This window comes from Brachypodium distachyon, chromosome 1 (assembly GCF_000005505.3).
Source record: "Brachypodium distachyon strain Bd21 chromosome 1, Brachypodium_distachyon_v3.0, whole genome shotgun sequence".
NCBI classification, from domain to species: domain Eukaryota; kingdom Viridiplantae; phylum Streptophyta; class Magnoliopsida; order Poales; family Poaceae; genus Brachypodium; species Brachypodium distachyon.
Genome location: NC_016131.3, coordinates 38731526 through 38792473, shown reverse-complemented (window position 1 = coordinate 38792473; position 60948 = coordinate 38731526). Strand labels below are relative to the sequence as shown.

Genomic DNA, 60948 nt, shown 5'->3' with positions numbered 1-60948 from the left:
TGTTTAGATGAATACAATTAACGAAATAAGTGTGAAGAGATCATATCCTAATTACGAGAATGTAAATCACTTTTTTCATTCATATCTCTTCACGTCAGATTTTATCACATGTGGTATCGTTTATACATATTATAAATGCTTTAATATTTCAAAAATCGAGAAGAGATTTTTATGCACTAAATTGGTGGAGTGCTACAAGTTATTGAAGCTTAACAAAGTTGCCTTTGTGTATTGGTAAAAAGAAATGTGGCCTTTTTGTAGAATAATAATAATAAAAAGACCTCCCTGTCTTTCCTCGCGGATTCTCGCGCATTTCTTGTTCTCTGCTACCGTGTACGGTGCTCGTGGGCCTGCTGATTGCTGACTGCTTTCCGTCCTCCACTTCCTCTTCCTGTCTGTCCGTCTCCCCTTTCTCACTCACGCTTCGCTTTCTTTCCCGATTCCCCAGAGTCGCTCCCCTCTCCTTCTCACTCCTCGCGATCCACAGCGAGCGCAAGACAGACTAGGGTGGAAGGGATAGAGATGGGGGAGGCGGGGAGGAGCTCTTGGCTGGTACACATTCTGGTGATCGCCCTCTCTCTCACCGCCTTCGGCTTCGCCATCGCCGCCGAGCGCCGCCGCAGCACGGTATGGGCTTTTACTGATATGCTTCATTAGTCTGTAGTCATCCTTCCAGTACCCTGCAAATACCCACCTCCCCCAGCTCTGCGACTCTGGATCGGATGGATTCCGAGAGTACTCGTGTGGATTCTTACACTTGTATGTAGGGCTATCCGCGATTTTGTTCAACCAAGGGGTTTACGTGTGGGGTTCTTGATATCAGTTGATTGGTGGGATTTTTTTTAAATCAGATTTTGCTTCATTAGCTGTAGAGGACGTGATATCTTGTTTTTTGATGGAGTATATTTCTTCGTAAGTGGGTGAGCCCAGATTGGTCGTAATCATCGAAATTGCTGAAGAGAAAAATCCGAAATTCGAAATTTGCTAATTTTGTTGTAGAAATCGAAATTCCTTATCTTGCAGGAAGCCATATTTATTTAGCTGATGTACAAGCTTTCATGCTCAACGGCTTACATGTTTCGTCAGATGTGCAGATTTTATGCTGTACATGCTGTTTGAGGCTTAGAGCGTGAGATGGTTGTTTAGGTGGATTCTTGCTCTGGTATTTCGACATTTAATTCTAACTGCAAGGGTTTGAATCCAAATCATCACATATCTAAACAAACTATAATAAGTGCTACAGAAGAAGTACTCCCTCCGACCCATATTACTTGTCTCAAATTTGCCCAAATATGGATGTATCTATGTTTAAGAAGCGTCTAGATACATGTAATATTTTGACAAGTAATATGGGTCGGAGGGAGTACTTCTATTTTGGAAGTTTGATGTCTAAAAAGAACTTCTTGCATGCTAACCGTCGAGCTGTCAACAGTGCCTAGCTAGCCTCGCCAAGCTGATGTGTGCACCGCTGCCTGCCTATAGTGGCCTCTTTCAGTTCGCTTTGATGGTAGAAATGCATCTATATGTGGAAGCACATGCCATTTCAATTTGATCTAGTCACGGAAGGGGATATTATTTAGAATATTTTTGTAAGCGATGATTCATTAAAACAAAACAAATGGTTTTTAGGGTCTAGGGCTCTAGGCAAGAAAAAAAATGTATTCCTCCGTCCAACAAAAGATGTCTCAAGTGTGTCAAAATTTGGATGTATCTAGACATGAGTTAGTGTATAGATGCATTCAAATTTGGTCAAAATTGAGACATCCTTTGTTGGACAGAGGGAGTATTAATAAAAAGCAAATCATCCTATTGAAGTTGTACTTTTATTCTCAATGTTAATACATTAACCAATAACAATATGATTAGAAACTCAATTTTGAATCTGCTTGATCCAAATGCATATATAGGCATGACAATGTAACTACTAACTCAATTGCTGTTCGTTCTAAAAGTTCTATCTTCTAAATGTTCTGAAAGTTTCAGAATGAACTTGACAAAATTTGAGCTTCTAACTCTCACTATATTTTGGAACAAAGTTATGCAATCTGACACTTTCTAGATGTGAGCAAAAAGAGGCAGTTCAACTTCCAGAAGAAATCGTGATAGATTTTTGCACACTACTTCGTTATCTCTTTTTTCACATACATTTACAGAGCTTTACAGTTTACAGTATTGGGTTTAGATAGAATATGAGGAAAAACTTTGGCATACTTTGTTTAATTTTAAGTTTGTTGATTGAATGCTTCTTATGATGTCTACACAAAGTGGTTATTTTTAGAAGCAGCAATCTTGTTTTCTTGTGAAGTCTAATGAAAAACCCGATATTTAATGGAATAGATAATCTAAGATTGTTTATCTTAAATCTTCTACACTAACAAATTGCAAATGGTTACCACTTACATTTTTGGTCTATGTTACCACTAAAGGATCTTCAATTTGGAATTATTGTTTGAATCCAGTGTCTCATTTTTAATATATTCTAATAATATTTTTTAGTAAATTAATTTGAATGCACTAGATAAAGTAATTAATTTTAGAGAACTCATCCTTGTAGTTTCAAATTTTGTCATGAATGTTCGTACAGTCATCTTATTCAATTTGTATCATTCCTACATTTCTTAATTTGACACTTGTTTACCAATATTTAATTTCGTGGGCAGCCAATTTTGATTTCAGGTGAACAAGAATGCTCTTTGTACTATTCACACATTTTAGGAGGGGTAGAATTGTTTCTCTTTTTACACTAGTCATTTTTATCGAATACCAATCTTATACTACGTTACTAAAATAAAAGCTGAGTTCCTGGAAATGTTTAATGCGAAGTAAATGATATGCATGGGAGATTTCCATCCTCGTGATCTTTTTTTCCTTGAGTTGATTTTGTCTAGTTTGTACTTATGGTGATATTGAGTCCTTATCAGTTTGCATTGTCATAACAGGGTTCAATAGTTACAGACAGCTTCAATTCCACATTTTGTGTTTATGACTCCGACATTGCTACGGGCTATGGTGTTGGTGCATTCCTATTTCTCCTCTCAGGGCAGTCACTTCTTATGGGAGTTACAAAGTGCATGTGCTTTGGCAAACCACTTGCACCCGGTGGAAGCAGAGCCTGGTCCATCATATACTTTGCATCTTCATGGTAATTCCTAAGCCTACCCTCCCCAAAAAAATCTCTAGAACTCCCCAAATTATGTTGCCGTAATATATAATGAGCGTTACCTGCACATTGTCAGGATTGCATTCATAATTGCTGAGTCCTGTCTGATTGCTGGAGCAACGAAGAACGCATACCACACCAAGTACAGACATATGATATATGCAGGGAGCTGGACTTGTGACTCTCTACGGAAAGGAGTGTTTATTTCGGGAGCAGTCTTCACGGTGCTCTGCATGATTCTGAATGTATACTTCTACATGTACTACACAAAATCGACGAGCCAAGCTGCCAAAAAGATCAACACGACAACCCGTATTGTTGGTATGACTGGTCATGCATGAGGAATAACTCTAGTTTGATGAAACTTATTTGTGCACGGCCTGTACGGCTGTACTAGAGAAGGACCGCACCCGTGGAGCTCACCATGACTTTATTTATCTAAATAGAAAGAACTATGTGGTCTAAACTAGTACCAGAAAGAGTTTATTTTTTTACCTGGCGTTGGAACAATCTTAACTATATGTATTGATGAAGAGTGAAGACATTTAGCATAGTTTTAAGTGTGTTTCTTTCTTTATATTTCGGCTGTTTGACATTAAAAGTATACATAGGTCAAGTATTAATGATAAATTTTGAATACGCCCAAATAGTCCACACATATACAATAAGAGTTTAGAGAAACAATCCATTGGAGAGCAATGTAAGTATGTCCATATAGATAGAGTAAAGCAGTGTGGAATAGAACCTCACAATATCGCCCATTAGAAAAAGAATAATATAATTAGACAAACAATGAATACTAGTAGGTTTTGCCCATGGGACATGGCGAATATTAGACCAAATGCAAAGGCTAGGTGGGCCATATTACAATTCAAAATGGCACGAGCGACGGGGTCCTTTGTAGGGGTCATTCGTTCTTATCCCTTCCTCGTCCTCCAAAAGGTGAAACTGCATCGGATATTATTATCCGGCTAAGGCCCCGCCTGGGAAGATTGGAAATTTACTCCCGTGTAATAAAAAACTCTGATAAATTACTGTGGCCTGCTGAATATGAGTGAATAAGTTTCCGTCTGTGAAGAGTTGTTTGGGAGCTAACGCCTCGCCAGTGAGGTACCCAAGAACTGCAAGTGCCTCCTCTCCCGAAGACCACACTCCCACGGCTTCGTGCTCCTTGCCGGCGACCTGGACTCGTCGGCGCTGTGCTACCGCCGCATCGACACCCACAAGCACTGCCTGAAGAAGCGCCCTCCTATTCTCCCGTCGCCTGCTGTTGCCAATCGAGTTCCCATCGTCCGGCGCCCCCGCCTCGCCGTAGCCTCACGCCGCCGCCTCACCGGACGCTCCAGTGGCTGAAGCCTCGCGTCACCAGATCCGCTCCAGAAAGCGCCACAAATCCCTCTCCCGCTGGCGGCTGGTTCCTAGGGTTCTCCCGTCGGTTCGGGGTCACATCTCTCCTGCTCTTTGCTCTTCCTCGTTTTTATTTTGGGACCTCGTGAGCTCCGTAACTGTTTACGGGTGGATCGACCTCAAACCGAGCGAAAAGGAAACCGGAAACGACGAACCAATCACGGTTTCGAGCCTTCATCAGAAAAGTTTTGGGCTCCGTAAATTACGTCGGTATTGGACCCAAAAACGACGAACCAAGCAGGGCCTAAATCTGGTTTTGGATTCGGATACGGTATCAAATATCGAATATCTTATTCGGATACGGCATAGGATACATTATAAGCATAATACTGCTGATATCGGATTATCTGACAGTAAAAAACAAATATCCGTATTTATACTGCTAACGGGCTAAAGATTGGGTATTGTTCCTTTTTTATTACTAACGGGCTAAGGACTAAGGCCCACTTACTAGCCCATATACTATCCTAACCTAGACACAGCCACGGTGACTCATTCTAAAAATAAAAAAAATAAAAAAAACACGGTGACTCTCTCTGTCTCTCGTTCTCTCCCTGATACCCTGCTCCTGGAGGCGCCTCACGCCTGCGGCGGCCCGCCGGTAGCCGGCACGCGGTGCAGCGACGTGGGTTTGTCTAGTGATCTTGCATTCTTGCTGTCTGCCATTCTAATGTAATCTTACATTTACACTCTGAAGTCTTCTCTTGGTTACAATTCTTAGCAATGTCTGGCTACAGTGCTTATCTACTCCCCTCATAGAATGACAACCCGCTGTTAGCTCGATGAACGTTCGACAAGAATTGCTTATATCAGTAAAGAACTATATGGTATTGTGAAGTTTTGTGTGTAGTGTTGATCAGCTGGAATTAATTGTTTATCGATGTGCTTGGGAGTTGCTGCGTGGCCACTGGCCAGCATCAGCATCCATGTTGCTTGCTCGTCCTTCGGTTTGTTAACTGACGTCCGGGAAAACTCGGAGATATGTGGTGGAGCTGTAGTTGTGGGACGAGAATTGGTTCTTTACATCTTGCTAACGTACGTGGCGATTAAGTGACTATGAACGTACTACTTTGCGGCATTATTTCCGTTTTGGGTCCGGTACCGTTTCGCTAGTTTTGGGTCCGGTAACGTTACGCTACCGTACTTTCCGACATAGGCTCCGTTTGGTGCAGCTGATTACCGTAATCCCGTTTTTTCACCTCCTTTTCACTATTTTCGTGTTTAGCTGACCAATTTTTTACTAGTTTCGTGTGTATTTTTTCAGCAGATTATAAAATATGTCATCATCCTCTATATTCTGTATCCGTTTCTGCATCCGAACCCGAATCCGTACTGTTTTCGAATCAAATAAAAAAATATGAAACAGAATATCGTATGAGCATTATTTGACCGAATCTGATCTGGTCTCATCCGTAGTTCCACCCGTCCGCCTCTTACCTCCACAAGAAGAAAATCTCCTATAATGGTAGGAACCTTCCCTACTCACTCTGTTTCATAATTCTTGTCGAAACATTACATGTATCTAGACATTTTTTAAGAATAGATACATCTACTTTTGGACAAATTTGAGACAAGAATTATGGAAGGGAGGGAGTACTTGTTATTTGTCAAAAAAATCGACTCTTCACCGCCCGCTCGCAGAGTGAGGTGGAGATTCTGTCGGTCCTCCTCCCGTCACTACCACCGGAGCAGCGGCTGCACCGCCAAGCTAGGTCGGCGGCAGCACCTACCTTGGTCATGACAGACAAGCCTGTCGTAGTGGCGGACGTATAATAAATTTTCATGCAGTTTCTCAGGTTGCCGGTTAAGAGCATCTTTAATGGCATCTCCAAAGCCTTCCCTTTTAATGGTACGAGTCACTAATACAAGTCACTTCAGATATATATATTTACAGGAATATTATAAGCCTTCCCTTTTAATGGTACGAGTCACTAATACTAGATGCCCAACGTACTCGCACGAAGTTCATCAAGATTCAGCCCCGCTGGCACACACCACGAACAGAAACGTTCATACACAACAGCACGCTACGGATTTAAAAGATAATGTTTTATCATAGATCATATAATCCATCTTCATTCTCATCTCATAATTTGTGACAAATCAACAAGTGATACACACAAAAATGACTGTCTAGATGTGACATAAAAAATGACACGGTCTAGATGTAACATCACCACCACTAATTGAGTCTTCTATGGGAGCAAATGCATGAGTTGCATTAAGCAGCATGCGCCGCCATTCCCCTGCTAGTGAAACTTCACATAATATTAGATCTGGTATGCAAGTGTATAAGAGGTACTCTTAGATCTGGTAGAGCTGTTCTGGCCATTTCGGGTAAGCTCGTTTGTACAAGCTCATGCATACGGTGTCATGCTGCTGAACGCTGCTGTTGAATATGCATTTCATAGAGCCTGTGGGTGTGGGACAAGAGTGAGTGAAGGCACAGAAAAGTGTATCCAACTGAACCAACACATCGGTAGGATTAGTTAGTCAACATACCATGGGTGCCGACAGTCTCTTTGATTCGGCCACGTCGGCCATGTTTGGTCCACAGCTCAACAGGCTGCAAAAGCAATGGTGTCAGCGGCACTTCATATGAATGGATCGAATGCATTGATACAAAAAAAAATAACTTGCCTTGAACCATCTGACGTCTTCAGGACTATGGAACATGTATCTCACTATTGCTTTAAGTTTTGAGACTCTCTGAGGATACCTGCAAAGATGTTAAATAAGGCAGTATATATTAGACGACATCAAAACAAGAACCATTCAAGGGTTCATGGTTAGGGATGAAAAAAAACAGAAATGGGTGTTATCGTATTTGTTTCTGTATTTAGTAGTGGTAGAAGAAACAAACAGAAACCAAGGACACGAATACCAAAGTGAAAGGAAAAATAAATACAAAGCTAACTTAGCACATACAAGAATACAATACAAATATTTGCCAGAACACAACCCCTGGAACTATGAAAAATAAGACAAGAGAAAACTAACAGATTAGTTCGGAGAATAAGCGGGAACGAAGCTACTTCTAGGGTTATTGGTGGATTGGATTCGCCAGATGCCTACAGGCTACTCCCTCCATTCCACAAAACACCTCATATAGATTTGTGCACTTGGACCAAGGCAGCTCTTATTTCTAGTGCCTAACCACTCATACTGGATTAGTACTAAATGGATGTGAACTGTTACTGGCTGGGTGCAGGAGCCATGAGAAAAACGAGCTATATTATGGAACAAACCAAAAAAATCTATGTGAGTTGTTTTGTGGAACGGAGGGAGTACATGCTTCAGCAAAATGGAAACTTCCCGTTTGTATATTCCATTCTGTAAATTTAGTTTCCACATCGCAGTTTATGTTTCCGTTCAGTCAAATTCCATTTTTGCTGCCATTTTTTCCCAGAACAAATGGAAACCGTCCATTCTGTTTTCACCCCTAGTTACAATGGAAACTAAATTATGTATGAGCTCTGTCCTGCCACATATAAATTTTAATTACTGAAATGCCAAAAAATTCAATGGTCAGACGAATGAAGCGGTCAAAAGTCACTGGTTCACTAACCATCGGTTCTGAAATTATGTACAAATAAGTGGAACATCAGACTTATCGATAGGAAAAACAATACAAGCTGCAGGCATAATTGCCAAGTAAAAGATGCTACCAACTTACCCAGTCAAAACTATTTTTTTGAGAATAACCTGGTCAGGATCCACAGTTTTTAGTGAACCTACAGCAGCAATGGCAGGTTGCTCCCCATCTCTATTCTTCAAAACTATTAGAGGAGCCGGTGGAAAAGTTATTGGAGCATAGACGGAGGCAATAGAAAACCGCCCATGGTGTAGAAATCTCTCCATCTTATGCTTATTGCAATTGATGTTGTCGGAAGAAAATAGTGGTCTATAAAAGGGTAAGAAACAATCAGTGAGATACTTTTCTCAGTTTAAAGTACAATAGCATAGCTATACAAATAAGAAAAGAAAAACAATCATCACTTTGTTTGCAATAATATGGCTGGAATATTATGACTGAACTTCCATTACCTTGCTGTAAACTGCCGGAATCCAACATTAAAAGTAAGATGTTCCTTACATTTGACAGGAGCTTCATAGGAGTCATGCTTCTTTATGCTGCAGTGAATAATGGTTCCAATTAATCCTCAATAAAATTGTGTTTTGTATTGTAATACTCTCTCAATTCAAAATATAGGACATATACATTTTGTCCTCGGTCAAAATTATTAATGTTTGACCAAGCTTATAGAAAAAAAAACACCAACCCATATACAATATACCATAACATTCTCAGTAGATCCATCATGAAATATTTTTTCAGGGTGTATTAATTTGGTACTCCCTCCGATCCTAAATTCTTGTCTCAAATTTGCCCAAATATGGATGTATCTACTCTTAAAAGGCGTCTAGATACATGTAATATTTCGACAACAATTTAGGATCGGCGGGAGTATCATAGATGTTGAAATATTTTGCTATAAGCTTGGTCAATCTTTCAAAAGTTCGAATTAGGACAGAATTTATATGCCCTATATTATTTTTAATGGAGTGAGTACATATTATATAGGCCAATACTCTTCTAAAACAAACAAAACAGTCTTAAAATCAACTCAAAGCTAGTGTAAATTTAATGGCTAACCAATGCTAAGTTAGTCATATTATAAGAGCCTGGTTTAGTAGTCTACTCAGAATCTGTATTGCAGTTCTATTCATTAATAAAAGGTATGAAATCCTGAGGGACAACACACAATTACTACTGAACTTTTCTACACTAACCAAATATCAAAATAAAAACTACTCCCTCTGATCCATAATAAGTGTCTTTGGTTTAGTACAAAAACACTTATTATGGATCAGAGGAAGTATTAGATCATCTATAAATGCCTCAAGTTTGAGCCTAGCGCAAAAGAAAAGGACTGTAATTGCATTTCAGCTTATACACTTACAACATGGCAACTTTCGTGTAGGAACATGAACATACATGTCCATTAACATACTTCCAGGGAACTGGGGCACATGATTTTTTCAAGTAGGAGAAAATGATAAATACCTGAAATGAAGAACTGAAATTTTTGACTCATGTTGAAGAAGACCAGAAACAACCACAGGTAATCCTCTTGACGGATGGCAAAGTTTGGAGGCAACATCTGTAGGGACATTTTTCACGTGAAGCATCACATATGATCCTATTTGAGCACAATCCTTTGAGCTTCCTCTATCTAGCTCAGCAGTTTTAGCAAGGACATGCTTTTGAGTTCGTGCAAAGTTATCGAATGCAAATATTTTTGCATATTCAGGTGGCAAAGATTCCTGAGGTCAATAAAATGGAGAGAGACAACCCATCACATGAAATACACAAGGTTTTGTATTAATAATGCACTAGCCAGTAATATTTAAATCATACGCACCTTAGGGTCCCAGGATGATGTCCTAAATGACTTTAGTCCTCTGTATTTTGCAAAACGTTTTTTTGCCGGGACATCTAAGGGTGTTTCCACCTCATCAGGAAATTCTGGAACATTATATAAGATTTCGATGTCATATTTATGAATCATCGAGGTATAGAAGAACATGAGTAATGAACCAGGAAAAAGAAGTCTGATGAACAGGCACCAACTGAAACAGTTAAAACTGGAAAACTTAAGTTAACTCAAGCTTGACATAAGGCCATGCAGAATCTTTTTATCCCATTGTCTCAAATGTTGTGGTTTGCTGAGGTATCGTGGTTGCGTTACCACTGCTGACACGAAATTTACTCTTTTATGTTCTTTCAGGTAAGAAACCCATACCGAAGAAATCTAGAGAGCAGCAAGATATGGCTCCTGAGCTCGTTATCTGAACCATATAGAAGTCTGGGGATCTCTGACATCGTTAATTTTATGGAAAATACAGAACAGTATACTGAGATAACTACATCGCTAGTGGGTCCTGCATAAAGACATGTGGTAAAAACGTGCTGTCACCAAGAGACATGCTAGGTGCAGAAGTGCTGCCATATTTGCCTCTCTCCCTTTCCCTCAATTTCTGTCACCGACGCGGAGACTGGAGTGTCTCGTTCTATAATTATTTGCATTTTTCTGTTCATCTCAACTAACTACTGTCAATTTTTTGCGCATTTTCTGGGCCAGTATTGAAAGGATTCAGTCTGCAGTTTGTTACATACTCCCTCCATTTCACAAAGGTTGGCGTATTTTGATTCGTTAAGACAAGGCTTTGACCAATGAAAACTCTATTGATATGTGTTTTTTGATACATGAAATTTATATCAATGGATTCGTTTTTAAAAGTTCTTGGTAATGATCATGGTTTCGTATCATTACATATTAATAGAGTAATTCTTGGTTAAAGGCTTGTCTTAACGAAACAAAATACGCCAACCTTTGTGAAATGGAGGAAGTACTGAGGTATCGAGAATATCCATAAACGTATACCGACGGTCCAACAGAAAAAAGAAATAGAAAAAGGGTTGGGACCTGAGTTCTAGACCCTGCATATGTTGTGCTTACTGAAAATGCAATTTAAACACTGGAACGCAATTGAAAACCTATACCTTCATCTTCAGCATTAGATTCTTTGATTTTCTTAATCTCTGCCTGTATCTGCTCATTGGTCAGATTTTCATCATCCTGCAAATGCAAAAAGAATACATTTAGTTTCCAAGACTGCTTTTATTTCAAGGTATAGCCATATACTCCTTACATTCCAAAATATAAGGGGTACTTTTAAGTCTCCAATGCATGAGTTTGACTACAATTTTCACTTGTATGGGCCTATAAATTAGTGAAAGTATATAACTATATATGATACGAAAATATTTTGCAAGACAAATAGACATTTTGATTCTTAAATGCTCAATCTGTATACTTTCCCACATACTCCCTCCGTTCCAAAACACAACTCATATAGATTTGTGCACTTGGACCAAGGCAACTCTCGTTTCTAGTGCCTGACCACTCATATTGGATTAATAGTAAATGGATATGAGTAGTTATTGGCCGGGTGCGGGTTTCAAGAGAAAAATGAGATGTATTGTGGAACAAATGAAAAAAAATCTATATGAGTTGTGTTTTGGAATGGAGGGAGTATTAGTGGTCAAAGTTTTAAATCGTTAACCGCAAGCATAATGATGAGCCCTATATTTTGGAACGGAGTATCTAATAACAGAAGAAGGATTCCATAGAGTGGAAGAGAAAGGGAAGAAAAAAAGGACAAAGGGCACACCTCAGAATTTACAGAACATAGAAGAGCAATAGCAGTAGGTCAAAAAGATAACCCCATGCAAGCAAATGTAGTATCATACAACCCAAAAGTTTTCCAATGGTCAAAAGAAATTGGATCAAAATTTCAGAAAAGAATGCAAACTGATTTAGTTTACATTCTTTTCTGAAATAATGCTCCCTCCATGCAAGCAATTTTATTAGCCCCACGATGAACTGTCGATATCAGGTCAGGTATTAAGATGAGTCCCAAGCAGATCCAGATTGGGTGGAATTATCTGTCACGCTGTCTTCCCTACTGGGACCTATAGAGCTCTAGGTGAAATGGTGAGTGTATTGGAGTTTATGTTATAATGTGCTCTTTTGAATCCTTGCTATTATATGCTGTTCAAACTAGAATAAAAACATTCAAAAGATAGGAGAAAATTGAATTCGATCAGATTCGAATCCAGTAAAATTAGGTGAACTGGGTGATTTTCGACTTCATTGATGATCCAGGAAAAACAGCCCTCTGTCGCACACACAAATGAATTCTACAAGGTTCTCTGAAACAATTTCTACCAGGCCGAACATGGCAAACAAAATTTGACCAAGAAGCAAATTTAAGATAAACATTTCAAAAGGCAGGGGTTATATTTGACCTGTCCCAGTCAATTGGTCCGAGGCTAGTTCCAAAATATGTCAGGAAACCATTCCCAGTGATATTCAGAACAATGCCTTTGCAAGCAAATGCTTTAAAATGTATATCATCATGAGGTTGATGACAGGTGAAACAAGGTAACTTACTCCCATCTCAGTACCCCCAATAGTTTCTTCATCAAACTTCTCCCTGCAGTGAGATACTGCATCCATATCTGAACCATCACTGCCATATTCTGACCGATCTTTCTCATCAATTACCATTCCAGCACCATCCGGGTTGTCATCCTCAGAATCATTGCCTTCATCATCTGTATCATCAACAATCCAAGCAGCCTACAATAGAAACAGAAGGTTATTTTTAATTAAATAATTATGAGTAATATTAAAAGCTAAAGCTAAAACTTCAATAGCTTTGTGAACCTGGTATTCTGAAGTGCCCCGAGGAAGAAGTCTCTTTACTAGTTTTCTCTGTTTATTGTTTTCATGGGCTTCTTCCATCTCGGCTTCCGTTGGCCAAGTCTAATCAGATACAAAGATAATAAATCAAGCAAGCACTTAAAAAGACATTTTTCATAATTTCACTTGTTCTTGAAAGAAAAATAATGTGATCAAAGATAAAGAGGCAACTATCACTTGGTATGTCAGTGAGAAAAGATCAATGAGTTTATGAGAATCTACAAACATGTTTAGTGTGAAGTTTATCTTACATAAAAAGATCTTACAGGTGTTTCAAAAAGATGAGGGCAATATAGAAATATATATATATATATATATACTTATAAAGGAAAAAACGATATATTAAGAACTAAATCCAAAGCAAACAAACTTTCAGGCCAATCAGCAACAACACATCCAATACAGAAACTGTAAGCACATACGAAAGATCTAAAGACAATTCATCGAACCAAACAAGAAACGCTTCACTCAAGCACGATTACAAGTTGAAGTAATAATTGTTGAATAGCAATAGCAATTAGACTAAATTCAAGTTCTTGCAACCAAAAAACTATGCAGTAGTATTAGTACTGAATTCAAGTTCTTGCAAACAAAAAAACTATGCAGTAGTATTAGTACTGTTTTATTTATTTACTTTTTCAACACTAAATGGTAACGGAACTAACATAGCAATGCACTCAAAATTATATTATCATTACTCTCGACAAGAGAAATTGTCACCTGCTCTCCTGCAAGAGGATCAGAGATATTTTCAACAAGTAAAGGTTCCTGATTCAAAGGATCTGGAACAAAGGTGTCAACAATCTGAAACAGCCCAAACAATGATTAGTTAAGAAAGCGTGATCAAGAAAAACAGCATGTAAGATGGATAGAAGTGAGAACCCATTGATTCTTGTGACTAGCAAAGTTATTCCACTGGATGATTCTACATCATAATAGGTGGAACTGTGCTATTCAATTTCTAAATCATTGCATTTATAAATAACAAACCTGAATTTGATTATCATCGGAATCCATAGCATCAATTTTTTTCCTTTCACTAACAGGAAATGGATCCTTGAGGATATCAATTTCTCCTAACTGAAAATCACCAGCACCTGACACATGGACCTTCAAGAGTAGGTATTAGAAAAGGAAATAGATAAGATAGCCTATTAATAATTGAAATAAAGGTGCGTACCAGCTGATTCACCGAAAGATTGTGGGCCCGCAAATACCCAGACACAATCAAGGTGCACAATCCAATACTGTCTCCAGGTTTTATGGAAGCCTGAAAGAAACACCGTATGTTACCATCAACAATTATCAAATATAAAAGGGGGACAAATGCATCGGATCTTTGCAAGAAGCCAAGAACTAGAGTTCTTAATTGCATGAAGCTATCAAGAGTAAACTTGAATGATACTGCAGTACTCCCTCCGTTCCATAATATAAGGCGCCCACGCATTTCGAGATCCAACTTTGACCATCAATTAGACTAACAAAAAGTGAATTATGTGTTATAAAATTATGCCATTAGATTCATATCTGAAAGACGTTTCCGACGGTATAATTTTTATAATGCATAATTCACATTTTGTTTGTCTAATTGGTGGTCAAAGCAAAATCTTGAAATGCGTGTGTGCCTTATATTATGGAACGGAGGGAGTATGATTTAGCACAATTATTTAATAATACATAAGAACTTTGGTGTCCACTGTAATGAAAAGTAAGATTTGCTTAATTACAGCTAATTCTTCAGTAACTGGATTACAGGATTCCCAACCTTAATTCCTTGATAATCCATAATGGATCAGAAACCAAGTTATTTCACTAAATTTTGAGCTAGAGTATCATCCAGCAGCGCCATTGAGTATGATAAAGATGAGTATGTGTTAATGTGCTTTATCCGAAGTATTCAATAGAGCCCTCTTGCTATCAACAAAATTGTATTTCCAAACCAAGTTCAAAGTGAGAAACTTCAATTCAGTTCCTGTTGGGGGGTTCCATGGTCCTTACCAACTTTCAAGATCAGAAACATCAATTCAGTTCCTTTTGGGAAGCAAAGGATTTACAAAACATCAATGAAATCATGAAAGCAAGAGATAGTGTAGTAATTCATGATAACCTCCTCAGACATAACATAAGGTCTCTGGTTTCTCCAATGTGGTGATGAAAGGTGTTGCTCCTTGAAAAGCCACATGAACTGGGAAATTTTAAGACCATAGTAAATAACTAGAAGCTGCATTTTGAATATAGGATGGATAGAAAGAAGGAAAGGCTGTAACGTACTGCTATTTCAAATATTTTCAAAACAAAAACTACCTTATGCAGATCATCCTTAGTTTCTGCTGCATAGAACTTGGTATCCTCAGGCAGCTCTGGGGATAGGAAAGAGACTGTTGCTTTCTTCAATTCCTGCCTACTTTTGGTGTCGGATGGGAGATCCTGATGACATTAAAGAAAAAAAACTGGTAACTATCACAAGACAGCATCATGAGTGAGAAAAGGTCATGATGACCAACCACTTACTCGAATGAAAACAGCTGTACTAGGTAGGCCCATGGCTCGAAAAACAGATAGGCATTGTGATCCAAACTCATCAATTGGGCTGCTTGAATCTCCAACGTACAATGAATTTGCTGATACTACGAAAGCTAGCAAATCAGCAACCTGTGTAGGAGAACACAGTATGCATGTTCCACATTAGAGTTAACACATTTTCAACGAAACACAATTGTGACATATTAAGTTTGGTTGAAGAGCCTACCTTTGCCAGTTCCATGCATGAGGTAAGATCACCATATGGTGCTTGCAGTACCTTCACAAATATCATGAATATAAACAATTTGTCATGATCATGGGACTTGGGCCTGCAGCCAGCTGGCATGTCCAAGGCAGCAGCATGCGTGTTTATTAGGGAAGGAATAGGATAGAGATTAGTATGATAGGTTAAGTACTTGGATATGGCTAGTGTCCCTTAAGGATACGAGTAGCAATAGCTGCAGCAGCATAGCTAAGTGCATGTGATGTGCATGGATAAGGAAAACCTACTAGATTATGAAAGGTCTTAAGAGTTTGAAAAGAGATCCGACTTGTGGATCAAACTAGTCTTCTTATATAAAGGACTAGAGTGTAACAGTTTTAATCAACCAATCAATAACTAATGTTCCCCAAAGCCTCATAGCCTCTTCTTCCACGTCAGGCACAGTTATGACACCTAGAACATGAGATTGATAACTATGTGCGACCTAGTGACCTAGTTAGGGTTCAAGACATCTCCAGCAAAGTGATGCATAACAGCCACGACATAGTGGTCGGAAACAAATGTTTTCACAATGCACACTGCATCTTTAGTACTACATTCCTGTTAAACTGACCGTGGTTCGAAGTTTATAAGTGGAAGAGGCAACAGTGTTGGATGTCAAGTGCTCATCCCCTCCTGCCGCAAACATCAGCAGATCTTCGGCAAGTGGTCTAACATGTGCAGATGACGAAAGACCACAAAGAACCTGCAATAGTAATAAAAATTAACTTATGTCTAATGTGACAGCAAGAAAAATAAAAGTGACCATCATTGCAGGACAATAAGAATAAAGACCAAGACTAACAATGACACGGGGTGCACTTGAAGATCCAACAATTGACCGTTTCTCCTTTAGCAAGGCAGCACGTTTCTGATCACGGATCTGCAACCAATCAAAGCTTTTCAGGCAGCAGGATAACAACAGTACCGGTCAAACTCTTCAAACATCGAATCAACAAAAATACAACCCAAAACATAGTGAACACACCATCCGTGCAAAAACGACTCAACTAATAAAACTAAATGCACTCAGTAACTGACATCTAGGCTAAAAGTAAAATTAGCTGAATAAAAAGAATACGCAGATTGCAAGGAATTTTTGAAAGATTTTCCCAATCTAGCAAGAAAAGAGAAAGATTGAAATGAAAGAAGTTCATATAATTTGGACCGAAAGCAAAATTAACATCAAGAGCTTATGACCTATATAATAGCTAGGAAGTACCAAACAGCATAATCAACTAACTAAGAACAACAACCATGCCCGGCCTCGAAATTCGCTAGGCTTATCATCCAATAGAAGTTTAAGCATCGCAAACCAATAAAAGCACAAAAGAGGGCAGCTTGTTGAGCTAGAATCGGACCGCCTTGCTCCGTTGGACGCGCGCGGCACGAGCGCCCTTGACGGCGGCGCGGTGGCTACTCTCCGGCTTCCCGCTCCTAGCCTTATCTGCCGAAACGGGTCCGCCCAAGCCGCCAGTGAGATGTTGGAGTTTTACACGAAAGGCAAAAGAGGGATGGATAAAACCGGAGGGAGCTCCCGCGAGGGTGGGAAGCTATACTGTACCGATCTTGTGCGAATGGCGGGAGGCCTTGGAGGCGAAGCGAGTCTTGTGCGCCTTGTTTACCTGCGAGCGCGCGCCGCCCATCTCGCCGGCGGCGGCGGGGCAGGAAGGTACGCGTGTGGGTTTAGGGCTTTGTGCAGGTGGCACGGAAGAAACCGTAGCTCGGTCTGAACCTTTGTCCGTCCCGGGCTCCCGGCTGCTTTTACTCCGTAGATATTGGGCCGGAGGTGGCCACTGAGTCGAGCCCAGTGCAAACTGAATTCTTCACTTAGGCTAGTTCGCTCCCCTCGACTAAATTGGACCCCCAACACAAAAGTTAGCGGACGAATTCCGACATCTCTCCCTTATTGGGTTATCTAAAGTTTTTTCATTTAAAAAATTTGAGCTTTTAATTTCTTGAACTTTGAAGATTTACTTTTTGATTTCCATCTTTTAATTTTTGAACTTTCATTTTTAGCTTTTAATTTTGGTTTGCAAAATATTAATAAAAAGAATGCTCACCACCGGCGTGTCGGGACGAGCCGAGGTGGCGGGGCCATCGGATCTGTCCATAGGAGGAGGTGGCGGCTCGGATCAGGCCGCGACGGTGCATGAGGGGTGGCGCGGGAAGAGAGCAGTGGCGACGGCGCATGGGGATGCGGAGGAGAACAACAACAACTGGTGGGGATAGAGCAGCGACAACTATTGGGGAGGAGGAGGGCAGCGACGGCTCCTACCTCCAGCTGTGACAACGGGGAAAAGGAGGAGGCGAAGATGGCCCATGGAGGGGTGAGGCGGCGACGCAGAGCGAGGAGAAGGTGGCGGCGGGGAACGAGCTATGAGGAGGAGGCGGTCAATTGAGGCAGAGGAGGAGGCAGACGGGGCCAGAGGAGGAAGAGGAGGGGAGCGGGTTTGGATAGGGAGCGAGTGAGGGTGGGGGCGTAGATGACGCTTCGTTTGGTCCACCCTGGGTCGACGAGCATAAAGGACGGATCTGACAACTTAGGCCTCTTTGTATCCAAGGGATTTTATTGGGGTTTTATATAAGGGTGTCTCTAGGCTACGGTTGCCTGATATTTAAGGATTTTTGTTAAATATTAGTCGATCAATACCAACCGTCCAAACTGGTGATGCTTCCTAAATCCATATGATCAGCTCGGTGTTTTTTGTTCCTTGTGTGCATGTACATGGGTTTTCCCGTGGGCCTCTTGTGTTCTCATTATCACACACCAAGCTAAGAAAGAAAGAGGCCCACTGTGTGTCTATCCACCCCTACTCTTGGACACTCCTCCTGACACAACACATGTAATGTAAAAGGAGAAAACGACACATATATATTGTATATTCCTGTCCCTCTTCTATTAGCAGCACACAATGCAAAACCCCACTATAATGGTTTCCTTCACTTTTCCATTCCCTTATACAGAAAGTTCTGATGAAAAACACACTAAAGGATCACATAGCTACATGGATTTTCTAATCTGAGGATGGACCTTTATTCTAGAAAATAAATCAGTCATGTGCAAGTCACCAAAAAAAACTCAATTGCACATCAATAGTCTTAATATGCAACCTACCCTTGAAAGAAAATTAAATTATACATGAAGACTCAAGAGAGATGATGTGCAACTCACAAAACAAACTCAATTGTGCGCCAAAAATCTTAAATTGTAACTCGCCCACCAAAAAAACTAAATTACACATCAAGAGAAGTGATGTGCAAGTAACCCCAAACAATCTCAATTGCACACATCAAGAGTCTTATTGTTCAACTCACCCTCGAAAAGAAAGTAAACCCACTGTACCACTAACCAAAAAAGCTCCATTAATTGCACATCAATCTGGAGCATGTGCAACTCACACACAAAAAATTCGGTTGCACATCAATAGTCTTAATATGCAACTCAATCCCAAAAGCACTAAATTGCACATCAAGAGAGATCATGTGCAACTCACCTAAAAAAAATTGATTACACATCAAGAGAGATCATGTGTAACTCACCCATAAAAAAATACTAGTAGTAAGGAAGAAATCTTGACACACACAAAGTACCAAAATCTGAAGTCAACTTGAGAAAAAAGCCCAACTCAGGAAAAAAAAAGCCCAAAGGCACACACGACACACCACGGCATAGGCGACAGACGCGTGAAGCAAAGAATCGGCTGGAAACACACGTTGAAAAAAATCAACCGATCTCATCTTATATATCAGGCAACTGCTAAATAGCAAAAGCCTTTATATAATTCTAGTACGTCAGAAATTTTCACTCCAAGGACTATTTGGTTAAAAAGGAATGGATCCTTCTAAATTTACATGGATTGCTTTCCTACTCGGTTAGGCTGGTCATAGTGGGGAGTAGCTTAGAGTAGTGACATGCATTTGTTACTAGTTTAAGTTACTATCTCCATAATGGTTAATAGCTTATGTGTGGTGTCATGCATTGTGTCATTAATTGTCTTGTAGACTCATCTTGTCTTGATTTGTGTGATGTTATAGTAACATATCTAGTTACCACCTCTTTGTCTTTGCTTAGTTGGCATTTATGTTACTACCCAAGTTATTTACATTATGATTAGCCTTAGATGATAGATCTGTTAGAAAAATTCTTTTATGTTTATGACAGTTGTGACATACCTAATCTTGCATTTTTTTTTCCTCTGTTGCAACCAAACAACTTCTATAGGAATCGACATGTCATTTTCTCTTTTGAGAAAGATTCAGCTGTCATATTATATTCTTCATTTTTTTTTCTATTTTTTTTTATGATTCATATGATCCAAAGAGATTCTTATGGTCTGTTTGATTTTTTTGAAAAGGGGCTTCCCGGCCTCTGCATCGAAGCGATGCACACAGCCAATTTATGGTCTGTTTGATACGAAAGCTTTGTTTATTTGGACTTCGAATATCAGACCCACCGATGTCCATGTGCCTATGTGCGAGGTGATCGGTCCAAAAAATAATGCGTGTATATTTAGATAGGACTCAAATACAGCGCAGCGTCGCGCGACCGCCAGGCTGCATGACGCGCGAGACGGCCAGCCTGATGCATGATGCGATGCGTGCACTCATCCATCCTTATCCGTGTCTCAAATTCTGGAGAATATTGCTAGTTTGCTACTCAAAAGCATGAAATGCAAGTCTTTGGTGAGCTCAAAACAGAATTTGTAAGCTCTAAAAAAATCACAAAATATATGTGGCTGACCTCAAACCAATTCATACTTGTGATCATTTCAGCTAAAATCTACCGCACGTAAATTGCAACTCCTACTAAATACAAATGTCACGCCCTAACGAACACAAATAATCGTGTCCATGCATTTCTGTCAAAAATCTACCACCTACCACCTCATCCCGCATCTCCACCGCTTCAAAATCGATCTACCACCTTCATTTAGAAGGACCCAACACAAACCTTATCTCCTTGTCGTCCCTAATGAACATAAATTGCAACCCGTAATGAAATTAAAATGTCACCCCTACTGAACATAAATAATCATGTATATCCATTTCGGTCAAAATCTACCACCTTCTGCACTCCAATTCAAGCTACTACGTTCATTCAGAACGACCGCAAACAAATCCTATCCCCTTGTCGCCGTAAAGAATATAAATTGCCGTCCTTATAAACAAAAAATGCCTTCCGCAATGAATACAAGTTGCCATTGTAATGAACTATAAATTGACAACCGCACAAATTGACAACCACAGGTGAATAAAAATTGCCACCCGTAATGAATACAACTTGCCATAGTAGTGAACTACAAATTGACACCTCCTGATGAATAAACATTGCCATCCGTAATAAATAAAACTTTCCATACTAATTATCTATACCCGCGGGTGTGAATAAAAATGCCACTTCTAATGAACAAAAATAAACACATCCATTTATATTTCAGCCAAAATATATCGCCCACCACCGCATCCCTCATCTCGTCCGCTCCAAATCGAGCTACCACCTCCATTCAAAATTAATGACCCCACACAAAACCCTAACCGACACAAAATTGCCGTCCCTAATGAACATAAAATTGCCATCCCTAATGTACACAAATTGCCATCTCATAATGAACATAAAATTGCCACCTCTAGTGTACACAAATTGCCATTCATAGTGAACACACAATTGCCACCTCTAGTGTGCACAAATTGCCGCCCCTGGTGAGCACAAATTGTCATATCCATCCATTTATGAAAATTTACCATCCACCACCGCATCCCGTGTCTCCTCCACAAAAATCGAGCTACCACCTCTATTCAAAACGACCCCTCACAAAACCTATTTGCAAGTCGTTCGTAATAAACACAAATACCACCAGTAATGACCACAAATTGCAACCGGCAGTGAATACAAATAACCATCTCCATTTTTCTCGGTCAAAAAAATATCAACCAGCATTGCACCGTCCACTGCCGCACAACCTGCCTTCGGCGCAGGCTTAAAGCCTCCGGAAAAACCCAGATTGCCTTCGGAAAAGGCCTTGCCAGAGACTTTTCTCCCGTTCCCCTCGGCAAGAGTATCCGCATGAGCAGTTACCGGGAGCACAACGGACGGGCCGAAAACTTTGATGAAGGCTGCATACGGCAAAGAAATTCTTGGATTTTTTATTAAAAACTGGCTAGCTCGGGTCCGCCATGGCTGCTGCTCTGCTGTGCGCCGCCATGGCTGCTGCTCCGCCGCCGCCGCTCGCCCCGCCATGGCCCCTGCTCTGCCGCTGCTCGTGCCTCTCCGTGAACGCTGCTCCGCCGCCGCTGCTCGCGCAGCCATGGCCGCTGCCTGCAGGGAGACAGAGGTGGGGGAGGATGAGCCTCTGGGTAGGAGGAAGAGCGGCTGCTCAATCCCGGGAGGACGAGGTGCGCGGGACGTCGCCATGGCCGCTGCTCCCGTCGTCGCCATGGCCGCTGCCTGCAGGGAGAGAGAGGATGTGAGAGATAGAAGAGGAGGCAGGGGAGGGAAGGAGCGGTACCAGAGGAGGGAGGCTGCGCCCGCGGAGTGGGGAAGACAAAAATTGCGCCAGCATCAGGACGGGCCAGTTGATAGAGAGGAGAGCACGTGAAAGGGCGCGTCGCGCGGCGAGACCGGAGAGAGAACGTTCTCTCATTATAATTCCGATTTAGATAACAAGAAACAAAAAAAGGCAAGATGCCAATGCCCCTGTCCGGACCGCCCTCTACTCCATGCTCGTAGTAATGACTTCATCGATACAGTCGTGTTTCCATAAGTGGATCGATCGATCTGTTTATTTTTCCCACGATCGTGCCCCGTCTTATGAGATAACGAGACTCTTGAACGATTAGATATTTGCTAATGATACATACAAGAAGCTGTCCTTTTAAGAGGATACGGATTTTAGACTAACTTTCAGGCAGAGAGGACAAAAAACAAGCAGGCAGCTGATATTCTCAGATTACAATAGCTGATGTAAACATAGATTGCACAAAATATTTCTTTGGATGGTTTTACTGCCGCCGAAACAAGCTCCAGAAAATACAGTACGGAGTATACGATCAAAGCTTATTCTGAGAATATATGCGTACTAGCAAAAAAAACCCATGCGATGCTACGGAACAACGAAAAATTGTATCAAAACGTCAAATTAAATGTTGATGTGTTTCATGAGCACATATGTATATAACGATTATAATATGTTTATTTTCGTGGTCTATATTTTGATCTTTTTCTCTTTTGCACATGTCTTATTTCCATATTTATCCTTGTCCTGCCCTCCTGTTACTCATATTCGGTATGTTATTTTTCAAATCCCTTCTCCCAATTTCTTGCTCTCACTCTGACTATTATCTCTATCCATCCTAAGTGCAAACTTTTTCTCTTCCCGTCCCGATTTATCCCGTCACCGAACATCGCGCCGCTATGGTAACATATTCGTAATTTCGATGAAGTGACGCACCGCGAAGTCCGTACCATCACCACCAACTCCAATTTAATATATTGGTATATAGATAAATGACAAGGCAAAATATCCGGTGAAAACCGCCTCTACGGTACACCGTGAAAGCTCGAAAAAATTCAAAAAATTCTCGAAAAATTACATATGTTAGAAAAGTGATGGTTTATATATGTGCAAAATTTCAAGTCCAAACTCAATGGCATTTGGTAGCAGCGAAAAAAACAAATTCTGCATGAATAGTGATCTTTCAATGTTGACACTGTTCATCATAAATTTCTCTTTTTAATTCCTTTCAAATGATTTTGACTTTAAAATTGAAATTTTGCATATTTGTAGAACATCATACTCCCAACATATGGTATTTTTTAAGAATTTTTTTGAAACTTTTAAGCATGGTTTTTATGAAGTTTGCACAGTTTGCACCGAATGAAGGTTTTCACCGGATATGTTTCGTACATCTATGAGTACAACTCTGCATGCCACCAAGGCCAATGTATCCTCATACTCTGCAACTTGAGTTCCTTAATTATAAATACGTGTTACCTTTTTCTTCAAAAAGGAGGGAGTCCTTAAAAAAGGAGGGAGTCCCCCAGCCTATGCATCAATTAATGCTCCATTATTTTCGTATTACATCTGTGGTCTTGTCTGGACCACATAAATTTTGCCATCCTTCACGGCTCCCTCGACGTCCTGTGGTGACCCATAAAGCTCCTCAATGGCATGGCCAGCCCGTGCAATGCTTGAGAGGATTGAGTTTCGGAATCCAGGGTCTGTGATGAGAGGGTCAGTCGTGTAGTCGAGCACAACTTCATCTTCCTCATCCATAGGGACACTGCAACAAACACACTCCTTAGCTGTCATGCCAAATGAATCCTTAAGCATCTACATAAACCACATTTCATGAATGATTTTCACTAACCTATCATACAGTCCTGCTCCAGCATAACCTTCCAGATCCTCACCATTAGAGTCTGAGCGGAAGATGATTGATGACCGCTTTATGAAGAGACCAATTGGCTTGCTTGGGTAACCCAATACCTATTAATGGACTTCGATCAGCTAAGGTAGTATAACAGATGACAATACTAATATATACATGGAGATATTTTCACCTTGGGAGAGTTAAGGTCATCTTTTTTACATACGAAGCTCATAGCACGACCAGGATAAGCTCCCACAAGTGTCTCTCCAAGTCCTTTCACCACTTCAGCGTATATCTCGGAAGAATCTCCAGATGACGGGTTCGTCGTGTGAATGACGAAAGCATAGTCTGCCTTGACAATTTCTTGTACAAGAACAGCCATGGAAAGGTAGTCATGATCGAGCTTTACCTTGCGTGTGCTGAAGTATGCTCTTTCATTCCATTTTGATGCCCAGACCTAAAGTGGAAATTAAGTGATCATGATTAAATACTATCATCATCCATAATAGATCTAGCTATGATGTGTGGCGTAAAATGATCTCACAGAACGTACGCAAAGAGGTCCAATTTATGCAGGTAAAGCCCCGGGTCAATACATGGAAGCTCTAATGACTTCAAAAAATTGACCCAGAGAGATATAGAGTCAGGATCCATGACTGGTATGAATGGTAGGGGAACAAACCTTTTTAATTGCCATCCATGCTTGCTCCCAACGCTGCTCACTTTCATCTCCAGGCCAGGGCATTCCAGAGGCTACCATTTTGTCCTTCAGATTCTTAACCTGTAAAGAGAAGTAGAAACATGTAATAAACAAGGTGTCCAGTTGCAATAAATGCAAACAGAAATTAATATTTACTGCTGACAAAAAATACTTCACCAGCTTTACATTGCAATGCAATATCTTACAAATTCAGCAGGAGCAGTTAAATCAAGAACAGTTTTCCGCATTTCACGTAGAACACTCAATTCATCTTGCACAAGTCTGGCCTTCAGCAACTGTATGTTTTGTGCTACTTCCTGCCATTAAACGACAGAACAATCAATTGCATCATTACTTGGAAGATCATTACCTATTTCCAGTGTACTTTTGTGATAAGAACATACCAATGAATGAGAACATTAAATTGAAAAATTATTATGCTAGAAAAGATTATTCTGAACATGGGGAAGAAACAAATTTCTCTAACCATTACATACACGAGTGCTAGGTTGCTACCGTTCAATTATTCGATACCAAACAATAACCACCAACCTTATTCATGATATCTGACAAAACCTTCTCAAAGGTCCCAAATGGTATCGCAACTGATGTAGGGACACCAACCCATGAAGGTACTTTTCCTTTCAGGTACGCTATATTACGGGACTTGGCTCCAACCTGACAACAGAAATGAAAAAAATTCATAAACCAAGGCCAAAATGAAAGTAATCCAGTTGAACAACATTTTTTTCCTGATTCGTTGAGAAAGTACAATTGCACAGTGCATAGAACTATATTATTACCATTTCCTCAGAGAATTCTTCTGCTGATATTGCATATTTTCCAAGAAACTTTTTCTTCACTAACGATAAAGATGGTACTGCTTCGCCAGCTTGTGCATTTGGGGAACTTGATTGTAGAAGTTCACTCTCCGCAATCTCCCTAAAAAATGGTAGAGATAAGATGTAATCGTTTGACAGATAATCAAGCAGAGTGGAGCATTATCAAGAGACATAAAACTAAAATAAAAATACTAAGACAAACATTCCAGGTTGGCTGTTATACTACTGGTGTTAGTTTTTTGACCGAAAACTGTACAGGAGGCCCCGACAGCAAATTTTATGTATAAGACTGAATTGTACGAAACATGAAGTATGGGCACATGGTGATAGTTCTAAAGGTGTTTAAATACTGACGATTGACGCATCAGAAGATTTTCCCAACCCTATTTCTAAAAGAACTGACATTGTCCTCCAACAACAAAGTAGTAGCTCCTAGTACCTCCACGGATGTGAATTATTAATCAAATTACTACTCCAATGGAATAAATTATTCATCAGATATATGCCAATCACAAACTAATAACGAGAATACCTATACGTGATATCTGCAGAAGTAGTTTTGAAGGAAAGCACCTTCCCTTCATGACCTTGGAGTTCAGACAGGATGTTCGGGTCAAAGCATGTTGCAAACAATACCTTTACATTGGAAAAGATGAAGCCATGTCAGATCAACAAAGGGAACGGAACATATCTTATCAACATAGTTGTGAGGAAAAGATACCTTGCAATTCCTTGCCCGGACCGACACATGGGATAGAACATCTGGCATATCAGGTGTTATCACGCCAATAACACCATCCGGTAATTCTTCTTCTCCCTTGACACTCTTTGCCACAAGGATGGTTGGTTTATCATAAGATTTGTTTTGAACAGAAAGCAACTCATCAACCACGACAATGTAGCCTGTTACTTCAACTGGGCTTATAACCTGCCAACTGTTAGAACAAGACAGATGTCAGGAACAGTAGAAAGGAGTACAATAAACCAGATGTATAAATTAGGCTTGGATCGCTAAGCAAAACAATTTCAAAAGAACATGCTAATGCGCAAGGGGTTGTGAGTTCAACAGCAGTCCCCCCCCCCCCCCCTTTGTACCTCTCCTCTAGCTTGTAAATATTTCTCCTTTTAATATATATTTATACTGTCGGAATCTTTCCTACAGTTTTCAGTCAAAAAAAAAGTTCAACAGCAGTCATAAAATTTACATTTTACCTTCCAAGGTGTGCGACATTCCTGAGAACAGGATCAAATCGATTCAGAAGAGCAGACAAAGTAGCAGCTGATCCAGCACGAATAATTTCTTCTGTGAAGATATTAACCTGCCAAAATTATATTAAAGAATAGTTCCTAGATGACCAAATAGATAAATAAAGCTGAAGTTCACAAAATACTTACTGCCCATTCGTCAATGTTGAGTAATGAGCCAAGATATTCAGCTGAGGGCTGCATCATATTATAGTATTGTTCGCCCTTGCTCGCAAGGGCAAGCCTGGTTCTGTCAAGAAATGCTTTAGCATAGAGAGCCCACTGGTCATCTTTTTGCTTAGCCATTTCCAAGGCTTGATTCCATCCCTTCAGGAAACACATAGAGCAAAATTACTACCCTTGATGATATTAAGTTTAGAAATAACTTTAAATAACTGATAGTGCTAGCTAATACCCCCATTAGTCTAAGAAGAAAGTCAAGTTTGCATTCAAATGGTTTGATCCTAATACTACAACATCAGGCCTGTCAGCAAAACATGGTCCTTAATCATGTTTTCAAGTATATTAAAGTGTTAAAAACTTGAATTTTCTGAACAAAAATGACACATCTTCTATCTTCTATATCTAATTAGGAGCCCCCACGACCTATTTCTCTCAACATGCCACTAACCCATTTATTTTTACATGCAAGCCATTTGATTTTCTGAGTAGTGCACACCTGCACGGTGATAAATAGGAGATGGAATTTTGAATTCTCCTATCAACAATCCTAATTCTAGATATGATTATAAATACTGTTATTATATACTCATATGTAAGGGCAAAGGAGATTAATATGATTATAAATATTGTTAGTATATACTCATATGTGGAGGGAGTACTATTTTCTTTACAAGATTAATAGAGTAAAACAACCATCTAGTTCCAAGCAATGGAGATGCTCATATGTAAGGGCAAAGGATAATAAGTTGAAAGAAAAAACCAAGACAGGAAAATTCCGAGCAGCCATCTGATTACAAAAATGAGTAGATTATGCATCTAAAATTAGTTAGCAATTCAGATAAAAAAAATTGCATCTGGATACAAGAAGCAACAAAACAATTGTACCTTTAAGCAATATATGATGTCTTCGTTGTCATCAGTGGACAAGGCAAGATTTTCAAGAACTAGACCGATGAAGTACATAATTTTCTGGATTAGGAAAAACAGGAGCATGAGGAAATCATGATTGAAAGAGAAAGAACAAGATACAATGTGGGACAAACACATGTAGTGACTGACTAAAGCAATATTAGTATAATCAACCTCTGGTGCTGCATTGTTCAGCTCCTCATACGACCTTTCAACTGCTGTCCTGAAAGTAGAATCAAGAGCAATGTCCAAAAAGATAAGATCCTTCAAGCGTTCAGATGAGTCAATCAGCAAAGGGCGTAGTTCAACACGAGCCTCCAATAACCCCTGCAAGGTAACAATTTCACATTGGCAATTAGTGACTCACATGCAACCCAAGAAGTGAAATAGAAAATTCGATTGGTTCTGAGGAATATGAGTGCTTGATGTGTAGCAAAAACCCTTACCTCAAGGAGTGGCTCTGCTGATTTATCCTCCACATGGTCAAGCACAAATTGAAGCAATTCCTACTCAAACAATAAATGTTAGGAAGTAACTTTTAAAATATAGAAAGAAAATATGTTAATAAAAGAAGGTAAGGAATTTTACAGGAAATCTAGATGACAAACCCTTCACTGGATTGATTTGAACACCAACCATGAAACCTTCACCCTGTACCCAAATATTGTATTTTTCATTAGATGTCAGCACAGGTATCTAAGGCATTATCAGAATGATCACGGATCTTTGGAATGGTACCTCTGATTTGTATCCCATACAGGAAGCTATAGCTGATTCAAGATCAGCACCGGAATGCACAGCCTAAGAAAATGTAAGTAGAATAGCATTTTTCAGTCACAGAAAACATAGTAGAATAGCATTTGTGTTATTTATTTATTTTTGAATGGGAACCAAAGTGCCATCGGGTCCACAGCTGACATAGTGGAACCTTGTTCATTAGGACACATGGCATTTGCATGATCATCGGGACATCATATATTTTCCATCATAACATAGCTATGTTTCAATAAATAATAAACAACAACTAAGCCTTTTGTCCCAAGCAAGTTGGGGTAGGCTAGATATGAAACCCAAACAGAAATTTCTGGAAACTAAAAGTAAACACAAAAACAAAGAAATAATCAAGGTTCAGGCACATGGATTGCAGATTTCCATGCGGCCCTGTCGAAAGCCTTTGGACACATTCCAGTCTTTTAGGTCCCTTTTAACTGCCTCCACCCATGTTAACTTAGGTCGTCCTCTACCCCTCTTAGCATTATCAAAGCCCTTTAAAATCCCGCTGTTTACTGGTGCTTCTGGTGGCCTCCGTTGGACATGCCCAAACCACCTAAGTCTGTTTTGTACAAGTTTTTCTTCAATAAATAATGTCCTGGTTTAATAATTTTCACCATATCATACACAATAGTGAGTAGGCTCGGTATAATTGTCATGTCCACAATTTGGTATGGCTCCGAGATTGGAGGTGTTACGGTCTAGGTGAAAGGGTGTTACAGTCTAGGGTCTGTGATCGTCGTTGGGGTTGGTTTTTCCAATGAAAAACAAGAACATTCTTTCACGGACTTCTATGACAAAACAGTATCCGGTTTCTGTGAGAAATGGCCAGCCTGCCCAGGTCGATCCGGCTTCTTCGCCATGAGGCAGAGTAGCCATGAGTACAGATACGGCATGCAGAAGGAAGAATGGGGGTGAAGTGAGAAAGGGGATGTGATAATATATCGTATTCTTGCTTGATTGAATCAATGGGTGTGGCAGCCCTCGTATAGCTGGTTCAACAAAGTCGCCAACACAATCTAATTGAAAGATAGCAATCTTGATAAAAGATAACTTTAAAGATCTTATCGTCCTTTTCAGTTGAAGAGGTTGCAGTTATGGTAGACTTCCCTTGTAGCCCACATCCACAAGGTATAGCAGTTCCGACTTGCTCTTCTGGTGGAACACGAAAATGCCTTCAATTTAGAGGGCCTAGTTTCCTTTTTTAGGGAATATGGAGAGCATATTTAAGGCCCGCTGTAGATGAACTGGCTAGCTTCTCTTGTGTCCAAAAACATTGGCCTGCCTGGTTCTGCAGACCAGATTATTTGGCCCATTTAGGGACCCCTCCACTGCCCTTCTTGTGGGTTGAGGCCAACTCACAACTTCACCTTTGAGTGTGGAGAGTATTTTGTGCTGTAGAGAACCTCTTCAATCAGTGCCAGTTCTAGCCCTGCTGCGCCCAGCACTAAAGCACCCACTGTTTCTGGCGCTACCGCTGTTGCCAGAGATGTGTGTTGGAAAGAGCCCTCTAAATTGAAAGCCCTGGCCCTGGCATGTTGCTGCGCTGCTGGAAAGAGCCCCGCTCACTCACCCCTTCAACCTTTTCATCATGATTGCTTCCCATGCAGCCTCTGCCGCCCACAGACACGGCCAGCGCCCTACCCTGCTAGGACCATTGCTGCTCCTCTGGAGTTGAGTACCACCATCTTCACTGAGGCATCTTGGCACTGTGCTATTGCCTCAGCGCATGGACACAAGGCTGCCTGCACTTCTGGTCATGGTGCACTCTGCATGAAGGTTATACCTGGTGTGGGACGGGATTGGCATACCTCGGTCTCCCGCATTGGGACTTCGTTCGTCAGTAAAGTTAACCCCACCGAGAATGAAGACAAAGGCAGGAAGCGTCATCATCGATGCAGAAGGCTCCGCTTCCACAGTTGCAGCTGCCATTACGTCAGTTGCAAGGGGCAGAGGGCATCACGGACAATGAATAGGCATTGCCCCCTCCTTCACTTGGAGTGTCAAGGTGGATAGCTGCCACTTGATACGGTGAACTTGCCGCAGCTGCTGTGGGTACAGCGGCCAACCGCCCGTCATCGCAGCTGCTGCCATAGGCTACCCCGGAACTTTAAGATCAGATCTGCAGCAGCTGGTGTACAGGAAGTGGCCTTGCAACAGCCATAAGGCTGGCACAGCAACAGCCATAACGCTGGCACAGCATCATGATCTGACCTCTATCCAGTGAGACCCTGGCCGTGGAGTACCATGGAATTATTTCAAGGGTCTCCACTACTCCAAATGTAACGAAGCACACTCTCCATGAAAGGGTAAGCTTGTGATGGATGGTCTATTGGAGGTTCCTTCTGAACATAACTTCAGCTGCAGAAGATAGCCCACTCTCAGAAGACATGTTTGGTTGTGTCTGATAACCAAATAATGATTGCTACTCCGTAGATTAGATCATTTCGAGCTGATTTGAGCTAACTACCACCAGGAGGATAGCTGGAGCAGCACAGCCTAAGGGATTGAGGTATAGACTAAGGCCCTGTTTGGTTGGGCTCAAAAGTGACTTTTGGCTTATAAGCACCTAAATTGGTGCTTTTGTGGCTTATAAGCAAAAAGGCAAAAAAACACTTCTAAGCCCAACCAAACAGGGCCTATGGATGAGAGAATAACTTGGGGAGAAGGACTAGATCAATAAAATATCGATCTATTGCTTCACAGATTACTTAGACATGCTTCTCCTTTGGTCCATAAGTATTACTCTATGTCCAATGAATCCGAATTTCCTATCTAATGGAGTCCTATCCCTCATTTGGATAACTAGGGCCTGCTGCCCCTTGGCCAAGGCACCGAACATCTGAGGTGTGGTGTTACTGCCTTACTGGTAAGTGGTAACCCCGGCTCAGCATGGCAGATGACAGAGGTCCAAGGACCAAGGGGTATGCAATTCACCCTGATCAAGCTGGTGGACAGGCTTGGCGGCCGTCACTTGGCTGAGATCACACCTGCGATTCTCGATATCGTGTCCACGAGGCACCGGAAGAGCTTGGTGAAGTTCTTGGCTTGGGTGGACTACATGCATGGTGCGCTCCGCCTCTGGATGGGCACAGTACATCGCCCTTTGCCGTGCGATCAGCAGCCAGAGCCTCTCCGTTAACGCCCAACCGGCTGATTTGGTGTTGGACGGCATCCCACGAGTACTCCGCGAAGTCCCGCTTCTCGGCGCTGTTCCATGGGGCAACCGACTCGCCCTCGTGGAGGCTGAACTGGAAGGCTTGGGCCCCGGGGAATCAAATTCTTTGTCTGGCTTGCTTTTGCTTTCATCGACCGTCTGGCCTGCCGTGCGTATTCTCCGGTTCTCCCGGTAAGTTTGGCAGGAAGTTCTCTCATGGTCAGATAAACGGCCAGAGCCCCTGTGGTCGGAGCCTTCGCCGACTGGTGGAAGAATGCCGCATCCTCCTCCCCAGAACCTCTTCACGCGGCCACCAACTATTCTGCTCTCCGCTTGGTGGATTTGGAAGCGGCGGAATGCGCGCATTCTCCGTGGGGATGCCGGGTCAAGGCTAAGGACTGGGTGAGAGCGGGGGCCTCGAAACTAGAAACTTCGAAGTGTACACTCCCTCTCAGCCATCACCTAGGCTCTCCTTTCTGTTGTTGTAGCTGTGCCTGCTTTCACGCGTGTACATTTCTTCCCATCTGTCAATATACAACAAGGAGCAAGGCTATTGTGTTTTCTCGGGAATAAAAAAAGCTGTGGGTACTGGGCAGGCTCTTCCTGGTGTGGGGAGGATTCAAGGCTCAATTGGAATTTTAGTATTCACTGGCTACGTGATGTCCCTTCTATCAACTATACCTATTTTGCATACCTTCAGGCTTCTCATGTAGTTCCCCAGATCAGAGAGTAAACTCTCTTTCTGATCACTCCTGAATTTTGGTTCTGAACGAATTGCACGGTCATAGCTCAACAGACGTTCTTTAGTAATCCCATTTTTGTTCAAGGTGTCCCAGTAAACACTTATATCAAAATCACTCTTGATATAATCAATTATCGCCTGCCACAGAAAATAACCATCAAATCCTTAAAGCTGAAATCTTAAGCTACGATGAATTCAGAAATCAATTACTACCTGGCATATAACCACATCATCTGGGCTTGTATTGTTGTGCAGTTTCTGGTGCCATTCTTCCATCATCCCACCTGCGCAGTCATTCTTTCTCTAGAAAAGCAAGAAACCAGTTATTATTGATAGCATAGTAACTCATTATGTAGTTCATTATGCAACAAATAAAAGCTAGGAGCATCAACTGTTACCTGGATTACTAATATCTCATCACGGATACGCTGACCAACATCACCTTCACCTCCACGACCAACAGCAGACAATATCATTCTTAAGATTTCTCTGTACTGTGGGTAACTTCTGTACATATTCTCAAGATCATCTGTAAATCTATCTTGTGCTTTGCTTATCTCACTGCATGGTTATAGATTTTTATGAGATGCCAAAACATATGCAACTGATTCATGTTGTTGTTCCATCAATACAACAGTTTCTAGTCTATTAAATTGCATTATGTTCCTGTGCTTTCTTGAAGTGACAATCATTGAAGACGAAATGAATATGAAGAAGTATGTACCGTGGCTTCACATTGTAGTTCTTGTTCCATATTAGTTGCCTGGTAGACATGAATCTAATCCAAACAAAAAGTCCAACGATACCTAACAGTCCGGCATCTCTGGCTTGGTCAACTAGATCTGCTGCAATATTGAACCTGCCGAAGAACAAAGCTAATTTCATAGATTTTTCAGGAAAGCATCAAGTAATCCAGTACAGAATTTTAGTGTCTGACCTGTGCATAAAAGATCGCTGGGCGTCTTCCTCCAGATCTGCAATTCTTTCCAACAGAACCTTTGCTGTGCCTTTACCGGCATCACCAGTATCCTTTAATTAAGAACAAAAGAGTTTATTAGTCCAAGAGTTGTACAAAATATGGAGCAGAAGTGTATCAAATTACAAGGCTAAAAATAAAAAACAATTGCCTTTGCTTTCTTGGTAACTTTAGTGTTGAAATCCAAATAAAAGTCAGATTCATTGTGTTTTATCCATGTTTCACCGCATCGGAGAACAAACGGCATTCCATTGTATCTGCGATCATCTAGCTCTATCTCAACAACCTGGACATGAAGTTCTGAGATGATGATATGAAGTCTAAAAGGAAAGGCAAGAAAAAAAAGGAAAAAATAGGTTTATCCAATTATATGTACCTGGTATTGCAAACCATGCAATTCAGACTTACTGAAAGAAGTTTCGCATGCCTTGTCGAGCACTGTTGAACCAGAAGGTACTATGCTTGAAGGAGGTGCCTGCCAAATTAAAAAGCACCTCGTTAGTACAGACTGCAGATGTGCAGAGTGTTTCTTTCCGATGCTGAGTTTGCAGCTTAAATGCAAAATTTTATTATAATTCTTTTACCTCCCACTCTCCGCCATTTTTTGCCAGTGCCCAGTGAAGAATAAGCGGCTCCACATGGTTTGTTGCCAAATGAACTTTGGTTTTACCTAGAGAATTTGCGGCAATTGCCTTGAGAACAGAGAAGTTCAATTAGCCAGCTTGAACGAAGCGTAGAAATATGAAACATGTATCAGGCATCCTAACCAGTATCTCCTTATCACCGAATTTGAAAAGCTTTCTGCTTAGGACATCAAAACCATCCTCCTCCTGTAAGGACTTCGTGAAGAGATCCAAAACAGTTGGTTGTTTTGGTGCAGCTTTTACTTGCTCTTCTGTAATGACAGGCTTATGTTTGTTAAGAAGTTGCATGATATCTTTGTTTCTCCGCTGGATCCTTTCTACAGAAAAGTACTTCTTGTTCTCCAGTTGCTTGGAAACTTTCTTTTCAAGGTTTCCTTTCAAAATTTTCTTCCTTAATTGATCAATTGAGGCTCCCTTATCCAACTCAGCCTGCAGTTCTTTTCTCGCTTCCTCAAACTCGACCTGGAAAATGCAAAATAAAAACCTGCGCGAAGTGCTAACCCACAAATGGTATGTTGAACTGATAGTTCAATGTATTACCAGTTGCTTCTCAGGGGAATAATTTGGCTTGCCTGCTTTCTCCCATCTTATGTAGGCCTGGACTTGTACAAGTTCCTCTGGGACTTTAGCTACGGTAGTTTGAGATGCAGGAGCATCACTTTCATTTGCGTTGGGTGATTTTGTTAATCTAGCTCGCAGCTTCTCCAAGGGAACACCCCTGTTTAATTCCTCTATTAACTCTGCTCGTGCTGCTTCATACTCCAGCTAGAGAAAGATGACAAAATTCAGTCTCTGCATTCAGTTCCATTTAGGCGTAAGGTGCAAACAAGTATTAAAACATGCCTTCTCTTGCTCAGGTGTATATGACTGCTTTCCGTTTCTTTCCCAACGAAGGTATGATTGGACCTGCACAAGATCCTCTGGCACTGTAGCAGCAGAAGCAGAGGCACCAGATGCATATTGCCCCTGATTATGGCTTGTCTGGAGCTGGATTAGGAAATTCTGGCCATTGTTTTTAAACCTGTCCAAAGTAGGGTGTTGCATTGCTGATATCTTCTGCGTTTGAAGAAACAAGCAGGGCTACATGGCAATCTGAACAGCAGAACTCACCATTTATTTTGTGCCTCATCAAAGACAAGGAACTCGATGGCTTGAATTGCAGGATCATCTATCTCAATACTTAGCATGGAGTTGTCACCTGACTACACAGTTGAACATAAAAAAATACCAACCATAAATATTCTGCTGTAGGACATAAACTATTTATACACGATTGAAATACCTGTATAAAGGGTGTCCTAAGGGCCTGGTTCTTGTACACTGTTGTTCCGTCCGGTCTGCGGGACGGGAGGAGCCATTCTCTACAATCAAGCAGTTGAATCAGCAACTCTTCAAATAAAAAACGTGCACAGCATGTGAGACAAGAGTATATGATGTAGATACGCTCTCATCATCAGCAGCAGCAGCAGCAACAGAAGGTAGCCAGATTCACCTCTTGTCCGGGCAAAGGGCACCCCAATGCAGAATCAGGGAGCCGCGGGTGTTGGTCGCCTTGAGATTGATCTCAGCCACTGCACCCTGTGGCGCTGGGTTCAGTGTTACCTAGCGACACTCAATGCGTCACACACATAGAAACAATGGATTTGCAGCAAATGATTGTTCCAGGTGAGACTAAATGCACATGGTTATTATTAGCACCTGGAGCTCGGAGTTGGAATCCAGGTTGAACGTTCCGACGATCTGCACATAAGAAAAACGGTACTGAGGCGAGGATCAAACCGTCGAACAGCTGTCGTGCATTAAACCGGGAACAGGAGGGGAAGCAAGCGTGGGCGTCCGTACGTCCGGAGAGGCGCGGTCAGTGGGCGTGGCGACGGCGCGGGGCACCAGGAGTCTGCGGCCGGATACGGCGAGGGTAGTGCTGGCGCGGTGGCTTGCTCGGCGGACGGGCGCTGTCTGCTTCAGTGCACGCGGGCGCGCCGCCGGCGAGGACAGGGACGCGTGGATCCCAACTGCGCACCTCTCCGCCGCAGAGAATCCGCCCATAGCCCGAACCTCAGCTACTCGCTCGCTTGACCCCTGACGCTGCTGTTTGTGGCTCCTCGGCTCACTCAGCTTTTGCTCCTCTCTTCCTGGCTGCCGAGACAAAGAGATGAAAAATCAAGGAGCTGTTATCAGACTGCAGTGCTCGAGCAAACAGTTGCAGATCGAGCTGCGTGTGGTTTGCCCACTCGGCCACTCACACTGTGATGGGAGGAAGACGCGACGACGAACCAGAACTGAGAGCGCGGTGTGCTGATCGTGCTGGGATGGGAGGAAGATGGCAGGCGAGGTGGCGGATGCGGGGGAGGGGAATGGGCGCAGGAGTTGGTGCCCGCGTCTTCTTGCTCCCTTCTCCTTCCTCTCTCTGACTCTCTCCCGCCCCGAGGTGTGTGATTGCGCGACGTGTGAATCTCAAGGAGCGGCGTGGAAGAAGACGAAGGTTTAATAATATCTTCTCGCCTGCGGTGGGAGCAATCCCTGGGCTGCCGACATCCACTGTCTTCTTCCTCGCAACGATTTTTCTGGGCACCCCGCGCATCCCGTGCCTGGCCTTTTTCGTCTCCTTTTCGTGTTCCCGTCTCTCTTCGAAAATACCGGTAATCTTGTACCGCAACACAAGTATCCACTGATGTACGCACACATTGACACAAGTTTATCACACAAAGCGCGAACAGCACTCTTCTCTCGTCTATCTCTCTTTTGAATAATTAATACTCCCTCTGTACCATATTAAATGACGAAATATTACATGTATCTAGACATTTTTTAGAGATAGATACATTCATGTTTAGGCAAATTTGAGTATCTTGAATTGGGATGGAGAAAGTATATGTTTACGGTGAAATTGGAGTGGTCAGCCAAACAGATTATAGTTCGAGCTTGACATGAGAGTTCAGCGGAGCAAAAAGGCAAATATATGCATCTATCTAAGGCTGCATGAGCCATTTATGCAGTCAAAATCTACTTCAAACTTTACCTAACTAAAACCTCTAATTAACAAAGATTTGAAAGGCTGGGGAACTACATAGCTCCGTCGGTGTCGTAGTTGATGATGATGGCGTCACGGCGGACCTGTTGGATGCTCCTTGCGGTGAGGCGGCATTGATGATCGTGAAAGGTGATTTCGGTGTGCAATTTGGCATAGGGCTGGCATGCAAGCTTTGTGCAACTGTCGGGAGGAGGGTTTCATTGATGAACGCTTGTGGTGATGTTGGAGTTGCCAGGTCGAGGAGTGATGTGGATAACGATAACACTTACGGGCAACCTTGATTTTGCTCTTTCTCTCGGTGGTGTTTGTGAAGTTTGCGTTGGCAGCCAGGTCGGCCAGTGGTGCATCTAATGTGGTCATGTTCCACGAGGGTATTATGGGTGTGTTGTAAATGTGTTTGTCTATTTTTTCGTTAATTTATTGACCATCAACAGTTCGTCTTGATTAAGTTTTAATAAATGAGACAAAGCAAAACTCTTGCCTCCATTTTGAAAAAAAAATGAAATGCATCCGCGGCCCTTGAAGTTGGTGACGTGGTCCGAATTGATCCTCCACATCGCGATCTGGCCCTGCCCTTTAGATCCCTATACTTGCAATGTATGTCCGTATACGGTCTTCAATTCATCTTCCGATACCATACTGTATACTAACATCTCAGGCCAACTTGTCAGCACCGCGGGATGAGTCGGTGGTCCAGCTTTTTCAGCGAAACACCCCTTGTCGCCATCAACCGTCCATCAATAAGTTTTTACCTGGTCCATCAACTGTTAATCGTAAATTCTAACCTGGTCTAGGATAGAACTCGATCCCAAGAGATATACCACTAGCAACCAGTACTATTTTTTTGACAGATTAGTACTACTGCTACTCCTAGGGTAATTGTTAGTACACCTGACTATAAGACAATGGTTTATTACTAGATTTTTTTTGTTATGCCTCAAGGATATATGACAACTAGGTGCTCGCGCGTTGCGGCGGACAATTGTATTTGCACATCTGGACATAATTTTAGGAATGCAAATGATAGTGATATGATCAAATGCAAAAGAAATGTTAATACCATAGGCCAAACGACTTTATCAGCCATAACATATGTGCAACAAAAAGTAGGAGAAATTTTGATGTACATAAACATTAATAACTTCGGGAAAACCAAAAAGAGAAGCTTCAGGAACCTGAATGTTTGAAGTTCTTAGAAAGATCGACATAAATATCATGAAAAATATGCGTGCTTGGTGAATTGTTTATATACAACATGAAGATGAAAAGTTTTAGAAGCTAAAATGTTGAATTGTTAAAGAGGACACCAAATTAAATTGCTAGCTAGTGAGGCTGCAGCGTATGATATGTATGGTGATACTGACACTTTGCATCCACATGATTTGGATTAGTAGGAACCAATTTGATGATGTTGACATTTCGCATGATATGATTAGTGGAGATCAACTCGATGATGTGCACAGCTTGCATGTTGAGTTTGCAGATATTAATGATCAACTTTATAGAGATTATAAATTAGTTGAAGATGCATGCCGCCCTGGTGAACTTGTTATCCGTAGAACTAAATTTAATTCGGTAATTTAATTTGGGCGCGCCTATTGATCAGTTGACTGAGAAATACTTATTTCCCAGTCAACGGGTTTGGGCCTGCTGTTTGGTTTTGTTTTTGTGGTGTGAACTGGGCTTTGTGATTGTTGGGCTGTTAGTTGGACTTCTAAGAATGGGTTGTATAGTTTTATTTGTTTTTGTTTTTGTTCCTAATGGATGTAGAAAAAACTTAATTGCAAAAAATAAAGAGATATTATGTACTGAATTCAAAATTAGGTTGAAAAATGAATTTCCTTCCTTCAACTTATTAGACCTATCTCACCATCTGGAATTTTGCGGCGTGTACATGAAAAAAAAACACTAGGTGATTTACATAAAAGTCACCATCGGGGGTGAAAACAAAACTCAAAAAATAACACCTTGTTAATAATGTGCAACTTACCACTCTTTATAATGTACTAAAAAGCACATAAAAAATTCACATCAGATTAAAACAAAAAACACTGAAAATGGAAACCATACTAAGTTGCGCATGATGAGAAATGATGTGCAAGTCAACTCTCTAACAAAAAACACTGAAAATCCTTTGCTAAAATGCACATATTGATACAAGCTGTGCAGAGTCAACTCTCGAACAAAAAACCCTACTAACTTGCACAACCGAAAACATAATGTGCAAGTCGTACATGGTAACTCAAAAAAAGTTTCTCATAACACAACATGATGTGCAACTCGCTCACAGATTCAGAAGTTTGTGCGTCGTTAGTTCTCCTGTGCAATTTGTCTCTCTTGGACCATACTAAGTTATACATGCGAACACGTGATGTGTAAGACGTACATGGGAACTAAAAAAGAAGGTTTGAAACCCTACTAAGTTGCACATGATGAGACACGGTGTGGAACTCGTCAACACAAAAACCTAAAGATCCTATAGTAAGTTGTACATTTTGTTACATGGTGTGCAACACGTCTCTCTTGGACCATCCTAAGTTGCGCATGCAGACACATGATTTGCGAGTCGTACATGAAAACTAAAAAAGTCAACTAGTAAACATGAAAACTAAAAAAGTCAACTAGTAAACACGAAAACCTAAAATTCATTTACTAAGTTGCACATATTGATACATAGTGTGCAACCCACCTCTCTTGGACCATCCTAAGTTGCGCATGCAGAGACATGATGTGCAAGTTGTACATGAAAACGAAAAAAAGACAACTTGTCAACACAAAAATCTAAAGATCGTTTGCTGAGTTGCACATATTGATACATGGTGTGCAACTCGCCTCTCTTGGACCATCCTAAGTTGCGCATGTAGACACTTGATGTGCAAGTTGTGCATGAAAACTAAAAAAGTCAACTTGTCAACACAAAAACCTAAAAATTCTTTACTAAGTTGCACATATTGATACATAATGTCCAACCCACCTTTCTTGAACCATCCTAAGTTGCTCATGCAGACACATGATGTGCAAGTCGTACATGAAAACTAATAAAATCAACTCGTCAACAAAAAAACCTAAAATCCTTTGCAAATTAGTTGCACATATTGATACATGGTGTGCAACTCGTCTCTTTTGGACTATCCTAAGTTGCGCATGCAAACACATGATATGCAAGTCATACATGAAAACTTAGACTTTGGGAAATTTTAATTTAGTTCCATGGCAAATCTCCCAAAACGAGATTTGTTTTTTCATAAAGTTTGCCATGCACATTGTAAATTTGTAAAAATGAATTTGTATTGGAAGACTGTCACACGAAGAACATACGACAATGCCATGGCACATGATCACATAGGTTATATGTATGTTGCAAACATTCACATTTGCTAGTCGATAAAGTAATTAAAATTGGGGAAATGGAGTTTGGATGAACAAATAAATAAATATTTAGTCGATTTCATAAAAGTTGTTCAACACTTTCATATTTTTCCATTGCGGCCATAAAAATATTACTCCCTCCGATCCATATTAAGTGTCGAAATATTACATGTATCTAGACGCTTTTTAGACATAAATACATTTATATTTAGAGAAATTTGAAACAATTAATATGGATCAGAGGAAGTATAAGATGATGCACACAAAAAAATATTGTATTTTTTAGAAACAATACAAAATGACTTAAGAAGGAATGAAAAAGAAAAGCCTAGCAATGACTTGAAGCTCACGAGATAGACATGCAGCAACGTGTTTTTGTGTGTACCTAGGCCACGATGTGCATAGCCACACAAAAAAAAAGGCCACGATGTGCAATTGCCAGGATAATAAAACAGAAAAATAGCTTAACAGGCCGAAAGAACGGCGCAGGCCCATAACAGAAAACACAAGGCAGCCCACACGCCAGAATAGAACACAGCAAAGAACACGAATCTCAAAGCTGAATCGACTGAGAAATACTTATTTCTCGGGCGCCTAAGCAACAGCAAATCCGATTTAATTTACACTGTAGTTTTGCACTTGTTCGATTCGATCGTTGTCTTCTTCGTCCCGCTCGCACCAAAATCCCGGCGAAATACGTCCTAGTATGAGCGAGCGAGCGAGCGTCCGTCCGGCGCGCAGTCTGGTCTATTGTTAGCACGGTCTCCAAAAAAGCAAGTGGCTAAAGAATATGAGGCTTGAGTTGCTCGGCCTCTCGAAGCAAACATGCACTTAAGGTTTCCACCCGCCTTCAAAGCGCAACAACTTATTCCGTCGTACGTCGTCAATCCCTCTTCTCCAGCTTCGCCTCGCCTCCTAAATAATTTGAGCCAGCAGCATGGCGCGGTTGACGGTGGCGATGCTGTTCTTTGTGCTGGCGCTGGCCCTGGCCCCACGCAACATGGACGCGGTCGTCGTGGAAAGCCTGCAGCCGGGGTTCTACAACCAGTCATGCCCGGAGGTGGAGCAGGTCGTCCGCGACGTCGTCGACTCCGAGGTCGGCATGGACCACACCCTCGCCCCCGGCCTCATCCGCATCTTCTTCCACGACTGCTTCATCACGGTATGTATTTATTCATCGGAATGAAATACATTTATGCAATGCAGGATCGATGTATATATATCGGTTGGTTGATATGTGTGCGCGCAGGGCTGCGACGCATCCATCCTGCTGGACGAGTCGCCGGCGGGCGACGTACCGGAGAAGCAGTCGTCGGCCAACGGCTTCACCCTGCACGGGCTCCGGACCATCGACATCGCCAAGTCGACCCTCGAGGCCATGTGCCCGCGCACCGTGTCCTGCTCCGACATCGTGGCCTTCGCCGCCCGCGATGCCGCCGTGGCGGCGGGCCTCCCGACCTACGAGGTCGCCGCGGGCCGCCGCGACGGGGAGCACTCGAGGATGGACGACCTCCCGGGCAACTTCCCCGTGCCAGGCCACACGGTGCCCCGGCTCACGGAGCTCTTCCAGAAGCGTGGCCTGTCCCAGGAGGACCTGGTGGTGCTCTCGGGCGCGCACTCCATCGGGGGCGCGCACTGCTTCATGTTCTCCAACCGCATCTACGGCTTCTCCAAGACCGCCGACATCGACCCGTCGCTGGACCCGGCCTTCGCCAAGCTTCTCCGGGAGATGTGCCCGCGGCCCAAGCCCGACGACAACCCGGAGGAGGCCCCCAAGATCGACTTCGACCAGCGGACGGCCCAGAAGCTCGACAACTCCTACTACAACGAGCTGCTGGCCCGGCGCAGCCTGCTCACCTCCGACAGCGCGCTCGTCCAGGACCCGGCGACGAGGCCCATCGTGGAGAGCTTCGCCAAGGACGACGCCCTGTGGCAGAAGAAGTTCGGCGAGGCGATGCAGAAGGTGGGCAAGCTCGACGTGCTCACCCGCCCCGAGGAGGGCCAGATCAGGAGGAATTGCCGGATGGTCAACAGGCCCAAGAGCGAGATGAGGACACACATGGGCAGGATTTCATGGCCCAAGCCCCGGCACCCCATGCTCCAGATGATGAACTGGTTCATCCGTGGCTTCCAGCAGCCAGCCTGATCCAGCAGTGATCACTACTCATCAGGCCGTTCGCCAACGTATATAGTTGTGTGGAGATTTTTCGCAGCTGTCTGCCGTTTGGTCGTTGCGTTAATTTTTCTTCTTTTCCCCTTCAGTCTAACGCTGCTGTTGCTATGCCTTGAGCCAATCATGTATATTTTTCTGTCGTTTATGTATACGAACTTCGAATGATATGTTGTTTTACCCCCGAATAACCCATCATTAGTGTGTTCTTTGAGGCTTTGAGCTACACGTTTTGCGGCTATTATATGAATAAAATACACCGGCCACTAGTTCATGAACTTGGCAAAAAAAAAAACTTTAGTCCATGAATTCGGAAAACACACACTTAAACTCCTAAACTGTGATTATTGTGTCACTTTAGTCCAAAAACGGTTCAGCGGGGCTTAAACACGTCACGTGGCCGCCACGTCAGCTTCGGCCAGGACCACGTTCTGCTACTCGATTTTTCTCATGTTTTTTTTTTTGCAAATTCACCTTCACCCTCCTCCATCTGCTGCTGCCGCATTTGACCAGAGGGAGATGGGGCTTCGTCCTTACCGCCGGTGAAGACTTCGATGAGCCGCCGGCCGTGACAACGGAGAGGTGCAGCACAACGGGCACTGCAGTGGCGACCGAGGGAGAGAGAGGGCACGGGCGCTGCGGCAGAGAGAGGAAACTAGGGTTAGGCATTGCTCCGATTTGGGGATTTGGCCGTCAGTTTGGGGGAGCTCGAGATGGATTTTAACCGGCATGGTGGTTTTGCAAAAAAAATCTGAGAAAACCGAGTTCATGGACTAATGGTTTATTTTACTCCTATTATATTATAGAACACATTTGTTTCTAACTTGTCACGGAATTTTTTAGGCAATTTTTATCGAATAATCCAAATGAAATGGGTTTAAAAGCGTTCTGACATGGATGGCACACGGTTCGATTACCCGTCGCACACGGTTTCCACCTCCATTACTGAGGAAACATGTGCGATAGGGTTAATTAAAACTTTCTTACTTTATTTACTACTCCAGTAAACAAACAGTAAGTTCCATTGAAAAACTATGCGTAGAAAAAAAATACGGAGTATTATTTTGCGATGCCCACGCCTGAAGAAAGTATTGTTCTTAATTTTCTTCATGTTTCTGCGCACGAAAAGAGAACACGGTGCCTCTTCCTCGGCATTTTATTCACGATCATGTTAGATACAAATTGAATCAGAAGTGGAATTACACAGCAGCAGGGCAACAAAAGATACAGGGAAGTAGGCCTGAACACAGATTTTTATCATCGATCAATGGAGTGAATTCATGGTGCGTAGTACTGGAGCAACTAATTAGCAGGAATTTGCGTACTACACAGGTTCATGGACGGATCGAGCTAGCATAGTAGTACGAGATCATGACCTGGGCGGCTTCTCGAGCAATGCGGAGAGATACACCTGGTCCTTGGACTTGAACGACACGACCCACCGGTGCTTCTTGTACCTGAACTGCAGGAACATGTACATGTAGTCGTCGAGGTCGGCGCGCGCGCAGACGAACTTGTCGACCCACAGAAGCCCCCCGGGTCGCAGCGCGCGGTCCCAGTCGAAGAGCACGAAGTCCAGCAGCTGCAGGTCCACCCACCCTTCGAAGAACCCCGCCGTGTGGACCAGGTCCATGGTGTTGTCGAACAGCGGCAGCCGCTGGCTCATGGTAGCGTACAGCGGCACCAAGCCCCGGAGCGCGATCGTCTCCGCGAATGGCGCGCCGAGGTTGAGCGCCGTGGACACCACGGTGACCCCGTGCTCCCGCATACGCGCCGCGAAGCTGCCCGTGCCCACGCTCACGTCCAGCCCGATCCGGATATCGCCGCCGGGCTTCACCGCGAGGACTTCGTCGATGCTGAAGTCGGTCAAGCTGGACGCGTTCTTTGTGCTGTTGAGCCAGCGCTGCTTCTCCCGGTCCATGTCGAAGCACCCGACGCAGCGGGAGTAACCCGGGCGCGGGTTCCTGGCGGAGAGGCAGCGGTAGCCGCGGCAGTGGTAGTGTGTCCAGCGGACGTTGCCGTCGTCCGGGAGCGTCCAGAGCGACTCGTTGATGGGGAGCGGGCGGGTGAAGAGCTTGGAGGCCCTGGTGAGGCACCGGCGCCGGGGAAGAGGGTCGCAGCCGCCGAGCATGAGGCGCTGGCCGAGGTCCCAGTCGTCGGGGCAGTAGGAGCCCACGTCGTAGCTCATGTACTCGTCCAGCTCCCGCCGCATCAGCACGCACGTGTGCCCGATGGTGCCGTACGTCCGGTTGGTCCCGTACACGCTGGGCTTGCCGTCGCGGTTGCCCTTGGTGGTCACGTACTTGCGCGTCTCCTCCGCCATGAAGAAGTTCACCAGCGGGTCCACCGCCGGGGAAGCATTAGCATCCTCGGTTGCGGCGTCAGGGTCCGGGTGGGGGATGCGGATGAGGCGGAGCGCGATGTGCGCGCCGTAGAGCGGGTGGATCACCTCGTCCTCCAGGAACCGGCGGAACTCTAGCATGGTCATGTTCTCCTGCTGCGGCGGCTCATGCTTGCGGGAGCCCTTCTTCTTCTTCTTCTTGGTGATCTTGAGCGCCGTGGCCTCGAGCTTGTCCTGGAGCTCCGCGAGCTGGACCAGCACGTCGTCCACGCGGTCCGACAGCGCGCGGATGTCGAAGCCGGCATACCCGTCGGCCACGCTGCTGTGGAACCCGGCGCAGTTCCTGCCGTCCAGCATCCCCGGGAGGAGGGAGTTGGTGGCGTAGAAGCGGTGGAGGCTGGCCATGCTGATGCAGATCACCAGCACGCCCATCGTCAGCTGCATCGCCACCATGAGACGCGTGAACCGGCACCGCGCCAGGCAGAAGAACGCCTCCATTGCTCTTCTCTGCTGGATCCACGGACGACGCGGCATGCAGCAACAAAAACCAGGGGCAGCTGTGCAAACCTCAAGCCCTTTCTGGTTCTTGGAATTCACTCCTTGATTTGGGTTTTCAGCCTCGGATTGATTAGGGAGCACTCCACTCCATCGCGACTTCGCGAGGCTCGGATCTCCAGGGATGGTTATGCATTTCTTTGGGGACTAACACGGCTTGATCAAATTTTTTATGTACGTAGTAATGTGGAAGGAAAAACGCTAAAGACTCAAAACGGAGCATGGTGTTTAATTGTAGTTTGAGGCGTTGACAAATAAAAGCGATCGTGTTTGCTCCCAATGTACTCAATGGCATCACACAAGCAAACACACCGGCACATTGCAGTAATTAAATCGATCCAATCGACTGTAACCATCGACGAGGGGCTACCTCCGCATACCCCAAATAAGAGGGTTTTCGAGTAGAAAGAGCACGGGTGTGCGTTGGCTATTCCGTCGGCTAACAAAGACACATGAAGCACGATTTACTCAGGTTCAAGGCCTTCGGAAGATAATACTCCTACGTCCTGCTTGTCTGATCTGTATTGATGGAGAGATTACAAGGTTGCCATGGAGACGTGAATGAGAGATGAGATTTGTGGATCCGTCTAACAGAGATAGGATCTCCTCCCCGGCTCCACCTCCTAGTCCTTTATATAGGAGGCTAGATTTCGGGCGTAGAGTCCGGGTCGGTTACAATTAGAGATAAACTCTGATTTGGTTTTCTTAATTATCTGTTTTTATCTTGAGCTGCAAGCTGAAGTAGTTGGGCTTCAAGGATTGCAGCGGGCCTCCGAGTGGACTCCTGTTAGGCCATAGCAGGTATACCAAAGGTGAAGACGCGATGGGTCATTCCCTCTCGTCAACCATGTCGACTTCGTTTCTGAAATGTTGCAGTGAGCCACGCCCACCCCGTGGATCCACCAATAACGACAAATAAAAAAGAATAACTTCACCTTTTATTTGGAAGAACAGAAGAAACAAACTTTAGTGGTATGCTCAACTCTCAGCCTATTTCGAATCTGAATGAATGCTCATTTTCTAAAAATTATGTGCATAGACACAATATCTATCTTTTGGTATTGCAAAAGATCACATGGAACTTTTCATCAGTTTCAGTCAAATCTAAACACAGAGTGAAAAATACGAAAAAAGAAAATGAAACAACAATTTTTCCACCTATTCCCTTTCATATACTTCCTCCGTCCCATATTAACTACCGAAATATTACATGTATATAGACGTATTTTAGTGTATTAATACATTCATATTTAGACAAATTTGAGTCACTTAATATGAAACGGAGGGAATATAATTTTCCACATGTGCAATTCAGATATGTTTGAACATGGAAAGTTAGTACAAGCTGAAGGTTCTCACCCGGAAAAAAAAGTTGAAGATTCTTATTTAACTCAGACCAGTTGGTCCGGTTAACTCTGCAGGGCTTCTTGACGATAGACCTAGTTTATTTCAGCATGCTTGAACCCATTCTTCTTAAAATATTCTCGAAACCCATACACACTCCGATCGTAGTTGAACTACGTAGAAGGAAATATTGTGACATCAGCTCAACCTGGAAACTCTATAAAACATTAGATTGGCAAGTAAATGAGTATTGTATTCTTTGTGGAAACAGCAACGCAAACAGCTCATTGCATAAATTTTTTGGAAAGACCAACAAATATTTCAGAATATTGCTTACAGGTAAAACTTTTGCAGAATATTTTGTGATGTTCGGATCTACTACCTTTCCTGGGGTTAGCAGCCTGAGAAAATACAGAGCATTGTTGTTACAAAGACAAGAGGACAGTAAAGTGCATCGACGCGTAGGTGCTTCTAATATGATGCGTAAGTAAATACAAAGAACAAAAAATAAGCCTAATTCATTGTGGGGAAATGCTGCAGAGATATACCAAATAATATGTGATGCATATGCGTGAAACAATAAAAACACATTGTAGTAAACACAGCTAAGCAAGCAATGATTAGAAGCGAGTTAGCATAGCAGGTCGATTTAAAAAAAATATGGCATGCCAATGGGTTAGGTCATGCTTAAACTCCATTGAAATTTCCAAAATGGAAACATTAATCCCTGATCTGAAAATGAATGCAACAAAACTAAGGCGAGCCCTAGAATACACATTTCATGAAAACTTGCTTTATTCTCCAAAAAAGGACTAGTGCTTCTCTGCTATAGTGCTATCCCTGGAACTAGGGTAGTGCAGTGAAGTAATGATGGTTGCAAATCGGACCCTCAATGAAATTTGTGTTTTTCAATCTTTGGAATATCTGGAAAGAACCTTTAAAGAAATTGTTCTCAAACAGTCAAACTTTCCCTCAAGCTAGGGCAGCTGACTTCCAAATTGCTAAGATAAACACGCATGAAGAAGTTTGATCCTTTTGGGATTCTCCAGCCATTGACACGTACAAGGATTTAGAAACTTTTCATTCTCTAGACAAAAAAAATTAAAGGATAATATAAGATCAAAAATCAAGATTTCCGACAAACATGTTAATCGCAACATATTAGAAGTAGCAAGCACCAAGTTCACTAGAGGTTGCCCTCCAATTTTAACATAACCAGTCATGCCAATCAGGACGAGTAACAGTTACACCAAAACAGAGGATATAAATGAAATAGACAACCAGATGACAGGTGATAACTGCATAACGCTTGGAAACAAAACATGGTGTCAACTAATATATGTGAAGTAAACGACCTGTTCTGGGTTGTAAAATACTTCAAGAAATGGATACTCAGTCTTTTGCCTTGTGAGGCAAAATCCAGGATACTTTGGGCATTCCACCTGACAGCATACAAGAAAAGTAATCAATAACTTAGTTTGGGACTAAAGCAAAACAAGTGAGAGCAGTTGTGCAATTCCCATAGATGGGAAATAAGAAGCCACAAAAGTGTAAGCGTTATGGCATTGCCATTAAAAGCATCCAAAGGAAAAGGAAACCACAAGTCACAGACTGATTTGATAGGCATGCAATTAGACTGTGTCCTATGATTAACTGATCGTATTTCTATACATCATAGTATATACAAGTATCAATAGAATTATAAGCCATGTACACATCTCAGCTTTCTGTATAACTGCTTGCCTTGCAGGTAAAAGAAAAGCCTAGAAAGACATATCAAGAGATGCTCGCAGAACAAAGAAAATATTGAGCTTCCATAAGTATAACTGAAGCTTAATGGAAGAATATCCATGCACTTACTAATGCATTAGATCAAGTGCTTTGACCTCCGCCAAAGGTAATGGTATATTAAGTCTCCAAAAAATAAATCAGATAGGGCCAACCTTGGGTTTTTAAGTTTTAAAATGCAGTGAAGACAACAAGACTACTTTTACACCGTTCCATAATACTGAGCATGGTAATTATAAAATACAGAGTGAGTTAAATTTTCAAAATAAATCGTCATCTTATAAGTGATCCGTGATGTGACAATGCTTTCAAGGCATATGTTTTGCACACATATAAATGTATTAGCTTACTCGAACAAACTTTATATGAGGATAAAATGTAGCAGCAGCTTCCTCCGGTACTTTGTCAAGATGCTGTGTATAAGTGCACCTACAAAACCAATTTCATTACTGGTGTCACAATGCACAAAGATTTTGACATGGGGCTATACTTGTATTTCTAAACAAAAATAGGAGATTAAATATACTTAATAGTGAAGGCCACAACCACAGGCTGTCCTTCATGTAATAGCTGCACAAATTGGCGCTCTGACGTGAATGGTATAATTCTGGATGGCCCTAGATCCTTGGGATATCCAGTGTAGTACCTGCGATTAAGAAAACATAATAAAATAGCAATACACGTAAGAAAGGAAGATAAATTTAATTCCGAGGAGAATGTATACAATTAATGCAGCAGAGTGGTGCAAATGATGATTTCTAGAGTGAGTGCAAGCAGTGGCTTGCAGGTTTTATAATATTTTTAGAGCGATGCAATTCCTAAACAGAAATTACTTGAGTGCACTAGAAAATAAAGTTTCAAGAGAAAGTTTAGTTAACAGGATTGTGCACATCACTTTACAAAAAGAGAATTCGATATACAGAGATGGTAATGAGTTTGTACACATCAATTACATACCCCTGCACATTCAGAGATATTATGTACATTCTATGTGCTAGTAATAGGATTGATCCCAGGCTCTCTTTATCAGTAATAAATTAATCATACACAAGAGAATGACTGGGAATGACTTGAGAACGGCTAAATGTCACAAGCTATCACATACGAGCAAGATGGTATGTTCAATTTTTCCATAAATACATTACAACTAGGATGTGACTATTAGTTTTGCACTCTTCTGTACCCCATGTATGCTCCCTTGCACTCGAATAAGTGGCTTATTAGCAAGGGATAAAGAGACAAACTGTAGATCAGTTCCAAAATGTGGATAAATGAGATAAGTGATGATTTAACTTTTTCTATTCTCAGTCTATGCAAGCATGCTATTTCCCTAAAGAAAAAGGTCAAATCATCTCAAGCGAAATCTCAAAATTCAGACAACAGATGAAAAATAGAGCTGAAACATAGGAGGTTGTGGAGGGTTTCCTCACTTGGATGTCTACCGAAGCTGAGAAACCATCCTATTAAAAAATGACTCATCCGCCATCTCTGAGTACACCAAGCACGCGTGAGCAAGGCGTGGTCGAGAACGCAAACGAGAGAGGCATTTGAGGGAAAAACTGTATGAGGTCCTGCAGCAAAGTTGTAGTCCAGCTGTAACACCTGAGGTATCGACCTGGCATGAAATGTTACCACACTACACTTAAAGTCTGGAACTTATTAGAAATTTTACCAGAACCTCTCTTGTATACATAGATATCCATGGCACTGATTCATAATATATTACCTAGTATAAGCATACGCCAGTTCAATGTGACTAAGAAAAGATATATAGTCCATCAGAACACTATGTCGATAACCTATAACTCTAGGCAAGATACCAAAGTATAAAAAACCGAATTTCCCTATGACTGTAAATTCCTCAGAGTCACCACATTTTTGCTTAGACATCTGCATTTTTATACAACATACACATGGGCATGCACATTTTTACAGCAAACAAAATGATCCAATTATTACCTTGCTTGGAGGGCGGCGGCCGGTGGAGGGCTGCGGGGACCGGTGGCGGCTGGTGGCCGCGGTCTGGAGGGGAGGGGAACCGGGGGGAGGCGTCACCTTCGGAAGGCCGGCCGCGGCTGGCGGGGCAGGGGCGGAGGTCCGCCCAACTCGATCATCCGACAGCTTGATCTTCAGAATGGAAACGAATTTGAGACAAGATTTCGTGGTCAAGGTCTACTAGCGAAATCTCAATTTCGGTCCTCGGGACTGGGCAGCGGCGGCATCTTTGATGTCGTGTCCTTGATGGTGTTGTCGTATGAGACCTTGTACGACGGCGGTGGTTGGCCTGTTGCAGTGGGATTGGCTTGGGCTCAATCAAGGGTGCAATGTCGAGAAGCGAGAGCTCACCGGCACACGACCTGTCAAGACGATCTCCTCTTGTTCCGGTCATCAGGGAGGGCCAGCTCTGCCTTCTTCAACGTTGATCCGAAATTGATTCTTTCTCTCACTTTTTTTTTTTCGTTATCTTTTCTTTCGTTTTTTTTTATCTTTCCGTTTTTCACAACTTCCCGAACAAGTTCATCTCTAAACAAAATTAGATTTCCTTCCTTATTCTGAAACACCTTCCAAAAACACTTTCAATTGGACTCGGACTACAAAGCGGCGCGGACGGAAATTGTGATCCGAATAGAAACTGATGAAAGCGAAGATATGATGGTGGCAGCGAAGGATTGAAGGCGTGGTGTTGGTGTCGCAGAGAGATTGGCGGTGTCGGAGCATGGTCTTCGGCATCGGGGATGCCGAGCACCCCTTTTTGGGTTCGGTGGAGGGCGAGGTGATCGCTCCGGCGATCGCCGGCGTGGCGATAGACACGAAGTGTTGACACGAGAGTTTTACCTAGGTTCGGGCCACCCGGAGGTGTAATACCCTACGTCCTGCTTTGAGTTGTATTCACAAGTTTGAGAGCGTACAGATCACCCGAGGAGTTCCTGGGTTGGCTACTTAGGTGAACGCCGTGCTATGTTCTACTCACTCGGGTTCGAACTGAGCTCAACCTTTTGACCGGTGGCATTGGCCCTCCTTTTATAGACAAGGGGATACCACAGGTGTCTATGCATGCAGGGTGACACGTTCCTTAGACGCGTGTCACGGCCGCATGGAATACAATTTTACTCATCCGTGCTGGACGCCATGCAGCGCCCAATCCACTATACACGGTAGAAAAAATGGTTCTCAGGGTAGCCGCTCTAGATTTGCTAAGGAAGACTCGGCCAGCCGATAATACTCCTATCGGTGCATTAAATGCACCGCGCCCGCCGTCTTGTCCTGTCTTCACTGTTCTGCGGGCCCCGCCTGCATGCCCGAGCGCGGGTTGTTGGGGTGCACCTTCCCGCCTAACGCACCTGCTAGTTGCCGGGAGGCGTTCCTTCGGCTTCCCGGGACCGGGGTTCCCGGGAGCATCTTGTACTCGGCCCTTAACTTTAGCTTCACTAGGGGTCGTCTCCTCGAGGCAGGCTTTCCGGGCTCGTCGCTTCCCGGGAGTCCTTCCTGATAGGGCTTCGTCACTGGCGACTCGCGCATCCCGTATCAGTGGACCCCGTGGGCCACTTGTACGACAGTAGCCCCCGGGCGTGGACCGGCAGCCTTGAAGCTTCCAGGAAGTGCTATCCTCGGTCGGTTGCCGGGCTACGCCCTATTCAACGCGTGGGTCCCAAGGGGGAAACCCCCTGGTACCCGGCCTCGTGGGTCGCATTTATAGTTTCACTTCTCCGAGCGAAATGGTCGGGCGCACGATTTCGTGCCTTATCCCCCTTAATCACCAGAGAGTTAAGGCCACGTCGCGCACCCCCCTCTTAATCTCCGATTCTTTAGGGCTCTTTATTGCCGATCGTGGGGGTGTCGGTTGCAGTCCGCCAGCCCCGATAAATACCCAAGGCCGGCGGCGGGGCACTCCCCATTGTCTCTCGCTCCTGCCATCACCTCCTCCCAAGCTCCCCGCTCCCCAACTCCAACCTCTCCACCTCTCCACCTCCGCCGATATCTTCCAAGGGCCAGAACTGTCCCAAGGGGAGCACCAACAAAGGGGATAAGGCCGACAAGAAGGAGCTATCGGACAGCGCCCGGAAGGAGGAGGAAATGAGGGCTAAATTTGCCTTCTCCCCCCCCCCCCCGGGTACAACAGCGAGGGGGTCGACAAGCTGGACTTGGCGCTGTCCACCAAGCACAATGAGCACGGGCCGACGCGGGTCCTTCCCGTCGGAGCGGAGCGCGACGGGCACTACTTCTGGATCTTCGGGAGGTTCATCCTTACCGGGTTCATGCCGCCGCACTCCTACTTCCTTTCAGCCATCATGGAGACCTACGGGCTTATCATGGCGCAGCTTCACCCCACGTCCTTCTTCACATTGGCTGTTTTACAACACCTCTGTGAAGCGTTCGTGGGGGTGATGCCGTCGGTGGTGCTATTCCGCCACTACTACTACCCGAGGGTGGAGAAGAAGGCTCCCCTGTCCTCGGGGGTAGTGTTATGATTCCGCAACAGGATCAAATCGAAATTCATTGAGCTGGGGAAGAAGAAGATCGAGCATGAGTGGCGCCGCGACTGGTGCTGGGTGCGCACCGACGAGCTCCAGGAGTTCCACGAGGAGCCCCTCGGGCCTCCGAAGGGCTCTGACGACTGGACGCTCCGCGACCAGAAGGACGAGGAGCTGGCCCCAATCTATGCGAAGTTGAAGGCGCTTCGTGAGGCTGTGCTCACGGACACGGATATGGCGCGCCCCTTCATCGGGAGGCACGTGGCCCCCCTGCAGCGGCGCTCGCATCCGGTGTGGATGTACACCGGGGCCGGTGATCGGACCCGGCTGCAGCGCACGGACCTCCTCCCGGAGGAAGTGCAGTTCTGGGTGAAGGGTATCACCGGCGAGGACGAACCTTACCGGCTGGCCTAGAGCGCACTCGCTCCATGCCAGGATCCCGAACCCGGGAGCCCGGGATCTCCCACTCTGCGGCGAATGGGGGATTGTGGAGGACCCCTCGGCGTAACCCTCACCCCCGCAGCCCAGGTCCCGGAAGGGCAAGGAGCCGACGGCCGACTCTGGGAAAGGGGGCCAAGGCCAGGCCTCCGCCAAGGCAGAGGGTTCGGACTCCGACGACTCCTCGCTGGGCGTCGAAGGAGACCTCAGCGACGACGACGTTCCCCCAACAGCCGGCGAAGTTGTGCCAGAGGTGGATGACGAGGAAGATGATGTCCCCCTGGTGAGGCGGTCCGCGGCGAAGCGGGCGGGCAGGCGGGAGGCCAGCCCGCAGCTCCAGGAGCCTCACGGTGAAGCGGGGGCTGGGGCCTCCGGCGGCAGTGGCGCGGCTGCAGCAGCCGCCCCGACCACCCCGGCAACTCCGACAGTTCCCCCAGCACGAAGCAGCCCTCTGGCGAGGAGCATCCTGGCGGACAGGGTGCTCAAGCTCAAGCCGGCGGTGTAAGTCCAATGTTGTCCAGACTAATCTATTTTTGTGTTTTCCAGTTCGTCGAGGAAGAGGAGGCAGGCCAGCGTGTCGCCAGCAGCCCCAACCAAGAAGCCTCGCCCGGCATCAGGCGGCGGCGACCAAGACACTGCTGACGCAGCGGTCGCGACGGTGGCAGCGGCCCCTGATTCGAGCTCGGAGGGCACCGGCCCGGCGGCAGGTACGTGCAAGTTTGAACAATTCCTTTATATGTTCGCGCAAATCCCCATCTGAGGCGGGCGACACAGAGCATCCTCCGCCAGCCGGGGCGGGCGGTGGTGCCCTGGAAAAGCCCCCGAGCCCCCAGCTCGCCCTTCGGACGAGCAGGGAGCAGCGGGGCTCGGCCATGCCGGGGGCGCGCCATCAAATCCCGACACGCCCTCGCGGTCGCAGACGGTCGCGGCGGGGTCCTCCTCCGCCGCCGGAGGCGCCTTCAGCCTGGGAGCAGGGGAGCTCACCGGGCGGACTTAGGGTCGGATCACCTTCAACCCCAGCGTGTTCTAACAAGGACACCAAGTGACCGACAACATCCTGCAGCAGCAACGTATGTTCGTTGATTTCTTCAACGACGCGCAGCAGCACCATGCCCGCGTAGTGGCGGAACTGGGCGCAGCGTGACGGGAGGCGGAGGAGCAGCGCACCGAGTAGCAGCGGCTCTGGGAGGAGCTTCAACAGGCGCGGCAAGCCGGGGCAACGCCTGCTGTGCAAGGGGTGCCGGAGGCGCAGGTCCTCCCGCAGCTGTGGGATCTCCAGCAAGAGCTCAAGCTGGTGAAGGCCACACACGCCAAGAGCGAGGAGGAGCACCTGACGGCTCTGGACTCGTTCCAAGGGCGTCTCCGGGAGAAGATGGACTTACTGTCCGGCTACTCCCTGGAGATCCAGCGCCTCTGCCGCGAGGTCGGAGAGCTGGAGGCGGCAGCCGCAACAGCAGCCGAAGCCTTAGCGCGCCGGGAGAAGGAGCGGCAGGACCAGGCCCGCTCCCGGGAGCGCGAGCTTGCGGGGCAGTGCAAGGCCGCCCAAGATGCCCGCTTGTGCCTTCAGGGCGAGGTCGACATGGTGCGGCAGGAATTCCAGCTGATCGACGACGACAACACCAAGAAAGCGTCGGAGATCGGTAGGCTGAAGTCCGAGTGCCGCGAGCACAAGCTGCAGGCCCAGGAGGCTCGCGGTGCGTGCACAGATCTGCGGGCCCGCAGGACAGGGGAGGTGGCCAGGCTGAAGAAGCTGGCCGACTCGGCGGTGGATGCGCTGCAGGGGTTCGACATCCCTGTGGCTTCCTTCGATGGGGCAGACATGTGGAGCTTCACTTCGTTCTTCGCAGACTTCGTCGGTCGGCTAAGCGGCCTACAAAGCTGTGTCATGGCCTTCGGGGACCGGCAAGTCGGCCTCGCGGCCGAGCAGGTCGCCGGGCAGATTCTCACCCGGGTCCACTCCGCCCACCCCGACTTCCCGTTCGAGTCGGTCTTCGACGCCTGGTCGGACGAGGAAGAGGCCGAGATCCACCGGGAGGCGGTGCAGGGCGTCGTGGACGAGATGGTGGTGCGAATGCAGGGCAAGGTCGACGAAGACGAAGCCGATGCTGAGGAGGTTGCCGGAGAAGCCCCCGATGCTGAGGATGCCCCTGACACCGACACAGCCGCCCCGGGAGCTCCTCCCGCGTAGTTCCCTTCCTTCTCTGTTTTTTTTATTTCCCTGCAAGTGGCGCGTGGCACCTTAGAACTTTTTATGTTAGCTTTCCCTTGTCATTATTAGTGATACTCGTCAACTTGTTTTGCCCAAGCTTTAATATATATCCAATGCTACTTTTACTTGCTTCTCTGCCTAAGACTAGCTTGCCGGGAGGGGCTCTGTCTTTCTCGTGTTTTAGCCTTGCATACCCGGGGACTCGCCAGACTAGGGACCCGGGACGGACCCGCGGTGCCGACCTAGGACCAAACAGTAGCATCTAGTCACTCCGCCTACGAGTTAACTACCGCAGCGCGCACGCCTCTGGGACGGACCCATGAGCCACGTACGGGGGGGCGTCCTCACCCCGCAAGCGTCCTTCCTATGCTCCGGCTACACGGGGACCGAGCTTACCTCAGCAAGCCAGCGTTATTAAAGGGGGAAAACGAAGGACCCAAAATGAGATACTTAGCTTCCCGTTCCCTTTGGACTTGTAGCACCTTGCTGAGAGCAGTGGCAAGGACGCTGTCGCAGTGCACCCTCCAGCGACATGCGCGGAGGCATGCACCACCACAACGCCTTCGCGACGCCCCTCGCCCACTGCATCGCCATTTCTGGTGTCACTCCATAAGAGATGTGGCAGGGCCACGATGGTGAGAACACCCTCAGCGACAAGCGCAGAGGGATGCACCACCATCGCCTCTCCTCGACATCTCTTGTTTTCTTGCCCGTTGCTGACGTTGCACTTGCCCTGGTCTCCTTAAATAGCCAAAGCGCTGCTCTTGCCTCCACATGCTCGGGACCACCAGTCACCGCGTGGAGGCACTGGCCCTGTCTCAGTTTCCTGCATGAACCCTCGAAGTAATTGCCATATATGTACAACTTACTCGCAAGACGACGACACCCGTGACCGCCTCACGAGCGTCACAGTGTGCCTTCGCCTCATCCCTATCCTACATGTCAGATTCCTGTAGTGCCCAAGGTACATAGCAAAAAATTCGAAATGTACGAAAAACAATATAAACTGGATACCCTCCTGCCTCCCAGCCCCCGGGCACAGAAGAGTCGACCTCAGACCTGGGTGTGAGTATCTCTACATTTCCACGGTGCCTCTCTGGCACGTAGCACGTTGCGGACTGGTTCGGCAACTGCTAGGCCTCGTTTCGGGGCGTCCCGGCAACGAGCTTGGTTTTCGGGGTTCCGGCAGCCCCCTGCTCACAGCCAAGGATGATGAGACAATTCTGTGCACCTGGAGCAGGAGACAGAAGCATTCACAGACAGCAAAGCACAATATTTACCAATTCAACTATGTGCTAGCGGATTACAATCGGGCCTTGCCCGGCTACACTAGCTTAAAGAGGCACGCTGCCGTAGCGTCACCCGTGGGTATGGCGCCACCGTTTCACGGGTAGAACTTGGGTAGGTGCTCAATGTTCTAACTATTGGGCACCGGCAAGCCTTCTTCGGTTTCCAGCCGGACAGCCCCCGGTCGGGTCACCTGCACTACCCGGAAAGGGCCTTCCCAGATTGGAGTCAACTTGTTCCCGGCCTTCGTTCCTTATATCCGGCACAGGACGAGGTCTCCAACCTCGAGCCCCCGAGGACGGACTCTCCTGTCGTGATAACGACAGAGTCTCTGCTGGTAGCTTGCAGCTCGTGCAGCAGCGCGGCATCGAATCTCCTCGATGAATGTAAGGTCATCAATCCTCTGCGTGTGTTGGCTCTTATCGCCGTACACGCATACCCGAGGTGACCCATACTTGAGCTCGAGGGGCAGCAGAGATTCTGCCCCGTAGACGAGGCAAACGGAGTTTGACCCGTCGCCCGACTCAGCGTTGTCCGCAGTGACCACAGCACGGGTTGGAGTTCTTCAACCTAGTGTTTCCCGTGGCCTTTGAGCTTGTCAAAGGTTCTCGTCTTGAGCCCCCGCTGAACCTCTGCGTTGGCTCGCTCAACTTGCCCATTGCTCCTCGGATGAGCAAGAGAGGCAAAGTGAATCTGAGTGCCCATGTCTTCGCAGTAAGCTCGGAACACTGCGCTAGTGAATTGCGTGCCGTTGTTGGTGATGATGCCGTTAGGCACACAAAACCGGCACACAATGCCCTTGAAGAACTTGATGGCTGCCTGCGCCGTGACGGCTCGGACAGGCTCCACCTCGACCCACTTCGAGAACTTGTCGATGGTCACAAGTAGGTACTCGTAGCCGCCAACTGCTCTCGGTATTTTGCCGACGATGTCCAGCCCCATGACCGCGAACGGCCATGAGGACGGGATGACTTGCAGGGCTTGCGCTGGTTGGTTGCTCTTTTTGGCGTGAAACTGGCATGCTTCACAGGTCTTGACTAATTGTTCGGCATCGGCTAGTGCTGTCGGCGAGTAGAAGCCGTGCCGGAACGCTTTCCCAGCTAGTGCCCTGGAGGCCACATGGTGTGAGCATGTGCCTCGATGTATATTTTCCAGCAACGCGCGCCCTTCCTCCTGGGGCACGCAGAGGAGCATGACTCCGTTAGGATGCCTCCGGTAGAGTTCTTCGTCCACCAGGACGTACATTTTAGCTTGCCGGGCTACTCGCTCCGCGGCAACGTCTTCCTCTAGGAGAGTCCTGTCCTTGAGGTAGCGAATAATATCCGCCCCCCCAGGGTGGTGGCTCCCGGCTAGTATATGCCACCAATTTGCCGGCATAGTCCCCTGCAGCTGCAGAGTCACCTTGAGTTGCCGGAGGGGCTTCCCCGGCAACTGCCTTGGGGTCGACAGAGGGCTTCGACTGCCTCTGCACGAACACCCCAGGAGGCAGCTTGCTGCGTTCCGCTGCCCACTTGGACAGTTCATCCGCAACAAAGTTGTCCTTGCGCTTTACGTGCTCAAATCGAAGTCCTTTGAACTTGGACTCCAATTTTTGCACTGCCAGCTGGATGAAGTCCTTGCGTTCTTGTGCTTGCCGGCGAACCTTCTGCTTGACGGGCCGCGCGTCCGGCCGCACCGCCAGCCGATGCTCGATCACCTCCCTAGGGACTCCGGGAAGATCTGACGGCTCCCAAGCGAACACGTCAGAGTTCTCCTGGAGGAAGGCGACGAGGGCGCTTTCCTATTTGTCGCCGAGGCTCGCACCGATGGAGACGGTGCGTGCCTCGTTGCCGGCATGCAGGGGCACCTTCTTGACCTTGGTGCCCTCCTCCTTCAGCTTCGTGCCCTTGCTTACGTGCGGGCTGGAGCGGGAGCGGGCCCCGGCATCCTGCCCGGGAGCGGCTCGCGCCTTCTTCTGTGCGGGTTGTTCACCCGCAAGTGGATCCTCGCTCCCGGCAATGTCGTAGTCGCCGGGATCCGCCACTGCGGAGGTCTTCACGACCTCGCCCACGCACCAAGCAACGTCCTTCAGGTAGCACTTGATGGAGAGAACGCCGTATGTTGACGGCATCTTCATCACGCCGTAGGCGCAATGCGTTGCCACCATGAACTTGATCAGCGCTAGCCGACCAATGATACCATTGTACGGCAACGGGGTGTGAGCCACATCGAAAATGATGTGCTCAGTCCGGAACGCTTCCCGGGAACCGAAGGTCACCGGGAGCGTGATTCGCCCCATGGGCTGCACCCCTCCGGGATTGATCCCCCGAAACGGGTCGGTGGGCTTCATCTGCTCTAGGGGGAGCTGAAGCTTTTCCACCAGCTTGGCGGCAGGTTGAGGCTTGCCCTGCTTTCCACCAGTACCTTGGTCACCGTCACGTTGTTTATGATCGGCGACACTACGAGGGGGAGCACCCCTGAACCCAAGGGACGGATCGGGTGATCATCCGAGTAGAAGGTTATCGGCACATGCGACCACCTCAACGGCTGCTGCGCCTCCACGCTGGGGAGGAGGGCGCAGACCTCACGCGTGAGCCACTTCACGGCTTGTGAGACGTGAGAGCATACGCTCCCCTGTGGATGCAGGCGACGTCGCGAGGCTCCTGCAAGTCGGGCTCGTCGGCGTCGTCGTCGCTGTAGACATCCCGTGCTGCTCAGCGCGAGGCTTGTCGCGTCCCTGGGGAGGCCGGTCCTTGCCGCCGTGGGCCTGACCGCGACCCCCCGTGGGTTCTCCTTTGTCGTCGCCGGCTGTGCCCCGGCCTGCTCCGTCGCGGGGGTTGTTCGGAAAGTCCCGGGAGAGGCGCCCGATGTCCCCGCAGTTGAAGCAAGCCCCGACAGTGCGGCGCTCCTCGGGGCACTACTCGCGTTTCTCATTGATGGTCTGGAGAGTGCGGCAGTCCGGTGCGTCGTGGGTGGCGTTGCTGTGGATGGGGCAGCGCGCGGCCGCTGCCGGCTTGCTGCCTGATGATGCTGCCTTCTTGGCGGCCCTCTGGGGAGCCCCCGGCTCCGCGGCAAGCACTTGCTTCCCGCCGCATTTCCAGGAGCTCTTCTTCCCGAAGCCCTTTGGTGGGTTTTGCCGCTGCTTTGCCAGCAAGCTCGGGCGCCAAGCGCCCTTCCTCGGCCATCGCGCACTTGTGCGCGCGAGCGTAGTGCGCGAGAGCGTAGAGATCCCTTGTGGTCCGGATCCGGTGCGTGTTGAGCTTCTCACGCATCTTCCGGTCGCGGACGTTGATGGCGTACGTGTTGATGATGGCGGCCGCTTCCGCCTCAGGGATGGAGTAGGAGAGGTTGAAGAACGTGTTGGTGAAGTCCCACAACGTCTCCCCTGGCTTCTGCACGACCGTGTGCAGTTCCGCCGTGGTTCCCGGGCGCTTGTAGCCGCCTAGGAACGCGTTCACGAACTGCTCGTGTAGGTCAGCCCAGGAGGCTATGGACCCGGCGGGCAGGTTGAGCAACCAAGTCTTCGCTGATCCTTTGAGGACCATCGGGAACCAGTTGGCCCTGAACTTGTCGTCGGCGCCAATGGCATGCATGCTCGCGAGTCATACTTGAGGACCATAGGTCAGAAGAAAATTCTTGGGGTTCACGGTCCCGTCGTACTTCCCGAGCGTTGGCGCTCGGAACTTGCGGGGCCACGTCACCCGCGCAGCTCGCGAGTAAACGCGGCGCCGCCGTCCT

At 45.3% G+C, this 60948-nt stretch overlaps 5 protein-coding genes and 1 pseudogene across 8 annotated transcripts; 2 read left to right on the top strand and 4 right to left on the bottom strand.

The window, feature by feature from the left end:
* Positions 1 to 351: 351 nt before the first annotated feature.
* Positions 352 to 3737, top strand: LOC100826208. Its single transcript, XM_003563812.4, has 3 exons — positions 352 to 627; positions 2940 to 3142; positions 3237 to 3737. The coding sequence occupies exons 1-3, from the start codon at positions 523 to 525 to the stop codon at positions 3499 to 3501; spliced, it is 573 nt and encodes a 190-aa protein (XP_003563860.1). The 5' UTR covers positions 352 to 522; the 3' UTR covers positions 3502 to 3737.
* A 2862-nt stretch (positions 3738 to 6599) lies between these two features.
* On the bottom strand, positions 6600 to 17434 carry LOC100825580 (pre-rRNA-processing protein TSR1 homolog). The gene is made up of 21 exons (XM_003563810.4): positions 17250 to 17434; positions 17047 to 17132; positions 16491 to 16568; positions 16260 to 16391; positions 15650 to 15700; positions 15412 to 15552; positions 15205 to 15327; positions 15008 to 15085; positions 14081 to 14170; positions 13891 to 14010; positions 13621 to 13704; positions 12865 to 12963; positions 12589 to 12777; positions 11136 to 11211; positions 9994 to 10097; positions 9636 to 9895; positions 8615 to 8701; positions 8244 to 8471; positions 7208 to 7286; positions 7070 to 7133; positions 6600 to 6981 (listed from the first exon to the last, which is right to left on the bottom strand). The coding sequence occupies exons 1-21, from the start codon at positions 17329 to 17331 to the stop codon at positions 6872 to 6874; spliced, it is 2361 nt and encodes a 786-aa protein (XP_003563858.1). The 5' UTR covers positions 17332 to 17434; the 3' UTR covers positions 6600 to 6871.
* Positions 17435 to 23552: 6118 nt separating this feature from the next.
* On the bottom strand, positions 23553 to 36731 carry LOC100827121 (alpha-glucan water dikinase, chloroplastic). 4 transcript variants are annotated; one of them, XM_010229379.3, is made up of 33 exons: positions 36471 to 36720; positions 36070 to 36363; positions 35926 to 35967; positions 35720 to 35829; positions 35510 to 35588; positions 35338 to 35429; positions 35071 to 35248; positions 34768 to 34992; positions 34351 to 34689; positions 34168 to 34275; positions 33960 to 34058; positions 33735 to 33869; positions 33545 to 33636; positions 33332 to 33466; positions 33006 to 33168; positions 32821 to 32910; positions 32560 to 32745; positions 28676 to 28738; positions 28526 to 28588; positions 28384 to 28443; positions 28112 to 28264; positions 27914 to 27997; positions 26996 to 27172; positions 26813 to 26919; positions 26322 to 26535; positions 26133 to 26236; positions 25562 to 25700; positions 25311 to 25436; positions 24965 to 25075; positions 24741 to 24839; positions 24249 to 24515; positions 24056 to 24174; positions 23553 to 23968 (listed from the first exon to the last, which is right to left on the bottom strand). In XM_010229379.3, exons 2-33 carry the CDS (start codon positions 36271 to 36273, stop codon positions 23764 to 23766), a joined length of 4368 nt encoding a protein of 1455 aa, XP_010227681.1. In that variant the 5' UTR covers positions 36274 to 36363; positions 36471 to 36720; the 3' UTR covers positions 23553 to 23763. The 4 variants fall into 4 exon arrangements, 3 of the variants coding, with proteins under 3 accessions (XP_010227681.1, XP_010227682.1, XP_024312843.1); XM_010229380.3 differs by having other exon boundaries at positions 36502 to 36720; XR_001405217.2 differs by lacking the exons at positions 23553 to 23968; positions 24056 to 24174 and having other exon boundaries at positions 24430 to 24515; positions 24945 to 25075; positions 36471 to 36731.
* A 4673-nt stretch (positions 36732 to 41404) lies between these two features.
* On the top strand, positions 41405 to 43011 carry LOC100825275 (peroxidase 5). Its single transcript, XM_003563809.4, has 2 exons — positions 41405 to 41789; positions 41877 to 43011. The coding sequence occupies exons 1-2, from the start codon at positions 41565 to 41567 to the stop codon at positions 42771 to 42773; spliced, it is 1122 nt and encodes a 373-aa protein (XP_003563857.1). The 5' UTR covers positions 41405 to 41564; the 3' UTR covers positions 42774 to 43011.
* A 910-nt stretch (positions 43012 to 43921) lies between these two features.
* LOC100824970 lies at positions 43922 to 45854 on the bottom strand. Its single transcript, XM_003563808.3, has one exon. The coding sequence runs from the start codon at positions 45670 to 45672 to the stop codon at positions 44167 to 44169; it is 1506 nt and encodes a 501-aa protein (XP_003563856.2). The 5' UTR covers positions 45673 to 45854; the 3' UTR covers positions 43922 to 44166.
* A 910-nt stretch (positions 45855 to 46764) lies between these two features.
* LOC100826817 lies at positions 46765 to 51234 on the bottom strand (annotated as a pseudogene).
* Positions 51235 to 60948: the final 9714 nt, after the last annotated feature.

Excerpts from the sequence above, each read along its gene's own strand:
- LOC100826208 (XM_003563812.4), top strand. The coding sequence starts at position 523 with ATGGGGGAGGCGGGGAGGAGCTCTTGGCTGGTACACATTCTGGTGATC. Across the intron at positions 628-2,939 it reads CCGAGCGCCGCCGCAGCACG|GGTTCAATAGTTACAGACAG; the intron begins GTATGGGCTTTT and ends TTGTCATAACAG. Across the intron at positions 3,143-3,236 it reads ATATACTTTGCATCTTCATG|GATTGCATTCATAATTGCTG; the intron begins GTAATTCCTAAG and ends GCACATTGTCAG.
- LOC100825580 (XM_003563810.4), bottom strand. The coding sequence starts at position 17,331 with ATGGGCGGCGCGCGCTCGCAGGTAAACAAGGCGCACAAGACTCGCTTC. Across the intron at positions 8,472-8,614 it reads TTCCGGCAGTTTACAGCAAG|ACCACTATTTTCTTCCGACA; the intron begins GTAATGGAAGTT and ends ACCCTTTTATAG. Across the intron at positions 7,287-8,243 it reads AAAAAAATAGTTTTGACTGG|GTATCCTCAGAGAGTCTCAA; the intron begins GTAAGTTGGTAG and ends ACATCTTTGCAG.
- LOC100827121 (XM_010229379.3), bottom strand. The coding sequence starts at position 36,273 with ATGGGCGGATTCTCTGCGGCGGAGAGGTGCGCAGTTGGGATCCACGCG. Across the intron at positions 34,276-34,350 it reads TCGGTGATAAGGAGATACTG|GCAATTGCCGCAAATTCTCT; the intron begins GTTAGGATGCCT and ends TCTGTTCTCAAG. Across the intron at positions 24,840-24,964 it reads TAACTGCTCCTGCTGAATTT|GTTAAGAATCTGAAGGACAA; the intron begins GTAAGATATTGC and ends TTCTCTTTACAG.
- LOC100825275 (XM_003563809.4), top strand. The coding sequence starts at position 41,565 with ATGGCGCGGTTGACGGTGGCGATGCTGTTCTTTGTGCTGGCGCTGGCC. Across the intron at positions 41,790-41,876 it reads TCCACGACTGCTTCATCACG|GGCTGCGACGCATCCATCCT; the intron begins GTATGTATTTAT and ends GTGTGCGCGCAG.
- LOC100824970 (XM_003563808.3), bottom strand. The coding sequence starts at position 45,672 with ATGCCGCGTCGTCCGTGGATCCAGCAGAGAAGAGCAATGGAGGCGTTC.